The sequence below is a fragment of the Nuphar pumila genome, chromosome 2, assembly GCF_984573655.1.
Source record: "Nuphar pumila chromosome 2, dmNupPumi1.hap1.1, whole genome shotgun sequence".
Classification (NCBI taxonomy): Eukaryota; Viridiplantae; Streptophyta; class Magnoliopsida; order Nymphaeales; family Nymphaeaceae; genus Nuphar; species Nuphar pumila.
Window position 1 is genome coordinate 70,786,838 of NC_143250.1, and position 72,089 is coordinate 70,858,926.

The 72,089-nt window shown below is 38.8% G+C and overlaps 1 protein-coding gene across 1 annotated transcript; it reads right to left on the reverse strand.

Annotated features, from left to right (window-relative positions):
* Positions 1-19,902: 19,902 nt before the first annotated feature.
* On the reverse strand, positions 19,903-55,730 carry LOC149845729 (uncharacterized). Its single transcript, XM_089995955.1, has 5 exons — positions 55,518-55,730; positions 54,302-54,591; positions 21,433-21,537; positions 21,271-21,318; positions 19,903-20,314 (listed from the first exon to the last, which is right to left on the reverse strand). Exons 2-5 carry the CDS (start codon positions 54,566-54,568, stop codon positions 20,075-20,077), a joined length of 660 nt encoding a protein of 219 aa, XP_089852081.1. The 5' UTR covers positions 54,569-54,591; positions 55,518-55,730; the 3' UTR covers positions 19,903-20,074.
* Between the last annotated feature and the right edge of the window lie 16,359 nt (positions 55,731-72,089).

Genomic DNA, 72,089 nt, shown 5'->3' on the forward strand with positions numbered 1-72,089 from the left:
TGCAATAATGTAAATTCTGCAATAATTTAAGATATTATAACAATTTTTGTGAGATATTGTTTTGTTTGTTAATATCGATTTGTAATATATTATGTTGAATTGTCGTATATAGATTTGTAAGATATTATGTGTTTTCTAATGTTGATGTGTGAGATATTGTTTGGTTGTTAATATCGATTTGTAATATATTATGCTCAATTATTGTATATCGATGTATAAGATATTATATGTTTTCTAGTGTCAATTTTTATGATATTTATAATATGATTTCTATTATAGAATTACAAAGAATTATAACATTGCAACACAAAATTATCATTTAGCGTTTTGTAGCGTGAAAATGTCACTTATTTGCTTTTACAAGTTGTGTTCCTATCGTGATTTACATAATGGTTGATAAAAGTCAAATGATTTACACAAATATTGGCTGTGCAATTTTACCGTGATTTATACTCATGCACAGTGCAATTTTTATTCAGATGTGGCTGACATAGACATCATTGTGTAAAATGTTATACCATTGCGATTTGCTATATGCTATCACGATTTGCTTTTACGGGCTATGTCTATGTCAACGATATTTCCTAATCACTTTTACGGGCTGTCTATGTCAACGAAGGGCGAACATTACAAGCCTTTGTTCACCGCATACATCGCTAATCCCTTTTGCGATTTTCATTCACGTAGGGTGAGCATCACAATGATTTATGAATAGTACACGTCTCTAATCGCTTATTGGATTTTCATTGATGAAGGGCGAACATTACAAGCCTTTGTACACTGCATACATCACTAATCTCTTTTGCGATTTGTAAAATATTATGTATTTTTGTGTATCGATTTATGAAAATGGTTTTGCTTGTTAATATCGATTTGTAAGCTATTATGTTGAATTTTTGTCTATCGATTTGTAATATATTATGCTCAATTGCTGTATATTGATGTGTAAGATATTATGTATTTTCTAGTGTCGAATTTTATGATATTTGTAGTATGATTTTTATTATAGAATTACAACACATAATTATAACATTACAACACAGAATTATCTATTTACAACAAAGAATTATAGAATTACAACAAAGAATTATCGATTTACAACAAAGAATTATAGAATACTAAACATTACAACGATTTGTAAGATATGAAAGTTAAATGCTATAACTATTTTAAAGTTGAAGAATCCACATGTGATTCCTGTGTTGCGTTGCTCGCTTTTGAATTGAACAAATTCTGTCATGAAATAGAATAATATCAAACACTACATTAAGTTCAACAAGAAATGCTAACATCCTCTCAAAATTGTTACATACCAAAAGACTTGTCATACTCATGTCATTGTTCCACTCAAACAGGTTGGGTGGATTGTAGGTTACAACATTGTAGTGCACGTCTGTATGGTATTGCTTCATGTTGGAAATTATACAAGTTAGATATTGATAGGTTGCACGTAATATAATTTACATGGGAAGCAATATACTGTATTGCATACCTGTTCATGCGAAGGGCTTGGTTTCTTAGGGGCTGGTTGTTTCTTAGACATTTTCTTGCCAACCAATTCCAGTGCACCCTTTGTCCTCTGACGACTGCGATCAGAGACAGGTTTCCATTTGATACCCTTCGCTAGGTGAATATTCTCATCATAGTCTACAACGTTTACTCCTGACTTATCGAAGATGATGTTTACACTTTGGCCCAACTTCTCACAAGGGTCAGGGGAAGCGTGAGTTTCACCTACGTTGTTCGATCCCGTTTTCTTAGATTGGTCTTCACGAGCTGCAATAGACTCATGGTAAATTAACTGCACTTTTTTAAGCAATTCCCTTGACACGTTTCTCATACATACATAGGCTTCTTCGCTTTTCGATGCCAAATCGACAACATGCATAAGTGACGTACATAGTTGTTGGTAATGGAAGGCTATATGTCACTTCTCATCAACACTAGATGGACTAACATTATTTGTCTCTAGCAATTCAATCTTTACTTGTCTCATTCATCTTCACATTATATATGACTCAGATATTTCTTATATCTTCTCTTGATTAAGTGCCTTTAATGCATGACGACATAAAATACCTTTAAATTCAAACATTTTTGCACGTACATTCAACTGTTCCGTTGTCAACATTGTACGTAACATGTGCTTCTTGCCTTTTGGATACTTTTCGTCATCCCATACAACATGGTATTTGTGCACATTCTCATATTGCATATGTCCTTCTATGTTGCAATTCATAACCTGTATAACCTTCTTCATAGTCCATTCAAATACAGTTAGTGTATACAGATCTGCAAGTCATATCAATATTTTTATGCCCAAAGTTACAAGGCGGGTGTTGAAGCATTTCATATCTTGTTCAAGCTCATTCTGTCTAAGACCGTCTACAAATAATTCATATTGTTCCATGAAATGAAACATTGTTAAACATGAATACAATGTTTTTTCAGTGTGGCATGCATATATTTAGCTCTTTGTGTGCTTATCATACCTACACAAAAGTATTGTCTTCCATATGCCAATGCCCACTTCTCTTTGTCTGCATATAAATGTTGTAATCACAAACAATCTTCAAGGTCGTACATCTGAATCATTTGCTCTCAATCAGACATAAAGGTGACTGTAAACACCCCAAATTTTTACCTTCATCCAGTGTTTGTCCATTTCATAAGTCATTACAAGATCATTGCATGTCATTGCACGTATTCTGCATAGCATTGTATGACATCCCATCTCATTTTCGAGATCCAACACTCCTGTTTTCAAAACATTCAATCCAGATTTGAATTTTAAAGCTTTATTTCAAAATCAATTTCAAAACCTGGGTTTTTATTCAATACTCTGTCATTTTTCAACCCCAGGACGTTATATTTCGAAATATTTTCTCAAGGAAACAATCTGGATTCATTTCAAATTCAAATTTTAATCGATTTCAATTCACAGATGAGACCCATTGAGGTGGTATCGCTTCTGAATTCCTCTATTCATCAAATTTCTCAAATTTTTGAAAGTTTTAGTCCGATCAGGACTCTGTCTCAGAGTCCTAATCCAGTCATAAGTCTGTTTTTAAGTCTGTTTTACTTCCATTTTCAGTCTTTTCGATTATTTTCAAAATTTAGGTCATTTTACAGAGTCCAGTTAGTTCAGGACTCTATTTTAGAGTTCGGTCGAGTTAGGAGTCTAACCCTGACTGTGTTTTCTAACTTATTTCATCATTTCTTGATAAAATCTTTTGAAAATTCTTTCATTTGGCTTTTAAAATCTAAAATCTCAGAGTCCTAAGAGTTCAGGACTCTAACCCGGAGTTCCAGTTCACTTGAGACCCTATTTTCAAAGATCTTGAATTTCAAATGTCAATTTTAACCCTTTTTCAAAGCCATTTTCAGTGTTTATTTCAAAAATGTTCAAAATTCGATGTGGGCCCGCTCAGTTGGCACCATATCCAGAGGAATTCTAACTCAGTTAGAACCTTATGCCATTTCAAAAATCCTAACTTTAAGATTACTTTTGAAGATCCTTTTGAAAACTCCTTCAATTTCAAGTTTTAAAATCGTTTTTTTTGAAAAACTCAAGTAGGGCCCACTCGGGGTGGTGCCATATTCGAGTCAGTCAGGGCTAGACTAGGGTTAGTTGATGTCTTGGTTAGTGTTAGAGGTTTAGAAGAGTCAAAACTATTTTGAAAAACTCATTTTTGAAAGTTAGTTTTTAAAACTAGTATTTTTAAAGGTTTTTAAAGGAGTTTTAAAAACCCAATGTGAGAAAATGCCAAGTGGCACCACATTTGGGGATTTTTTAGGATTAGCTAGGGGTTAATTAGGCATTATTTAGGATAATTTAGACTAGGGGTAGTTAGGTAACTCCACCCCAAAATCGCCCCCCCTTTAGAAGTCCAAAAATTTCAAAATTGCTAATTTTTAAAACCTAAAAAATGGTTATAAAAGGCCCCCATAGGGGGGACGATTTTTTCAGCCACCTTGGGAGCAAATCTTGGAGCTTCTCTCTCCTCTCCAGCCCTTCCCCCATTGCTGCAACTCCAAGGTATGAACTTCTTCACTTTTCTTATTTTATTTAATGCTTTAAACCTAGATTTAGGCTTGGACACCCCTCCTTATGGAAGATCAACCATGTTTTCACCTCAAGAACTATCAAGAACCAGCAAGAACGGTCCAAGAAGGTGATCTAACCCTGTTTTGGATGATTTACAGGGATTTTAATCCATTAGAATTGATTTTAATATGATTCTTTACATTATTAACCTATAAAATACATGATTTACCCTTTTAATGGGTTAAATCTATGTTTTAAAGGTGATATCAAATTCCAGCCATTGATTCCCTGTTTTTAATTTATTTTCATGGTTTATTCATGTTTTTTTTACGTTCTATAGCATAGAAATAATTTTTATTTACTGTTTTATGGTTTATTTTATTTATTTACATTAATTAATGCATGGTTTTTCAAGTTTCTTAAATTTCTGTGTGTTTTAAGTTTAGAACAGTAAAGATGATGTTATTTCGGATTGAAGAACTCATTGTTTATTTCTTATTTTTTTATATGTGATGCATGCATGAGTTATTGAGTTACTGTAGAAAAATCAGAGGTTTTGGATCTCGGGAACTCTGTCAAAAAAATCAGACATCAAATCGGGTTTTTAAAGCTTTAAAATCGTGGTTAAAATCAAGAAGGTAACTTGCTGTGATGATATTTCTCTCATCTTATATCCGATTTTAGATCTGTAAAGTGCTATGGATTCACATTGAGTAGATCTGTCTTCTGTGAAATTTTCGGATTTTTTGATTACTGTTTAGTATTTTTCCCCTTTCAGAGAATCTGTTTTTAAATTTAAAACTCATTAGGGTTTACCAAAACCCTAATCAGATTTGTGTTAGTCATCAATCCCAAACCACAGATCCGATTCATGATCTGTAAAAAGTGAGTATTTTTATTTTTCTGTCTACTGTTCACCACTAAAATTTTAGAGATTTTTGTTTAGAATTGCTATTTATGTCTGTATTTTCAAGTGATATATTTTAGCTCAGATTGCCGAAAAGGTTTCTCCTTAACCGGAGATGCTTTTTCCGATCTGTAAATTGGGAAATCTCTGTTTTTTTCTTAGTTAGTCTCTGTAAAATTTCATAAATTTCCATGGAGATTTGACCCCTGGTTCAGGTCTTGGACTGAGACTGGTTGGTGAATTAGGTCAAAAATAGCATATTTTTAGGGTTTAATGCAATTTTCGGATTAATTTAATGTCAAAAAATTATTTTTATAATTCCAATTTGAGATTAGGGTTATAACAAGTGTAGGCACCAATTTTTATGGATTTTGGAATCCATTTGATGGCTAAATCAAGCAAATTGCAAAACTGGGTTCTTGAAAGATCCAAAAACACTGCAAAAATCACAAAATTTGTGATATTATTGGATTTTTGTGTATAAGCAGATGGTTTTAGGGTCTTATTTTGTTCATAAGCATCTTAGGATACTTTAGGTTTAATTTTGTGCTCATTTGATTTCATTTAGTGCAAAAAACCTAAGTTTTTACCAAAATCTCTTTCTAAAAACCCTGATTTCAAGGCCATAGTCTTGCTATTGGGGGCAATTTGGTCATTTGACCTAAATTTCGAAATCCCTAACCCTAATTTTCATATTTTTAAGCATGTTATATCATATTTAGCTTAGTTTATTCCATTCAAATTTCAAAACTTGCATTTTATCAAAATATCTTTCTAAAAACCCTAATTTAAAGGCCATAGTCTTGTTATTAGGGGTATTTTGGTCATTTTGACCCCAATTTCGAAATTTCATATCTTATCTTTGTTATTTATTTAATTTTATTTCATACTTTATCATTTTGATTTAAGGGAATCATGGCAAAAAGGCTTATATCTAGCAAAATCCAACAATTTCCTGATATTGTTGGATAAATCTAGAAAAGCCAACATATATTCATTAACCAAGTTTTCTAGTTTTGCAGGTACATTGAAGACTTTATCTGTCATGTATTTAAATTTCAATAGTGATGTAAACTAAATTAAACTTTGGAATAAGAATTTATATTTCCTGCTTAGCTTAGGTTGCATTGCATATAGTTTATTTTTTATAATTTTAATGTGTGATGGATGATGATTCATGCATATTTTTACAAATTCACCATGGTCTACACGAATGGCACATGCACCAGCTTCTATGAAGTTTATAAACTTGGTGGAATTTGTATTTATGGCCATAGTCAGAATATGAATGATACCTAGATTTATGATCTTCACATTAGCCACATTCAGCCTACACTCTTAGGCTAACTTCAAAAATGCACTGCATTTCTCAAAAATACAAAAAGTATTTCTTAATTCCTCAAATCCATATTCATTCATTTCATGCATTTGTCAACTCCAATTCAAAATCCAAGTCAAGGAAATTGAATTCCTCAAAATCTCCTAAGTCTTATAGCAAAATCGATTTTCCCAAAAGCATTGAATTTCAAAGAATATTTCAAGTATTTCCCAAGTTCCAAATTCAAATTTTCTAAATTAGAATTTCAATTTCCAAGTTTGAATTCAGAGAAACCAAGTCTCTCATAATCGATTTTCACCAAATGTCAAGGATTCCTCAAAATCGATTTTTATTTCTCTCAGAAGTACATTTGAAATCCCAATTCACGATTTTCCAAGATTTACATTTTATATTTCAATCATTCAAAGCAAACATCATGTTTTCAAATGTGCATTTTTCTGAAAAATTCATAGCACATGCCTGATTCTATGTGCATTTAAAAATTAGAATATGATTTAGACAAGTTGAATAGAGTAGAGCATAAGATTGATCCTTGGTTCAATTACCCCTGTTAAAGGTGGCAGGAACGGTTGAACCTCGTACCGACAGGCGAGTCCCATTCTACGGAATTTTCCCGCATTTTAAAAATGGAGGCGAGTTATTTTCAAAAACTATTTCAAAGGTCAGTTTGATTTGCAAAAGTAAAATTTTGCGATGATAACAGTGACCTTGTCTATGCTCTCAAGTACACACTGTCTAAACTTTTTATCAAATCCTATCTTCTGATTAAAAATGTGTCATATGTTCTTTGCTGCATTTTGAAAGATATGCCACAAACATAGGCGATGATGTGCATATGGTCATACATGAGACATTGCAGCTACAATTGCATGATCACCATCTGTAAGTACAACTCCAGGATGCTTCCCAGTCATTATTTGTGTACATACTCTGAAGAACCACTCAAAGGTTTCCTTGGTCTGGTTATACAAAAAAGTGTCACCTAATATGCAACTTTGTGAGTGATGGTTCACTCCAACAAACTGCGCAAATGGCCATTGTTTTGTATTAATCTTCATTGTCGTATAAAAAATAAGCACATCATTGAAGCATTCATAATTCACTCTTGACTTTGAATCTGCCTAAAACATATTCACAGCATACCCATCTTCATCCAGTTGCATTGCACTAAAGAAATCAGGGTTATTGTTTGATTTTTTCTGTAAGTAATCAACCAAAGAACATATTCCTTCATTTTTTATGTTTTCTGACATCTTCCTTCTCAAGTGGTTTCTTAGATCCATAGGTGTGAATGGTACATTCTCGCGACCACCATCTACGTGCACGCAGAAATTGTATGTCTTTTTTGGTGCAATGTCGGCGGTATCAGCTATTTCAGCAATTGTAGCATGTGCTGCAGTTACTTTACGATGTGACCTTAACATAGGAGTCATAAATGAAGTGGCTAATTCATGGTTATAATCATTGATTAAAGTAAAAACTACATATTTTCCATTCAGAAGTCTTTTTAACACTATTCTAGCTAGACAGCATCATCTTGAATATGGCTTGCTCCTTATTGGATTTTCACTTGACTTTTTCCAACCTTTCTTTAAACAAACATATGCCTTTCTCACCATGACACCCTGTGTATTTTTTGCCCAAAAATATCTTCTAACACTGAAGCTATTTTTTAAGGCATAATCATTGTAAAATTTGTATGCAGCTTCCTCATTATTAAATTGCATTCCCTCTACGGGAACAGAGTCAAGTGTACTATCATGTAGACTTGAGGTACCTGCACCTTTGTCAAGTGCATTGTCATGATCGTCTACCTCATTATCGAATTGCAATTCGTCTGCTGGAATATTCAACTCAAGATTGAATCCAATGCATGCATCCTTCTTATCATGTGCATCATTAGTGCGCATATTTAATTCTTCAGGTGTGTCGATAGTATGAATGTTCATTGCTCTATGACTTCCCAATGATTGAGATACGTCATCTTCACTGCAACTAGTTGATATGCTCAACATTGTCATGTGTAAAATATCAATTTGTGTTAGCCAGCGCATACGTTTACTATGATTTATTCAAGATGCATATAACAATGGCTACCAATTAGTTAAGCATAATAACTTACAAATCGATATTAACAAACAACACCATATCTAACAAATCGATACTCAAAAACACATAATATCTTATAAATTGATATACGACAATTCAGCATAATATATTACAAATCGATAGTAACAAACAAAACAATATCTCACAAATCAATAGTAGAAAACACATAATATCTTATAAATTGATATACGACAATTTAGCATAAGATATTACAAATCAATATTAACAAATAAAACAATATCTCACAAATTGACAATAGAAAATACATAATATCTTATAAATCGATATACGGCAATTCAACATAATATATTACAAATTGATAGTAACAAACAAAATAATATCTCATAAATCGACAATAGAAAACACATAATATCTTACAAATCGATATACGGTAATTCAGCATAATATATTATAAATCGATATTAACAAACAAAATAATATCTCATAAATCGTTACTAGAAAACACATAATAGCTTATAAATCGATATATGGCAATTCAGCATAATATTACAAATCGATATCAACAAACAAAACAATATTTCATAAATCGACACTAAGTACTTGTCTTACTTTAAACCCAACTCCTTCAAGAATCTTTTCATCCATAGCATCTCTTTGCAAGCTTCTGTAAGAGCAATGTACTCTGCCTCATTAGTAGACAAAGCAATACACCTTTGCAATTTTGACTGTCATGATACAGCTCCCCCTGCAAAAGTGAGTACAAAACCTAATGTGGACTTCCTTGTATCAATATCTTCAGCCATATATGCATCAGTGTAACTTGTCGAGGCAGGTGGTCCACCCCCAAAGCTTAAACAAACTTTGGAGCTCCCTCTAAGATATTTAAAGATTCACTTTACTGTTGCCCAATGCTCTTTTCCTAGATTTGCAAGAAATCTGCTAGCAACACCTACTGCATATGTGATGTCTGATCTCATACATCCATTATGTACATCAAGCTTCCGACTGTTGAATCATAAGGAACTTTCTTCATTTTTTCCTTATCCTCGTCACTTGATGGACTCTACTCTGAGTTCAGCTTAAAGTGACCTGCAAAAGGAGAACCAACTAGCTTTGCATTGTTCATACTGAACCTTTCCAACACCTTCTCGATGTACTTCTCCTGTGATAACCATATCTTCTTGGTTTTTCTATCACAAGAGATCTGCATGCCCAATATTTCCTTTGTTGGCCCCATGTCCTTCATTGCAAAGGTCTTACTCAGTTCCTTCTTGAGCCTATCAATTATAGACATATCTTTTCCAAGGATAAGCATATCATCAACATATAACAAGAGAATAACAAAATTCTCACTGAACCATTTTACGTAGACACAATGATCTGAAGTCGATCTTTTGTATCCATTTTCAGCCACAAATAAATCAAATTTCTTGTGCCACTGTCTTGGAGCTTGCTTCAGCCCATACAAGCTCTTTTACAACCTGCATACAAGATTTTCTTTACCTTTGACTTTAAAACCTTCTTGTTGCTCCATGTATATCTCCTCCTCAAAATCACCATAGAGGAAAGCAGTCTTCACATCTAGCTGCTCAATTTTCAAATCCAGGCTAGCAGCAATACCTAAAGCAACACAAATAGAAGACATTTTAACAACAGGAGAGAAAATCTCTTCAAAGTCAATACCTTGCTTTTGACCAAAGCCTTTCACAACCAATCTGGCTTTGTACTTTGGTTGAGAACATTGTTCTTGAGTCTTCAACCTAAAAACCCACTTATTCTTCAAGGCCTTTCTGCCTTCTGGTAGTTCTATAAAGTCATAAGTATGGTTTTTCTGCAATGCATCTATCTCATCGTGCATAACTATTAGCTATTGCTCACACTCTTGTGCTTCCTGGTAACTCTCTGGTTCACCTGCATCAGTAAGCATTACATACTCATATGGAGAATACCTTCTGGAAGGTTGTGACTCTCTAGAAGATATTCTCAGCTGGGGTTCTGGAGAAGGTTATTTTTCAACTTCTTCCTGCTCAAGCCTCTGCATTATCTTCCTACACTGCTCTTCCTTCAACATGTGCCACTAGAGGAGTAACTGGATCCAAGTGGATAGATTCATCTGCAAAAGTCTGAATTGGCACCTCTTTCTTGATATCTTCAAGTGTCTGGTCTTCAAAGAATACCATATCTTTGGATTTGAATACCTTCTGCTTCTCTAGATCCCATAGCTTGTAGCTGAATTTAGCATCACCATATCCCAGAAAAAATGCATTGCCTCATCTTATCATCAAGCTTGGACCTCTCCTCCTTGAGGATATGTGCAAATGCCCTGCATCCAAATACCCTCAGGTGCTTATAGGACACATCCTTTCCTGACCGCACCATATCTGCAACATCATTTGCTAATGCATGAGTAGGAGACAAGTTGATCACATCAACTGTTGTCCTTAAAGCCTCACCCCAGAATTTCTTTGGTAGCTTGGACTGTGCAAGCATACACTTGATTCTCTCTACAATTATACGGTTCATCCTTTCTACAACTGCATTGTGTGGTGGGGTACCTGAAACTGTCAACTCATGGCAAATTCCATGAATTTTACAATATTCATGGAATGGACATGTGTACTCACCACCATTACGTGACCTGATGCATTTCAGTTGTTTTCTTATTTTTCTCTCAACCATAGCATGAAATTGCTTGAATACATCAAGAACCTGATCCTTAGTTTTTAGAGGATATGCCCAAACCTTCCTAAAGAAGTCATCTATAAAAGTAACAAAATAAAGTGCACCACTGAAAGTTTTCATATCAGTAAAACCAGTAACAGTTTTTATTCTCAGAGGACCACAAACATCAGTATAAACTCGCTCTAGAATGTGAGATTTTTTATGGAAGGCATTTCTAACAAAAGATACTCTATGTTGCTTACCAGCTAAGTAATGAACACACAGGTTTAGATATGTACCTTTTAACTTTAGAAGTTGCTCCCCCTTAGCAAGAATCTGCAAGCTCTTCTCACTCATGTGGCCTAATCGACTATGCAACAAATCAATAGAAGAGTCCTCAGCTGTATTCGACTGTTCCTTGCATCTTGTAAAGAGTACAACATCTCTTTCCTCTAGCCTGAACCAATGACCCGCAACTGAGTTTCCACTGTCCTTGGCTAAAAACACTGCTTCTTCCCTCTTCATTAAGTTTTCCTATTGAAAGCAAATTCAACCTCAAGTCTGGAACATGTCTGACATCCTTGAGCACCAACATGTACCCAAGATTGATCTGGAGATGAATATCTCCAATCCCTATAATTTTTTACATTCATGTGTTTCCCATTCGGACAACACCAAAATTATTGGTCTTGTATTACTGAAATACTCTCTCTGTGGTGTGTCATGGTACGAGGCTCCCGTGTCTATAACCTAATTTGTATCTTGACACACACAGATACATGGATCATTAGTAGTAGACAAAATCACAAGCTCACCTTCAACTGTGGTTGTGGTATTTTCTTTGGTTTCTGATGATTCTGTTTCTTTCTTCTTTTCCTGATTTTTCTTTGTCTCTTTGCACTTATTCTGGAAGTGTCATTTCTTTACATAATTGTAGCAAGTGATGTCCTTCCTTGACCTGGACTTGATCCTATATCTGCGGTCATTTTTTCTGTCTTTTGACCGACCTCTGCCTTTGGATAAACTCATCATCAATCCTTCACCAGAATCCTCATTTGATGATGGTCTTCTCCTAATTTTATTTGAAATGAGCGTACCTGTAACATCTTCCATATCCAATGTTTCTTTTTCATAAATTATGGTTGTCACAAGATGCTCATAGAACGGGGGTAATGAGGTTAGTAACAACAAAGCTTTATCTCCATCTTCAAGTTTAACATCCAAACTAAACAGACCAGCAATAATCTTATTAAACATACTGAGATGGTCAAGAATAGGAGTATCTTCCTTCACACGAAGACTATAAAGTTGTTTCTTGAGGTGTAACTTGTTGGACAAGTTTTTGGTCATATAGAGACTCTTTAGCCGCAACCACAATCTTGTTGTTGTCCTCTCTTCCATCACGTTACACATGACTTCATCTGATAGACACAACTCAATCACACCAGCGGCCCTCAAGTTAAGATCATCTCATTCATCATCGGTCATGGTCTTTGGCTTATTCGTCTTCCCGACAAGAGCTTTGTGCAACCCTTGCTGTGCAAGTAGAGCCTTCACCCTTCTTTGCCATAAAGAAAAGTTTTTTTTGCCATCAAACCTCTCCACCTCAAACTTGGAGCTAACTGACTTGGAAGATATGACTTTTTACGAACCTGGTTTTGATATCACTTGTTGAGAAATGAGGGTAACAAAGATATTAGTATGGAAGCAATATAGGATCTAATAAAGGCACAATCAAATCACAACACAAGGGTTTACGTGGTTTGGTCAATACGACCTACATCCACGGGGTACGGAGAGAATAATTCATTATAATAAGAGTAGAGAGTACAACGCCCAATAGCTTGCCCAAAGCTAAAGAGAATAACAACAAAGGAATCACAGGAAGAGAGGGATACAAGATTACCTCTCGGGTGCACAACCTGAGTCAAAACCCACACCACAACCAACACCTCTTTCTGAGGATCAATGCGTGGTGATTAACCTTCTTCCTTCCTCTTCTTCTCTCCACTCTCTCTCTTACTTCTTCTCTCTCTACACGTTGCACACAGCTACTCTGCTCACAGTACTCTGCTCTTCTCACCAGCACACAGCCTTTGCACATCTATTTATAGATGGCATAGAGTCTTCTAGATGTGAACCTTCTAGATGTGAGCCTTCTAGACTCATTCGAGAAACAGGAGTTTTAGCCATTCAACTTCTCCTGCATTAATGAGAAGTAGTGGGTAGCTATTTCACTTCCCCACACCATTAATGAGGGATAGGGCTGGACCCAACAATCATTTTGTGCTAAAAATTAGCGCCATCTATGCCATTGTCCGCAGTAAAAATATATCTAAAGTATGCTCATTTCTGCTTAATGAGTCTAACCATACGAGTTTTGAGCCAACACCTATTATTCGTTTCATCTCAGGCAGCCTATTTTACGAGAGAGCCAAGCACGAATCAAACCATGAGTGGCTTGTCTCATTTCCCAGCCCTATTGCCTTGGGTAGTGACCAAGACCCCTTTGGCTAGAGATAGTTGATTCCAAAGTGAGAAAAGGGCAGGCATTGCATTTTTATGTCTTCTCCTTGTTTTTAATCAATAATGCTCATCTCTTGAAACCAGTGAATCTTGGTCACAAGATTGATCTGTGATCAACAATCATAACTTCTACGTTCTCAGCTGTCATTATTAATCCGGCCTGTGACCAAAGCAAATGCGCTCTTAAGATGCTTTCAGTTTCCATGAACCAAAACATGCCATACAAGACGAACTTGCTATGCTTGGAAACATGTTCGCTTTGGTCACAGATAAGATGAGAAACCACAGTTGAGAATCCAATAGCGGGGATTGTTGGTCAGAAGGTCAATCTTGTGACCAACTTTCAAAGGAGTCAAGAGCGAACCATTTTCAAGTGAGAATCACAATCACAACTTGCACTTCCACATTTTTCACTAAACTTGAGAAAATGTTGTGATTGTGATTTTGCAATCTCAAAACGCTGCGAAAATCTAAGAATCACAAGGCTTTCAAAACATGAGTGTGAAAAGTGGCAGTGTACTAGCTGCACTTTAGTTCAAGTGCTGAGCAGAATCATCCGTCCAGTCAGAGAGTATGCTTCGTTGCTCTACAAATTACATGCTAAAACTACTACACAAAGGTGTTTTTAATATCAGTGAAATTGTTAATTGGGTGCTGAAGTATTCATAAATTGGTAAAAAATTGAACTGAAAACTTCAATTTAGATAATTGACTTGAGAATGAATCTCTGTAAGGTATGCTTCATTCAGAGAAAATTGTGAACTTAACAGTTGGTTTTCACTCAAAACACTTCATTAAATCAGTATTTAATGATGAACTAGTATTGAGAATCACACACCAATGAGTGTGAAACAATTTTTATATGAAACACCAACTAAACAATTGAACACTCAAAAACTCAAAAAGCGATTATATCTTTTACGTTTGAACATGGATGAGCGTCATGCACTTGACCTTGCAGGCATTACATGATTGAGGACCATATTTTGCACATAAAAAAGATATAATACCGTGATATTACAATGACATATATAGATGCTTAATCCCTTGTGGGCGAATCCTGGGCGGACACTCTATGTGTCAACCCACACTTCTTTTTTTTGTCAAAAAAGGGGTCTTTAGTGGCAGGCAGAATCACCACTGGTCTTTAGCAGCAGGAGGAACCACTGCTGGTCTTTGGCAGCCGTTCTGGCTGCCGAAGCCCCCTTTTGTTAAGCACTATGCTCATGACATCCATCACGCCCGCATCCGTTACCATTCAAGCGAGTAGGGGATAGGCAGCTAACAATTCCTCTCTCTCTCTCTCTCTCTCTCTCTCTCTCTCTCTCTCTATATATATATATATATATATATATATATATATATATATATATATCGGTTCCTCCTAACCATTCATAAAGTGTGGACAGTGCCGGATTTTGATTTTCAAGCTATGTTTGGTAAATCTTACCTTACGGATGTGTTCAGCATGTTCCATTTGCTAGGGACCAATTGTTGGATCATGTTTTTACAATAAAAGAATATGATTTTATGAGTTTAAATTTATAAAAATTCTGAGCCATCAATTATAGGCAAGGGTTCCCTCACTTTGTTGGACGGGTGGGGGTAAAGAAGTTAGTCCAAGACTATAAAATTAGGTTAGCCACTTGGAATATAGGGTCTTTAACTGGTAAGTTGGTAGAGTTAATAGATGTTATGTGTAGGAGAAAGATTGATATTTTATGTCTACAAGAGACCAAATGGGTAGGTGAGAAAGAAAAAGTGATAGAACCTTAGGGATATAAGATTTGGTATACAGGAATAAATAAGAATAGGAATAGAGTTAGAATTGTTATGAGTCATGAGTTTATAGATAATGTAGTTGAGATCCGTAGGAAGGGTGATAGGATTTTACTTATTAGATTAGTATTAGGTACATATATTATTAATATTATTAGTGTTTATGTACCTCAAGTAGGTTTAGATGATTCCATTAAGCATCAATTTTGGAAAGATTTAGATGAAGTAGTACAAGGGATATCTTATGGAGAAAAGTTTTTCATTGGCGGTAACCTTAATGGACATGTAGGCATTAGTAGGGATGGATTTAAGAGTATCCATGGAGGCTATGGTATAGGAGAAAGAAACGAAAGTTGAGAAAGGATTTTAGATTTTGGTTTGTCTTATGATATGATCTTAGCAAACACTTGGTTTAGGAAGAGGGGGTCTCACCTAGTAACATTTAAAAGTGGGGTTAATACGAGTCAGATAGATTTTTTCCTACTTAAAAAAAGAGATAGGGGTTATTGCATCGATTGTAAGGTTATACCGGAAGAAAGTATAGCTACACAACATAGTCTTAATTTTAGATCTTAGAATTAGACAATGCCGCAAAAAGGATAGACATAGGATAGAACCTAGAATTAAGTGGTAGGCACTGAAAGGAGCTAAACAAGGAATGTTTGTATAGTAGGTAGTTAAGAAAGTTGATTGGTGTCTCGAAGAGAATTCAGAATCAATGTGGAATAAGATAGCAGGTGACATGAGAAAGGTGACTAAGGAGGTATTGGGTGAGTCTAAAGGCGGTTCACCGCTAGGTAAGGATACATCATGGCGGAATGAGGATGTCAAATTAGTTATTAAGATTAAAAGAGAGTGTTATAGAAATCTAAGTAAGAGTCGTGATAATGAGAATTTGGAGAAGTATATGATAGCAAAGAAGGAAGCTAAAAAAGTAGTTTGAAACGCGAGGGATAAGATATATAAGGAGGTTTATGACAAATTAGATACCAAAGAGGGTGAGAAGGATATTCATAGGCTCGCAAAGATAAGAGATAGAAAATCGAGGGATTTGGGTATGGTTAGATGTATCAAAGATGAAACGCAGAGGGTTTTAGTTAAAGATGAGGAGATTAAGGAGAGATGGAAAGATTATTTTGATAAGCTTTTTAATGGAAGTCATGCTCAGGATCTTGGAGACTTCTCTGTTCCTTTTCATAAGATGAATCGTGACTTCATACGCAAGATTCAAAAGAAAGAAATTGCAAAGGCTTTGAAGAAAATGAAATCAAGAAGGGCAGTTGGCCCAGATGGTATACCTATCGAGGCTTGGAAATGCTTGGGAGATAAAGGTTTAGAATGGTTGACAAATCTTTTTAACAAGATTTGGCAAACAAGTAAGATGCGTAATGAGTGGAGGAAGAGTACTTTGGTGCCTCTATATAAGAATAAGGGTGATATACAAGATTGCATAAACTATCGTGGTATAAAACTCATGAGTCATACTATTGGTTTTATGCCTGGAAGATCAACTATGAAAGTTATACATCTTCTTAGACAACTTATTGAGAGAAATAGAGAGAGGAACAAAGATTTGCATATGGTTTTTATTGATTTGGAGAAGGTATATGATAGAGTACCTAGGGACGTTCTCTAGTGGACAATGATGAAGAAAGGTGTTTCTCTCAAGTACATTAGTATAATTAAAGATATGTATGAAGGAGTAGTAACCAATGTCCGCACTTGTGGAGGGGTGACAACCAATTTTCCTATAACGGTTGGGTTACATCAAGGATCTGCTTTAAGCCCTTTCCTATTTGCTATAGTGATGGATGAGCCTACGAGATCAATTCAAGAAAATGTGTCGTGGTGTATGTTATTTGTTGATGATATTGTTTTGATTGATGAGTCTAGAGCTGGGGTTAATGCTAAGTTAGAATTATGGAAACAGACATTGGAAGCAAGAGGTTTTAAGTTGAGTAAGAGTAAGACAAAATATATGGAATGTTGGTTTAATAAGCAACGAAGTAGTGATGGGAGTGTAGTGAAGCTTGGTGAGCAAGAAATACTGGTGGATGATTCTTTCAAATATTTGGGATCTATCATTCAAAAGTATGGAGAAATTGATGAAGATGTAAATCATAGGATAAAGGTTGGGTGGATGAAATGGAAAAGTGCAACTGGAGTGTTATGCGATCGTAGAATGTCATTGTGGTTGAAGGGAAAGTTTTATAAGACGACTATTAAGCCCGCTTTACTATATGGTACGGAATGTTGGGCTGCCAAGAGACATCATATTCAAAAAACGAGTGTAGCTGAGATGCGTATGCTTAGATGGATGTGTGAAAATACAATAAAAGATAAGATTCGGAACGAAGAGATACGTAAGAAGGTAGGCGTTGCACCCATTGAAAATAAGATGAGAGAGAATCGTTTACGGTGGTTTGGACATATTCGACGAAGGCCTAATGATGCTCCAGTTAGAAGGGTGGAGAAATGGGAAAATATATTAGTTAAAAGAGGTTGGGGTAGGCCTAGGAAGACAAGGATGGAGATGATAAGAAAGGATATGAATGCTTTGAACCTCACCGAGGACATGGCATTGGATAGAAATGATTGGAGGAGAAAGATTCATGTGGAAGACCCAGAATGATTTTCTTTTTTGGTTCATATCGCCGACCCCAATTGTTTTGGGATGAAGGCGTAGTTGTTGTTATAAATACCTACTGACGTCATAATCAGATGATTCAAAAGACTATTTCTACTAAAGAGAGCATATAGATCACACCTATAAGGTTAGATTTTAAAAAAAGAACAAAAAAGTTGAAAATTAAGACGGTAATCACTATATATATATATATATATATATATAGATATATATGAGTAATGTTTTAGTAATGGCACCATTATGTACAAACACCTTTGGATCTCCTATACACAAGTTGTTTTGATCCAATCCGACCTTATGGATGAATTCAACATGTTCAAAATAGTGGGAACCGGCTTTTGGATCATGTTTTTTGGTGAAAAAAATGAATTTAAGAACCAAGAAAGTGTCATAATTAGATGATTCTAAAGCAAAGCACATAGATCACATATGTAAGGTTAATATCATAGAAACCAACCAAAAAACTTAAAAATGAAAAAAATGGGACGTTTGTAAGTAATGGCGACATTAGCAAATAAAGGCTATATATATATATATATATATATATATATATATATATATATATATATATATATATATATATATATATATATATATATATATATATATAGGAAAAGTGGTAGTTGCGCGCAACCCTTAGGTCGATGGATTCTCAACATCCTTTTTACACCAAAATACCTCTTTTATCACCAAAATACCTTTAGCGGCGACAAAAGTCACCGCTAAAGGTATCAGCAGGACTTTTAGCAGCGATAAAAGTCGCCGCCAAAGGTCTCGACAGGACTTTTATCACCGCTAAAGGTTTTTTGGTGGAAAAACGCATTGAATGTCAGTGTTATCCCGCTTTTTGTTGCACTTGTAATGGTTACGCAACCACCTACTCTCTCTCTCTCTCTCTCTCTATATATATATATATATATGTATATATATATATATAGTGATGTGTAGCTGCTCACTCGTTAGGTGCTCAAACAAACATCACTCACGTTGAGCGTCCATCACGCCACTCAGCTTGAGTGGTGTTTGTTTTAGTACCTAACTAGTGAGCAGCTACCACTTTTTGTATATATATATATATATATATATATATATATATATATATATATATATATATATATATATATATAGAGAGAGAGAGAGAGAGAGAGAGAGAGAGAGAGACTATACATGAAGCATCTTGACATTCTCAAGGCTGTTAATTCATATTCAATCTGATGACCCATATTAAATGAACTTCAAATTTAACCTGAACTGCACCACCTTAAAGGATGGTTACGAGTGGGTTACCCTGAATGTTGGTGTTAATGTTATGAATGAACTCATTTATGACCGAACCCCATGGATGAAAGCATCACACACGCATGGAAGTATAAGTTTGTAAGGTATAACGGGAACATAGCATCTTAAATGAATTCCCCGCAACAATTCCCTTTTACTGATTATGCTCAAGCACTTTGCTTGTTTCCAGTTTTAGTCAGAAATGTACCTTCTTGTTCTCTTTCAGTTAGGCAAGATGGAAGATAGGCCCCTGTGGGATCTGTAGGCCAAGATAGCGTGATCTAGTGGCATGGAATACCTATTCATCAAGTGTAATGCTAGAGCAAACAATACACGGAATATTATTTTGATCAACATAATAACAATCCATTTAGCAGAGTAAGCTTGTTTTGTAGAATAGCTGACTGACACTTAAGAACAGAAACTACTAAAACCTTTCTCAACTCAAGAAGGCAGCAAGAACATCCGATTCTTATGTCAAAACCACTATGGAATGAAATGTTTTTGTGGGAAAAAAAAGGAAAAGGCTTCATCATCAAAAAAAAAAAGGAAAAGGATTCATCATCGAAAAAGATATGCTCACAGAGAAGACTAACAGCAAGAAAAGAAACACCAACATAATCTTTTGCAAGACAAGAAAATGATAAGGAGAAGATTTTTCTTAGAGAAAATTATTGTACGGACAAATTTGGAAAAGTGATTCATTTTCCTTCTCTTCTTTCTATAAATAACATGCATATACAAATAAAACAAGCAAGATCCCAAGAAAAGACACTTTTATGAACATCCATTAAAATAAGCCACTAGCTAAGAAAGTGGCTAGTTTAAAGAAGCAAGCACCTCCAAGAGTGAAGCAATGAATTTCATTTGGGTTTCTTCATTGATGGTTAAGAAGAGCGGGACATGAACAAACAGAGATTTGATGCCATGCTCCTCTGCAAATCGAAGAGACTGATAGTAGACGTAATTGCACACAAACTTTCCAGCATCTTCAGATGACATCACCTCATAACCCATTTTTGCCAATGCCTTGGTGATCTCATCAACTGGAAGAGAGGTCTGTGGAAAAGGTTCAGATGAATCACTTAATGAGAATTTACATAGCATGCAAGGAACACAAAATATTAATCGTAGAATCTAGTGAAACAACTGAATTATTTTGATTTTCTTGGCAGCTAATGCCAGAGTGGACATGCCTAAAAACAGGGTAACAAAGTCACCATGGGATAAACTTTTCTATTGGAGTTTCAAACTTGAGCTTCACAAAAAGCTTATGAAACCTTTCAGTATGAAAATTCCTTGCGACTATGGTTAATCAGTAGCATGCCCTTTGTGTCTCACACGTCTATTCATGCATGTCTACAGATGCAAAAGTGAAAGAGTTGCACATGCATCAACAATCACGTAAGGAAAGCTGCTTTCTTGGAAGTGTATGCACACATGAAGAAAGAGTACTTGCTATATGAATTAAAGCTGAAATATTAGATCTTCTTGACAAATAAATTTTAGATAAAAAATGTGTCCAATCACTAAAGGGATAGGCTGAGAAAGTAAGTCATTCGATAGACTTCTATTGAGTTCCAAAACTTCAGCTTGAACTTACAGCTTGTGAACATTTCAGCATGAATCTGCACTTGGAGATGTCCATACACCAAGTTCTTTTGTATCTAATAAGTGCATAAGTGGATGAATGCACGCAAAAAGACAAACTCTCTCTCTCTCTCTCTCTCTCTCTCTCTCTCTCTCTCTCTCTCTCTCTCTCAAGTGAGTGCACTCACACAGACAAATTCAGATGCATGTGCAACAATCTGCAAGTGCAACCATAGCAGTTGAATTGCTTCTTGTACCAAGGAGAAACAGAAGGTTTCATAAATTGCATATTCCCCGAACTACTAGAGTGTTTCTCCCACACAAATTCAACCAAAGAACTTTGTTTTAGATGATAATTTATCATTTATGTTCTGCCAAGTACTTCAACCAGTTTGTCAAACCAAAGAAGTATAAAGCAAACTTACTTGACGTGTACGTGAAATGCTTCCATCCGAAGGGGCTATAGGAACTTTCTGCAATTAAATGCACATTACAAAGTTCAATACTTCAGTAATCCAAGAAGAAGCAAAATTCCAAGTAAAATTCCAAGTATGCCGTTTTTTATTCAATAAGGGAGCTTGTCCAACCTGAGGCTTCCAGCCCATCTCATCAGGACATCGAAATGTGGCTTCATTTATGGCTTGATTCTCAATCGCAAATTTTGTTGCCCCACTATTCACTCCAAAATGAAGCTGATGAAAAAAGATGGTGAATCAAACAAAAGAAAAATGTGTTTTAATTGATCATATAATAATTAAAGTTTAGTCTTAAAATCATGGAGAACCAAAAAGCCAGTACAAAGAAAGCTTTGTCAATTAAGACACATCGAACTTTCATTTCCAATAATGGATATTAAATAGCATATCTAACAAATAATGAAGTGAAAAGGGACAAAGTTTCAATAGTAAATCACATCATATACCTAAAGTTACATGTGAAAAAATCTGATGTTTGAATGATGGAAAATTTAAGTGGACTTGTATCTGTGGCATGCATTTTTTCTTCACCTCAGAAAATATGTTGTGTGTGTGTGTGTGTGACCTGATGCAACTATATTACAAATAAAATATGCCAATTGGCTCGTTTGATAATCCAAGTCTGCAGAGCTTTTTTATATATCCTGCAGCCAAACACCACAAACAAAATCATGAGCAAGGTTTTCAGCTTGAAAATCTACTACATGGAAGCTCGCAAAGAAATAAAAGTTTACACCAACAAACTAACATGACCGGCCATGGAAAAAATATAACAGCAAAACCTACTTTAACAAGATCATGTCAAGTTTGACAGTGAATTGAACTCAAGGAAGCCACTGAATTAAACGGATATGAAATTGGCTTCAATGTGGAGATACTTGGGGGTCACCATAAGCAAGAACACCAGACACATCATTTTGTTCAAGGATTCAATCTGGTATAAATGGTTTTAAAGGAGATACAGAATAAACACCCAGACATATGCAAGCGATATTTTGCATGACGTAATAATTGCAAACATAAAGACAAAGATGGATTTGAATTATTAAGCAAACTATCAGTAAATCACACTTTGTGCCATAAAAAATTCTTCCATTATGTTTCAACCAGATGCACCACCAAGCCAATGTCCACTATTGCCAAACCATAAACCACTTCTCTCCTTGTGTCTTAGCCAATCATCTAGGAAAACTTATCTCAGTGATTTAATTTTCATGGACTGCATGTCCCAATCTTGCCATTCAAAGTTTAGCAGCTGGTTAAAAAATGTGCATTTCCAAAAGAGATGCAAAGCTGACTCCTATTCAGACCCACACATGGAGTCAAAACATAATGGAGACAAGTGACCTTCCATGACCATTAAGAATATTATGTTTTAGTCCACCCTCTATCATAAAGTTTGACTTGTTTCTTCATCTTAACTAAGAGAATTGTTATGCGTCCCAGCCGCAAACAGAAAAGAGACAAACCTCTCTCTCTCTCTCTCTCTCTCTCTCTCTCTCTGTGTGTGTGTGTGTGGGGGGGGGGGGGGGGGATAGATATTGAGCAGTCTCAAGGATTTCATCAAGCAGTTCCACAAAAGTATGCACGTAGATTAAAATAAATTGATGTATTGAATTAAAACAAGCCTCAAGAAAGTTATTCCAAAGTTCTTAATGCATTCAAAGTCTGGGTCATCTAAAGGCAGCAGTTGATCATCCAATGTTTTCAAAAAGGATACGAAAGGCATACTAATTATATTATTATCTGAAAATGATATAATTGTCATAAGAAAATCCTCATAATTAATAGATGAAATGAAATATCTAAATCACAAAATCCAGATGGACTTTAGGATGCAGAAATACTTTCAAGGAATAGAAATTGATTGAACAAATACTAAATTTGAGCTGTCCCAACCGAACATGCAACTTGAAGCTGCAAAAGTGCCACATGCTGACTTCTAAGAATACAAACACAATTTGCCATGAATGGAAACCTGTCTAGAAATGAAGGTGGCCCTATACAAGATATTGAGAAATATAGAAACTTGGCTCAAGGATTACAGTACTTGATGCTTACATGATCAGATATAGTTTATGTTGTAAATCAAATATGCTAATTCATGTATGTCCCACCACAAACATACGGAAACATCAAAAAGAATATTGAGGTATGTAAAGGGCACAATATGCAACAGAATAATGTATCATAAGAATGATTGTACATATTGAATCAACTATTGCTTCGCAAATGCAAACTGGGGCAGAAGAGCGAGATTATAATCTCAGTGTTGTACTTATTGAGTTGGAATATGATTTCACGATGCAACAAAAAGCAGAAATCCATAGTCATGTCAAGCAATGAAGTTGAATACATAATAGGCTTGGGAATCAAATTGGCCGACCTCAGGACTACTCCTAGTCTAGCTTGAAGAGGTCGGTCTTGGGACAATATTTTGGACTGTGGCCCATCAATGGGCCAGCCCAACAGACTTCCCTTGTACAAGGATGGGCAGCTCATGGAGCAGTCTTTCTGGGTTGGGATGGGCTCAATTGATTGGGCCATAACCCACTGGAGTGCCAAACTCACCCTGTCAGGAAATCAACTAGCTTGGCCTATTGCACACACCCCCGCCCCACCCCCAAATAGAATATAGGGCACTAGCTAGTATAAATTCAGAAATAGTGTGGATATGAAATTTAATGAAAGTTTTGGTGTAAAACCAGTAAAAAAAAAAATTTATTAAAGATCGGACCCGGGTCGGGTCCAGACCCGACCCGGATCCAACCTGTGCCAGCCCCTCGAAAACCCTTTTCGAGGGGACTGGCAGCCCACGGCAGGGGGCCTCTCCGGCGACACAGGGGGCGGGCCCTATGTGCGCCCCCTCCCTATTAAAAGACGAGAGGGGAGAGGGGAGGGCCTACGAGCCTCCCCCGACCCCCCCCCCCCGACTCTCTCTCTCATCTCTCGTCTCTCTCCCCTCTGCTCTCTCTTCCCCCGACTCCATCTCCCTCTCCCTCTGCCGACGCAGGCCAACCCCCCCCCCCCCTTCACGGCGCCACCCTCTCCGGCGAGCTCCCTCCTCGACAACCACCTCCCCGGCGTCCTCCCTTCTCTCCGGCAGCCGCAGGTGAGCCCCCTCCCTCACTGTCTCCTCTCCTATTACGGCAGGCAGGGGCCAAAGGCCCCTGCGACTACCCCCCCCCCCCCCCTCCTTCTGTTCACCTTCCGGCAGGGGCCATCGGCCCTTGCCCCCTTTCTTTTCAGTCCCGCAGGGGCCAATGGCCTGCCCCCCCCCCCTTTTTTTTCTCTCCACGAACGACAGGGGCCATTGGCCCCTGCCGCCTCTTAGATAGCCGCAGGGGGCCTTTGGCCCCTGCGCTCTCTCCCTTCTCTTCTGGCAGGGGCCGATAGGCCCCTGCTTTTTCTCTTTTGGTAGGGGCCGATGGCCCCTACTCTTCTCCTTAAAAGAGAAGCAGGAGCCACTTTGGCTCCTGCCTCCCTTCTTTTGGGAAAAAAACCCAGCAGGGGCCGTTTTGGCCCCTGCCCCTCTTTTAACCGACAAGGGCCAGAGGCCCTTGTCTCTTTTTCTGGCGAGCAAGGGCTCGGCAGGGGCCTTTGGCCCCTGCACTCTCCCCCATCCTATTCATTTCATTGGTAGGGGCCATCGGCCCCTTTCTTTTAAAGAAAGGCTGGCAGGAGCCTTCGGCTCCTGCCCCACCTTCTTTTAACACCCAGCAAGGGCCTCGAAGGCCCTTGCCCTCCTTTAGAAATCCAGCAGGGGCCGATGGCCCCTGTACCCATCTCCTTTAAACGACATGGGTCATTGGACCCTACCCCGTTCTCTTTCGCAACGGTAGGGGCCAATGACCCCTGCTTTGGATTGCGGAGAAATTGAGTTTTCTCCCTATCTATATTTATTTTATGCATGCTAAACTACATACTTTTGCAGTGTTACGCAACGGAGCCCGTTCGTGCCCCGCGAACTAAACCGACGATCACTTACGTTCGTAGAAGACTCCATCCTCGCAATACCCCAAGGTAGGAGAAGATGCACAAGGACTTAAATAATTAAATCAAGCTTAAATAATTGATAATCGAAAGGACTTAATGATATATTTATATACTTATATGTATATAAGTACACTTTTAAATCAAGGACGCGGTTTCGCGATCCTTGTCCTTTGCTTTCGCATTTCAGTTTGCCGTCGCGCTTTGCGCCCAGGCTTTTACTTTCGTATTTACTGCTTATTGTCTTTTAATTCAAGGACGCAGTTTCGCAGTCCTTGTCCTTTGCTTACGCACTTTCTGTTTCTGTTGCCGTCGCGCTTTGCGCCCAGGCCTTTGCTTTCATAAGTTACTACTTACTGTCTTTTAATTCAAGGACGCGGTTTCGCGATCCTTGTCCCTTGCTTTCGCAGTTCCTGTTTGCCGTCGCGCTTCGCGCCCAGGCACTTCCTTTTCGCATTATTATCTTTTGTTTCTTTTCCTTGCCATAGACTCAGTGTATTCGAGAGGAATACCTATTCCTCTTTCCACCCGATATGTTTTGGGAAAACCCTTGATCTGGGGCAAGACCAAGTTGTTGAGTGATAGGTTCCTTTGTGAAACCCATTTACCAAAACCAGTGTCGTGACTTACAAAGCACCAGACACTGCGTCATCGGATGTCAGATTCGAGAAAATCACATGCCTTATGTTGGCAAGATTGTGTATGGTTTCGAAAGATTTGATATGTTAAAATATTTTTTTTAAAAAAACATTATATCTTTGCGAAACACACTCCCGAGGCTCCTATTAAGGACCTGTATCCCTTTTCTCGTAAGTGTACTTCTTAAACATGCGAGACATGTTAGTACTACGACGATTGGATGAGAGAGTCTTATGACTTCGATTAATGCTTAGTGCAGGCTGTTGGAAACACATATAAGAGTGGGATCGCCTTCATAGGCAAGATGCTCGTTTCGGTCTAATGGACCAGAGCATGAAGAATGAGGCAACGGCTAAGAAACCCCGTCGCGCTCAATTCAACCTTGCTTCATCAAGAGAGAGGACGAAGGGTACCAACTCCGATAGACAGTCCATTTATGGCTTTCAAAAAGGGCAAAAGACCCGTTTTTCCCCCGTCATCGGAGGTTAGGGGGAGGGATAGGGGCTACATAAGTTAGCCTAACACTTCTGCAGAAGTTGGATGCATCCCTATCAGGCCTTGGGGACTTACTCTCTCGACCATCGGTCGTCTCCATAAGAATAGGATTCAGTCAGACAACCGAGGTATATTAAAATACTTAACATAATGAACACTCGGCTTGGACTCGACTGTTTCGACTCACGTGCCATGTATGTACCCGCATGGTCGGTTATCAAGTAATAACTAAATTGAGCATGCACACCTTTTTTTTTCAGTTTGTTGTACTTAGCTTATTCCTCCAGTCTATCTGCTTAGTTTGCTCGTTACTACCTGCTGCATAAATTATCTATGCCTAATTTAGTTCTTTCTGTCTTTGTACTCTCCTGCTAGTTTTTCGCAAAACTAACCCATTTCATGGGCACAGGTGACGATTAGGTGCATCAGGCGATGGCGCGACTGCGAGATGATTTAAGGATCCACTGTTTCTGCTCGTAGTGTTTCTCCTGGACATTTTTTTGTTTTTGATACGGTTTTCCCTTGAGGAAACCCAAATTTTGTACAAACTTGATACTCTCTTCAAATAGAAGGAATGGTTTCCTAAGTATTATTGCAGATCGTCCATGGTAAATCTTTGTTTTCTCGCTAACGTGCCCAAGGTTGTCAAACCCGTCTTTTTCTTTTAAAAGAAATCGTTTCCGCTGATTTAGAAATAAACTCTGTAAAGAAAAGGTATTTTCCAACTATTTCAAGGAATTTATAAGGTTCGAAATTTTGGGGCGTTACAACTTGGTATCAGAGCAGATCGAAACAGTGATTCTTGGTCATCGAGCATCCGCATCGCGCTGTAAGTAATTTAATTTCTCTTTTTCTATACTATTAGACTAGAGTATACCTTACATGAGTATTTGGGATTTTTCTTGTCCAAAGAAAATGAACCCTCCGGATGGTGAAAGATTGGGACGCAGAAGGGGCGCAAGAAGAACGCGTTGTCGTTCTGTGAGGGGCAGAAGCTCTGTGGTAGGAAGACTTGAGCGTTCTTCTATCGGTTCAGATCATTGGACCAGCGGGCCGCCCCCTCCCACTTTTGCGGATTCTTGGGGCTTTACGCTTCCGGATACCTACCAGGCACCGCTAGCCGCGACATGGGCAGCAGTGCACTTTCGAGAAGGAAGTCGTGTGCCAAATCATGTTTTAGTTAATCGACACACCTCTCGGGAATCCTCTGAAGCAGAATCCCCCTGGCAAGCCCAGATGGGATGCAATTTTTGCGGCGAAGGACATACGATGGATAATTGTCAACTCAGGAAAGCATACGATAGAAGGGGGACTGCAGCACAAGATCTGGAAGACACAGCATCCTCTGTCCAGGGTACTTATGACACACCATCGTGTGATGGACAAATATTACCCCTAGAGAGTGCTCAGGACATCGCTCCACCCACTCATATGCCTTCCCCCAACTCACCAATTTACACACCATCCCCAGACTCGCCACAGTATATATCGGATACTCCGGTAAACACTCCGGCTTCACCGCTATACATATCGGATTCCCCGGTATACACACCAGCTCCACCGCTGTACATACCGGATTCTCCGGTGTACACTCCGGCTTCGCCACCCTATGCACTGGATGCCTCACCACATTACTCCCCTACTACTCCTCTTCACGGGCAAAGAGTCCCGAATGAGGATTTGCATCCTTTTCCCCCTCTACGCGGGTTAAGGCGCACGGGTATCGCAAGAGGGTACTTGAGGAAGTACTCTCATCATCCCTAAAGGATAAAAACTCGTTGTTTTTTGTACCGTGGACAGTTGTTGTTTTAACTTTTTGTAAGTGCCCTCCTATACCAGCACTGCTGGGCTTTTGTAATCTCTATTACTCGGAAATATGATAAACTTTTTGATATTACTCTTCTCTTTCAAGTATTGACTTATGTATCATCTGGGTATTTTAAGGATGGTTCGAGGGTCGAACGAAGGTTCATCTGACGAATGGTCAGATCAACGGGGATTCATCATGGAATCGTTGAGCGCATTGGCTAGCGCCATGCGAAATCAAGCGCACAGCCAAGTACCTACCCCAGAACCAAGCCACCCTGCGACAGTATCATATAAAAAGTTCTTAAAGCTCGATCCTCCAACCTTCGCAGGCAAGCCCGACCCCGATGCAGCTGAAAACTGGATTTTGAAAATAGAACGAGTTTTCCAAGTTTTGACAGTCCCAGAAGACAAGAAGACCCTTTATGGTACTTTCAGACTTTTGGGTGCCGCCCGCCATTGGTGGGACACGACTCGGAACATACAGTTCCCGACAGACTCGTTTATTCCTTGGGAGGCTTTCAAGAAGGTTTTTTTGGAGAACTATTTTCCTCCTCATGCGAGGGAGAGGAAAAAGGTGGAGTTCTTGGAACTTTGCCAAGGTTCGTCAAGTCTGGTGGACTACATCTCCAGGTTCCAGGAGTTGGAGCGTCATTGCCCCAACTTATTTGCAGATGATCGGGAGCGGGCGGGTAAATTCATCCGCGGATTAAAGGAAGGACTCCGACCAAGGGTCCTAAACAGCATGCCATCAACTCTCGCCGCAGCTGTTGCTGCAGCTACTCTCCTGACGGAGGATTGGGAACGCTCTAAGAGCACCCAAAGCAAGAAGCCACCCGTTGTGGGTAGCGATCAAAAGAAATATCCCTCTGGCGGTCAAACCAAGCGACCGCCCTTTTTCGTAAACAAGGAAGGTGGAAGAAAGCCATATCCTCCTTCCAAACGTCAGCGTCCTCAGGGCAACCCTCCCGCCCGGCAGCAGGCGGGCGATGTCTGCCTCAAATGCGGACGACCTCACCCCGGGCAAGCATGCCCTCTTCTTACAGGCGGATGCCTGTACTGTGGCAAGATGGGCCACTTTGCACGCGAGTGCCGCAAGAAGGCGGCTGACGACCTCAGAAGGAATAATGGAGCACCTCTGCTCCCCCGACCACCGCCGCAACAACAACAACAACAACTTTCTTACCAGGCGCAGCAACCACAGTCCAGCGGCCAGAAGAAAGCACCAGGACGCGTTTACACTACCACGGTCGAACAGCTGACCAAAGGCGAGCTTGTGCAAGGTACCATCTTGATTGCTAACCAAGCAACTTTCGTACTCTTTGATTGCGGTGCCACTCATTCTTTTGTTTCTGTAAAATTTGTTGAACTCTTGCACGTACCTGTAAGTTCGTTAGATAATGCCCTCAACGTCTATAACCCGATTGGGAAGAGCACTATTTGTGCGACCTACGTGCCAGCTTTGGACGTAGTCTTGGCAGATCGACATTATCCGGCCTGCACTATCCTTCTAGATATGACCGAATTTGACGTCATCCTAGGCATGGATTGGCTGCACAAGTACCATGCCAAGATCTTTTGCCATGAAAGCAAAATTGTGTTATCTCCACCAGGAATGCCTAAGGTGGAATTCAAGTTCGTGAAGGCGGTCCGTGCAAGCAAGATGATTTCTTCGCTAAAGGCACAACATTACCTGAGAAGGGGATGCACTGCCTTTTTAGTCAATGTCGTCCAGTCCGAACCGACACTAGTTTCGATTAGAGATCTGGAGGTGGTTCGGGATTTTCCAGACATCTTCCCAGAGGAGATGCCAGGACTTCCCCCACCATGAGAGGTTGAATTCAACATCGAGTTGCTACCAGGTACTGCGCCAATTTCTAAAGCTCCATACCGTATGGCGCCAGCCGAGCTCGAGGAACTCAAGAAGCAGCTATAGGAATTGATGGATCTAGGTTTCATTCGCCCCAGTGTCTCGCCTTGGGGAGCTCCTGTTTTATTCGTTAAAAAGAAAGATGGATCATTGCGGTTGTGCATCGACTATCGAATGCTCAACCAGGCCACGATAAAGAATAAATATCCGTTACCGCGTATCGAAGATCTGTTCGATCAACTGCGGAATGCCAAGATTTTCTCAAAGATCGACCTTAGGTCAGGATACCATCAACTCAGAATTAAGGGAGATGACATCTCCAAGACGGCTTTTCGAACCAGGTATGGGCATTTCGAGTTTACTGTCATGCCTTTCGGACTCACCAACGCTCCTGCAGCCTTCATGGACCTCATGAACCGTGTGTTTAAACCCTTTTTAGACACCTTCGTCATCGTGTTCATTGATGACATCCTGGTGTACTCAGAGACCTGGGATCAACATCGCGAACACCTGATCATCATTTTGGAAACCTTGCGGAAGGAGCGTTTGTTTGCTAAATTCTCTAAAAGCGAGTTTTGGCTCAAGGAGGTTATGTTTTTGGGACATGTTATATCCGAGAAAGGCGTATCCGTAGATCCTGCAAAGGTGGAGGCCGTACTAAGCTGGCAGCAACCGAGGAATGTTCGTGACATCAGAAGTTTCCTTGGATTAGCTGGATATTATCGAAGATTTATCCAGGACTTTTCCAAAGTCTCTTTACCTATGACAAGCTGCTAAAGAAGGAAGCTAAGTTCATATGGGACGATTTGTGCGAAAACTGTTTTCAGTTGCTGAAGGAGCGACTTACTACCGATCCTATCTTGGCCTTGCCTTCAGGACAAGGCGGCTTCGTGATCTATACTGACGCTTCTGGGACAGGCTTGGGCTGCGTCCTAATGCAGAATGGTAAGGTAATCGCCTACGCCTCGCGTCAACTTAAGATTCATGAGAAGAATTATCCGACTCATGACTTGAAATTAGCGGTTGTGGTGTTCGCATTGAAGATATGGCGAAACTACTTGTACAGGGAACAATTAGAGGCTTTTACGGATCATAAGAGCCTCAAGTACTTGTTTTCGCAGAAGGAGCTTAACATGAGGCAACGACGGTGGCTAGAATTTCTCAAGGATTACGATTTCACCCTTTCCTACCATCCAGGAAAGGCGAACGTGGTAGCTGATGCTCTCAGCCGTAAGGCTTCTACCATTTCCGTCAACCTATTATACGTTGGTTGGAAGTTGATTGAGGATTTGATTTCCTGGAAACCGTTTGCAGTCTCATCAAATTCTATCAGTCTTTCTAATCTGATAGCTCAACCTGAGTTGTTAGCCAAGATCCTTGCTGGGCAAAAGACTGATGCGCAGTACGAGAAGTTGAAGGCTCGTACACAACAGACCGATACTCCTTTCCGACTTAAGGACGATGGAAGCATTTGGCTCAAAAACCGTCTTTGGGTCCCAAATGATCCCGTTTTGAGAGACGAAATTCTCGTAGAGGCTCATAAATCCAAATACACGATTCACCCGGGAGGCACGAAGATGTTCAAAGACTTGCAGCGCAGATTTTGGTGGAGCGGAATGAAGCGTGACGTGGCCGAATACATCTCTAAGTGTTTGACTTGCCAGCAGATTAAGATCGAGCATCAACGACCTGGCGGAGTGATGCAACAAATGGAGATCCCACAATGGAAGTGGGAAGACATCACTATGGACTTTATCGTCGGTTTGCCAAGAACACGAAGAAAGAACGATGCGATTTGGGTGATCGTTGATCGACTCACCAAATCGGCTCATTTCCTTCCTATCCGTATTAGTCAGTCCTTAGACAGTTTGGCGGATCTCTACATTCGTGAGATTGTGAGGTTGCACGGTGTTCCGGTATCTATCATCTCCGATCGTGATCCGAGGTTTACCTCGAGGTTTTGGGGACAACTTCAAATCGCGTTGGGTACGAATTTAAAGTTTAGTACCGCATTTCACCCTCAGACTGACGGACAGTCTGAACGCACAATTCAGACTTTGGAGGACATGCTGCGTGCGTGCATGATGGACTGGAAGGGAGAATGGGATTCTCATACCAGTCTGGCCGAATTCGCGTACAACAACAGTTACCACGCTAGCATCGGGATGGCCCCTTACGAGGCCTTGTATGGAAAGCCTTGTCGTTCGCCCCTCTACTGGGACGAGGTTGGCGAGCGAAGGATGGAATCTCCTGTAGTGCTACAACACTACACTCAGCAGGTGCAGATGATTCGAGAGCGACTCCGTACTGCACAGAGTCGGCAGAAAAGTTACGCAGATCGTCGTCGTCGAGAGCTCACCTTCTCGATAGGAGATATGGTTTTTGTTAAGGTATCTCCCACAAAGAGCGTTTTTCGTTTTGGGAAAAAGGGAAAGCTAAGCCCTAGATTTGTCGGACCGTTCGAAATCCTGAAACGGATTGGTGAAGCAGCTTATCGTGTGGCTTTACCTCCTCAGTACGCTCAGATCCATAACGTTTTTCACGTATCCATGCTTCGGAAATACGTTCACGACCCATCACACATCATCCATTATGATGATGTAGACATTCAGAAGGATTTGTCTTTTGAGGAAAGACCAGTCGAGATCGTTGATCGTCGAGATCAAGTGCTTCGATCTAAGACAATATCTCTTGTAAAGGTCCGTTGGAAGCACCATGGAATAGAGGAATGTACTTGGGAGCCTGACTCTGCTATTAGGGAGAAGTACCCTGACTTGTACTTTGATCGTTAGTTCAATTTAATTTCGAGGACGAAATTATTTTAAGGAGGGTTGGATGTAAAACCAGTAAAAAAAAAAAAATTATTAAAGATCGGACCCGGGTCGGGTCCAGACCCGACCCGGATCCAACCTGTGCCAGCCCCTCGAAAACCCTTTTCGAGGGGACTGGCAGCCCACGGCAGGGGGCCTCTCCGGCGACACAGGGGGCGGGCCCTATGTGCGCCCCCTCCCTATTAAAAGACGAGAGGGGAGAGGGGAGGGCCTACGAGCCTCCCCCGACCCCCCCCGACTCTCTCTCTCTCATCTCTCGTCTCTCTCCCCTCTGCTCTCTCTTCCCCCGACTCCATCTCCCTCTCCCTCTGCCGACGCAGGCCAACCCCCCCCCCCCCTTCACGACGCCACCCTCTCCGGCGAGCTCCCTCCTCGACAACCACCTCCCCGGCGTCGTCCCTTCTCTCCGGCAGCCGCAGGTGAGCCCCCTCCCTCACTGTCTCCTCTCCTGTTACGGCAGGCAGGGGCCAAAGGCCCCTGCGACTACCCCCCCCCCCCCCCTCCTTCTGTTCACCTTCCGGCAAGGGCCATCGGCCCCTGCCCCCTTTCTTTTCAGTCCCGCAGGGGCCAATGGCCTGCCCCCCCCCCCCCCCCCCCCTTTTTTTTTTCTCTCCACGAACGACAGGGGCCATTGGCCCCTGCCGCCTCTTAGATAGCCGCAGGGGGCCTTTGGCCCCTGCGCTCTCTCCCTTCTCTTCTGGCAGGGGCCGATAGGCCCCTGCATTTTCTCTTTTGGTAGGGACCGATGGCCCCTACTCTTCTCCTTAAAAGAGAAGCAGGAGCCACTTTGGCTCCTGCCTCCCTTCTTTTGGGAAAAAAACCCAGCAGGGGCCGTTTTGGCCCCTGCCCCTCTTTTAACCGACAAGGGCCAGAGGCCCTTGTCTCTTTTTCTGGCGAGCAAGGGCTCGGCAGGGGCCTTTGGCCCCTGCACTCTCCCTCATCCTATTCATTTCATTGGTAGGGGCCATCGGCCCCTTTCTTTTAAAGAAAGGCTGGCAGGAGCCTTCGGCTCCTGCCCCACCTTCTTTTAACACCCAGCAAGGGCCTCGAAGGCCCTTGCCCTCCTTTAGAAATCCAGCAGGGGCCGATGGCCCCTGTACCCATCTCCTTTAAACGACATGGGTCATTGGACCCTACCCCGTTCTCTTTCGCAACGGTAGGGGCCAATGACCCCTGCTTTGGATTGCGGAGAAACTGAGTTTTCTCCCTATCTATATTTATTTTATGCATGCTAAACTACATACTTTTGCAGTGTTACGCAACGGAGCCCGTTCGCGCCCCGCGAACTAAACCGACGATCACTTACGTTCGTAGAAGACTCCATCCTCGCAATACCCCAAGGTAAGAGAAGATGCACAAGGACTTAAATAATTAAATCAAGCTTAAATAATTGATAATCGAAAGGACTTAATGATATATTTATATACTTATATGTATATAAGTACACTTTTAAATCAAGGACGCGGTTTCGCGATCCTTGTCCTTTGCTTTCGCATTTCAGTTTGCCGTCGCGCTTTGCGCCCAGGCTTTTACTTTCGTATTTACTGCTTATTGTCTTTTAATTCAAGGACGCGGTTTCGCAGTCCTTGTCCTTTGCTTACGCACTTTCTGTTTCTGTTGCCGTCGCGCTTTGCGCCCAGGCCTTTGCTTTCATAAGTTACTACTTACTGTCTTTTAATTCAAGGACGCGGTTTCGCGATCCTTGTCCCTTGCTTTCGCAGTTCCTGTTTGCCGTCGCGCTTCGCGCCCAGGCACTTCCTTTTCGCATTATTATCTTTTGTTTCTTTTCCTTGCCATAGACTCAGTGTATTCGAGAGGAATACCTATTCCTCTTTTCACCCGATATGTTTTGGGAAAACCCTTGATCTGGGGCAAGACCAAGTTGTTGAGTGATAGGTTCCTTTGTGAAACCCATTTACCAAAACCAGTGTCGTGACTTACAAAGCACCAGACACTGCGTCATCGGATGTCAGATTCGAGAAAATCACATGCCTTATGTTGGCAAGATTGTGTGTGGTTTCGAAAGATTTGATATGTTAAAATAGTTTTTTTTTAAAAACATTATATCTTTGCGAAACACACTCCCGAGGCTCCTATTAAGGACCTGTATCCCTTTTCTCGTAAGTGTACTTCTTAAACATGCGAGACATGTTAGTACTACGACGATTGGATGAGAGAGTCTTATGACTTCGATTAATGCTTAGTGCAGGCTGTTGGAAACACATATAAGAGTGGGATCGCCTTCATAGGCAAGATGCTCGTTTCGGTCTAATGGACCAGAGCATGTAGAATGAGGCAACGGCTAAGAAACCCCGTCGCGCTCAATTCAACCTTGCTTCGTCAAGAGAGAGGACGAAGGGTACCAACTCCGATAGACAGTCCATTTATGGCTTTCAAAAAGGGCAAAAGACCCGTTTTTCCCCCGTCATCGGAGGTTAGGGGGAGGGATAGGGGCTACATAAGTTAGCCTAACACTTCTGCAGAAGTTGGATGCATCCCTATCAGGCCTTGGGGACTTACTCTCTCGACCATCGGTCGTCTCCATAGGAATAGGATTCAGTCAGACAACCGAGGTATATTAAAATACTTAACATAATGAACACTCGGCTTGGACTCGACTGTTTCGACTCACGTGCCATGTATGCACCCGCATGGTCGGTTATCAAGTAATAACTAAATTGAGCATGCACACCTTTTTTTTTTCAGTTTGTTGTACTTAGCTTATTCCTCCAGTCTATCTGCTTAGTTTGCTCGTTACTACCTGCTGCATAAATTATCTATGCCTAATTTAGTTCTTTCTGTCTTTGTACACTCCTGCTAGTTTTTCGCAAAACTAACCCATTTCATGGGCACAGGTGACGATTAGGTGCATCAGGCGATGGCGCGACTGCGAGATGATTTAAGGATCCACTGTTTCTGCTCGTAGTGTTTCTCCTGGACATTTTTTTGTTTTTGATACGGTTTTCCCTTGAGGAAACCCAAATTTTGTACAAACTTGATACTCTCTTCAAATAGAAGGAATGGTTTCCTAAGTATTATTGCATATCGTCCATGGTAAATCTTTGTTTTCTCGCTAACGTGCCCAAGGTTGTCAAACCCGTCTTTTTCTTTTAAAAGAAATCGTTTCCGCTGATTTAGAAATAAACTCTGTAAAGAAAAGGTATTTTCCAACTATTTCAAGGAATTTATAAGGTTCGAAATTTTGGGGCGTTACATTTGGTCAGTGTTATCAAAAACGTGCCTTGAGGCACAAAAGACGTGCCTCACCTTGAGGCACGGCCCTCTGTGCCTCAAGGCGCAAGCCTGAGGTGCAAAAAAAAAATTCTTTTTTTTTACAACAAGATTTTTGAGACATCAACAAGATTTTTGTAAGTTAATCTCATATATTTTTAAGTTATGTAATCAGTTTCTTAGTATATTACTATATTTTAACTTTTGTTGGTTAATCTCGTATATTTTTCAGTTATGTAATTAGTTTCTTAATATATTTTAACTTTTGTTGGTTAATCCCATATATTTTCCAGTTATGTAATCAGTTTTTTAGTTACTTTTATATGTTAATCTCATATTTTTTAGAATAATCTCATATATTTTAACTTTTGTAGGTTAATCTCATATATTTTCCAGTTATTTCAGTTATGTAATCAGTTTCTTAGTATATTTTAACTTTTGTTGGTTAATCTCATATATTTTCCAGTTATGTAATCGGTTTCTTAGTATATTTTATCTTTTCTTGGTTAATCTCATATATTTTCCAATTATGTAATCATTTTTTTAGTTACTTTTATATGTTAATCTCATATTTTTTAGAATAATCTCATATATTTTAACTTTTTTAGGTTAATCTCATATATTTTTCAGTTATTTCAGTTATGTAATCAGTTTCTAAGTATATTTTAACTTTTGTTGGTTAATCTCATATATTTTCTAATTATGTAATCAGTTTTTTAGTTACTTTTATATGTTAATCTCATATTTTTTAGAATAATCTCATATATTTTAACTTTTGTTGGTTAATCTCATATATTTTCCAGTTATGTAATCGGTTTCTTAGTATATTTTATCTTTTCTTGGTTAATCTCATATATTTTCCAGTTATGTAATCATTTTTTTAGTTACTTTTATATGTTAATCTCATATTTTTTAGAATAATCTCATATATTTTAACTTTTGTAGGTTAATCTCATATATTTTCCAGTTATTTCAGTTATGTAATCAGTTTCTTAGTATATTTTAACTTTTTGGGGTTAATCTCATATATTTTCCAGTTATGTAATCAGTTTTTATTTTAGTTACTTTTATATGTTAATCTCATATTTTTTAGTACTTATTTGAGATTTTCTATTTCTTATTGGTTGTTATTTCTTCAATAAAGCATTTCTTTATTTATTTATATTTTTAGATGTTTTTTTATAATTTTTTTAAAGTTTTCAAAAAAAATATTTGAGGCTTACACTTTACGCCTCGCCTCGGTTTTTGGTGGAGCGCCTTGCTACGCCTCAACGCTTTTCACAACACTGGTTTTGGTCATGAAGGTTCAACAATCCAGATTGTGATAATAAAATTGCTTTTGAGACTGCACCTAAACAAATTCTTAATGACAGTCTCCATGTACAAATTCACTATTATTTTGTGCAAGATGAAATTGAGGTAGAATGAATAGATGTGAGGTTCATCAGAAGATCAAATGACATATTTGCAAAAAGATTTCTAAGCAGCAGCACATTTATTTAAAGAACAATCTATACATGTTTAGAGACTATGTTCAACTTGGGCCTTGAGGGGGAACTGTGAGGCAGAATAAGTTTGGTCGACCAGGAGTATTTTTGTAAATCAAGTTCAAACAACAGCATGTATGTCAATAGTTAGTATTCGTAGTTTGTATTTTTTTCCTAATGGGGATTTTAATAAAAAATATAACCTAAATGTGCCGCCACCCATATTGAGAACAATCGGGCAGTGAATGCTTCTTAGAGGATTCTTCTCCTTCCCGTCACTAACTCCTCAGTGATTATAAATATTAGCTGTCAGTCGCCACCTATTAGTGGCATTAGCATAATATTCAGTGAAAAATAGCAGTAGCATACTTGTAATCTAGGCCTGGCACCAACCTTTTAGTGGTAGTCTTGTAATATAACAAGTAAAGTGGTGGTGGCAATTGTATAATATTTAAGTTTCACTCTGTGCACCCCCACACACAAGTTGGCCTAAGTTTACAATGTACACAATGTTACTATGGGACACTCCAACACACAAGTTGGCCTAAGTTATTTTCTCTATACCCTAGCTATTCCTTCTCATCTTCCCTCCTTTCTCCTTTCTCATAAGTTATTAAACATGTTATATGCCCACACCTCAGTATAATTGAACAGTATAGAATAGATTTTGCTGAGACCTTTGCACCAGTGGCTCACATAACTACCATTAGAACTCTAACGGTAGTGGTTGCAGTCAAGAGTAGCAGATGGATATTAAAAATGTTTTTTTGAATGGGGACTTGGAGAAAGAGGTCTATATGGAGTTACCTCAAGGGGTGGTTGATGAGGAGGGTAGAGTGTGCAGGTTGAAGAGGGCTTTATATGGGCTGAAACAAGCCCCAAGGGCTTGATTTAAAAAATTTAGTTCAGCAGTGGTAAGCTTGGCATTTAGACAAAGCTATCATGAGCCTGCTTTGTTTGTGACATCTTCTGATAGGGGTCAGTGTCTTCTTTTGCTTTATGTGGATAATATTGTGAAAATCTCTACAAAAAGAGATTGTGTGTAACACCACAATACAAGAAATACAAAGAGTGCACAAAGGCACAAAGGAGAACACTCACAAGTGCACAAAGGCACAGATACACATGCACAAAAGCATGAAACAAAATGAACTTCAATTCATAAGTTCCCAAGAGGGGCTTTACAAAAGCATTGTTATTGCATATGCACTCACAAAAAAGGATAAGTTTACAAGGGCCACTAAGGCCTATTTATAATGCAAAAAGAAGCCACAGGGTGCAGCTCAATATGATTGTTGGAGCTGCACCCAACGGTCACATTTGTGACTGTTGGGGCAGCTCCAACAGCTATATGGAGTTGTCCCTTTCACAACAGTCAAAAAGAAAAAAAGTGTAAAAATAAAAAGGTGTAAAAGGCAAAAGTAAATAAAAAAAGAAAAAGTAAAAATGTTAGCCCATTAGGGTGGCTGACACCTATTGAGTAAAAGGACTGAAATACCCTTGATGGGTATTTCAGTTTACAGTTAAAAGAGACATAATATTTTAACACTCCCCCTCAAACTTAGGGTGTCACGACCGAAAGTTTGATAAGAAGGAAGTTAAATCTTGGAGAACACAGCGCCTTGGTGAAGAAGTCTGTCAGTTGATATTCTGATGTAACATAAGGAAGGTCAATGGTTTTTCTTAAATATTCTTCACGAACATAGTGGCAGTCCATCTCGATATGCTTCGTGCGCTCATGAAATGTGTGATTTTTGGCAATATAGATTGCACTTTTATTATCACAACATAATTTTGTGGGCCCTTGAACTTGAATATTCATATCTTCCAACAAGTTGCGAATCCAAACAATCTCCATGGTAGTAGATGCCATGACTCTATACTCAGCTTCGGTGGATGAAAGCGATACTTTTTGTTGTTTCTTGCATCTCTAAGAGATTAATGATTCACCTAAAAAAATATATAAACCAGTGGTGGAGTGACGGTTATTTGTGTTACATCCCCAATCAGAGTCAGTATAAGCAATTAAACTTAATTCAGACGTAGAAGATAGAAATACTCCCTTGTTTACTGTACCCTTTATGTATCTGATGATGCGAAGGATGGCGCTCATATGGGCTGTAGTAGGTGCATGTTGAAATTGACTAGCAACATGTACTGCATGAGAAATATCAGGCCTGGTAATGCTGAGATACGTTAGGGATCCAACTAGTTGCCGGTAAGGTGTGGGATCTTTTAGGAGAATCCCATCATCAATCTTCATCTTTGAACCTACTATTTGAGGAGTTTCGCAGACCTTGTCATATGTGATTCCTGATCTATCAAGAATCTCACAAGCAAGTTTAGTTTGAGACAAAAAATAGCCTCTCTGAGAATAGGCAACCTCAATTCCCAAAAAATATGTCAGAAATCCTAAGTTTGACATTTCAAATCTTGAAGTCAAAATAGATTTAATGCTCTTGATTCCTTTGATATCATCACCTGTTATTAACATATCATCAACATATAACAATAATATAACAATCCCTGCATCAGATTTCTTAACAAACAATGCAGTGTCAGTATAGCATGAAGTGAAACCATTTTCAGTCATTACATTGTTAAACCTATCGTGCCAAGCCTTGGGTGTTTGTTTCAGTCCATAAAGAGCTTTACGAAGACGAAGAACTTTATTTTTAGGGATTTTCATACCAGGTGGAGCATCCATGTAAACTTCTTCATTAAGATCTCCATTTAAAAAGGCATTTTTGACATCCATTTGGTAAATATTCTATTTTCGAATTGAAGCAATGGTGATAAGACATCTGACAGTAATCATACGAGCTACTGGAGCAAATGTCTCTTCATAGTCAATCTCATATTCTTGACTGTACCCTTTAGCTACAAGATGAGCCTTATACCTTTCAAGAGAACCATCACTCTTAGTCTTGACCTTGAACACCCATCGACATCCTATAGTTTTCTTGTTATTGGGAAGAGATTGAAATTCCCAAGTGTTAGCTTTCTTAAGAGCTTTGAGTTCACTCTCCATGGCTTCTCTCCATTCAGTACATTGTTTGGCTTCTCCAAATTTTTTTGGTTCAAAATAAGAGTGAATGGCACTCAAACAAGCTCGATATTTAGGAGAGAAAGAATCAAAAGATACGAATCTAGAGGGAGTCCTTCTAGTTCTTTCAGTTCTCCTGGGATGAGAATCATGAATGGAAATAGTCTCACTAGGTTCACTATATAGTTCATTAGCACTCCTAAAGGTGCTTCTATCTCTATGAGAATAAGTGATGGGTTCTCTAGATACATTTTCTTCTTGAGGGGTAGAAGGGTTAGAGTTATTGTTGATCACAACCATTTCATTTTCACTATTATATGTTGATTCATCATCACTAGAGATATCATCATCCTTAGATAAAAGGTCAAAAAGAAAGGAGTAATCGGCATTTTCTAAATGAGATTCATTTTTTTCAAAACCACTATCATTTTCCAAAAAAATTACATTCCTTGAAACATATAATTTATCATTCTTAGAGTCATAACATCGAAATCCTTTTTGAGTTTCCGAATAGCCAAAGAAAGTACAAGGAATGGCTTTTGGTGAGAGTTTATTATTTTTATCGGTAAGAACAAAGGGAGAAATTTTATCTAAATTTTTGAATGGAAGTCGGTTGATAAGATAGACGGAAGCAAGAGCCGCTTCGGCCCAAAAATTTTTAGGAATATTTTGATAAATGAGAAGGGTTCTAGTGGTTTCAATGATATGCCTATGTTTTCTTTCGGCCAAACCATTTTGTTGTGGGGTCTTAGGACACGATCTTTGATGGACAATGCCACAATCCTCAAGATATTTCTTAAACTCATTAGAGAGATATTCACCTCAGAAATCGGTCCTAAATATCTTTAAATTACTATTAAATTGATTTTTTATCATCATATGATATGTTTTAAAACATGAAAAAACTTCATGCTTATGTTTGAGAAAATATATCCAACAATATCGTGAGAAATCATCCACAAAAATCACATAGTAAGCAAAACCACCTTTGGATATGATAGGTGTCGGTCCCCAAACATCTGAGTGAATAATTTCAAAAGGTTTAGTACTAAACATAGTTCTTGGTTCAAAAGGTATACTTCTCATTTTTCCAAAAATACAATCATTACAAAAGAAAGTATTTTTACAAAGATCTTTAACAAAATGTAGATAGGATAACTTGGTAATGTTGGGATGACCAATGTGAAATTGTCTATGACAAGACAATACGCATACGAGCACAAATACTTTAGAAAAGATGTGCACGAAGGCACTCTCACAACACTTGAACAAAGTACGCAAAAGCGTAAAAATAATAAACATGCACTATGGCATGTATTTTATAGAAAGAACAAAAATGCTTGAGACTCTCAAGCTTAGAGATTACAAGGGGGAACACCCCTATTTATACAAGTGTCAAAAGGTGCAAAAGGGGGGGCTCCCAAAGGAGTCGTTGGGAGCCCCCAACGGTCACATTTGTGACCGTTGGGGGCCCTCAACGACTCTATTGGGGGACCCCCAATGCACTTTAATAAAGAACAAAAAATAAAATAAAATAAAAAAGAAAAAGTAAAAAAGAATTACAAGAAAATAAAAAAGAAAAATTACAACATATTCCAAATGGAATATGCGCAAAATAGTGAAATTACAAGAATACCCTTTTTGGGTAAATATTTATATATATATATATATATATATTTATATAGAGAGAGATAAATGTACATATAATATATTATATGTAAATGTATCTCTATGTATATAAATATATATATATTTATATTTACAATAATGATTTTTAGGAGACACATTTAACACCCCCACTCAAACTTACGGTGTGATAACCGCAAGTTTGTCAAGAAGAAGAAATCTGGGCGAACATAGAGCTTTTGTGAAGAAGTCGGCAAGTTGATACTCAAATGTCACATATGGTAGATCAATGACCTTCTTCAAGTATTCTTCTCTGACATAATGACAGTCCATCTCTATATGCTTTGTTCGCTCGTGAAAAGTGTGGTTCTTGGCAATGTAGATTGCACTTTTATTGTCACAGCATAGCTTTGTTGGTTCTTTGACAACCACTCTCATATCTTCCAAAAGACGTCGAATCCATACAATTTCCATGGTGGTAGATGCCATGACTCGATATTCGGCTTCAGTGGATGACAAAGAGACCTTCTGTTGCTTTTTACATCGCCATGAGATCAAAGATTCTCCTAAGAAAATACAAAAACCAGTGGTGGAGTGACGGTTACTAGGGTCATCTCCCCAATCTGAATCAGTATAAGCAAGTAATTTCAATTTAGAAGAAGAAGATAGAAATATTCTCTTATTCACAGTTCCCTTCAAATATCTGATGATGCGAAGCACAGCACTCATATGAACGGTTGTAGGAGCATGCTGAAACTGACTGGCGATGTGTATAGCATGTGACAAATCAGGTCGGGTAATGCTAAGATACATTAAAGAACCTACCAACTGCCTGTAAGGAGTAGGATCGGTTAGAGGAACACCGTCGTCAATCTTCATTTTTGCTCCCACAACTTCAGGAGTTTCGCATACTTTGTCTTTAGAAATTCCTGACCTGTCAATAATCTCGCAAGCAAGTTTAGACTGAGATAGAAAATAACCACGTTGCGAATAGGCAACCTCAATTCCAAGAAAATATGTCAGAAAACCCAAGTCTGACATTTCAAATTTTGAAGTCAAGACGGACTTAATACCCTTGACTCCTTGAACATCATCACCTATTATTAGCATATCATCAACGTAGAGTAACAAAATTACAATCCCTGTATTAGATTTTCTAGTAAACAAAGCAGTGTCAGTATAACACAAGGAAAAACCATTTTCCAGCATTACACTGGTAAACCTATCATATCAGGCTTTGGGGACCTGCTTTAAACCATAGAGGGTCTTTCGAAGACGAAGAACTTTATCTTTAGGAATTATCATGCCTGGTGGGGCATCCATATACACTTCTTCGTTAAGATCACCATTTAAGAAGGCATTTTTAACATCCATTTGAAAAATGTTCCAATTTTTAATGGATGCAATAGTAATAAGACACCTAACTGTAACCATTCGGGTTACAGGGGCAAAGGTTTCTTCATAATCAATTCCATACTCTTGCCCATACCCTTTCGCAACTAAACGAGCTTTATACCTTTCTAGAGAACCATCGCTCTTAGTTTTAACTTTAAAGACCCATCGACAGCCTATAGTTTTCTTTCCTATAGGTAGAGTTTGGAAATCCCAAGTTTCTGCCCTTTTAAGGGCATTAAGTTCACTTTGCATGGCTTCTTGCCATTCTATACATTTTTTAGCTTCTTCAAAATTTCTTGGTTCAAAATAAGAGTGAATGGCACTAAGGCAAGCCCTATATCGGGGTGAAAAAGAATCAAAAGAGACAAAACGAGTTGGAGGTCTTCTATTTCTTTCAGATCTTCTATGGTCAAGAATAGGAGTAAGCTCACTATATTGATCAATAGCACTTCTAAAGGTGTCTTGGTTTCTACGAGAGTAGGTTATTGGCTCACTTAGAAATCTACTCTCTTGTTCATTGAGTGAGTTATGTTCACCAATATCTCCATCATTTTCCTCATCATGGTTTAATGATACATCATCATCACTAGATATATCATCATTACTAGACAATAAGTCGAATAAGAAAGAGTAATCAAAATTTTCTTATTGAGAAACATTTTTTTCAAAACCACTTTCATTTTCTAAAAAAGTTACATTTCTAGAGACATATAGCTTATCATCTCGAAGGTCATAACAACGAAAACCTTTTTGAGTTTCAGAATAACCAAGAAAGGCACAAGGAATAGCCTTGGGAGAGAGCTTGTCATTCTTATCCGTAAGTATGAAGCACTTACATCCGAAGACCCTTAACCTATTATAATCAGGTTCAAGCTTTATGTAATACCTCAAAGGGAGATATTTTTCCTAATATCCTAGATGGTAGGCGATTTATCAAATAGACAGAAGCAAAAGCTGCTTCAGCCCAAAAGTTTTTAGGAATATTTTGAGATATAAGAAGGGTCCTAGTGGTCTCAATAATGTGCCTATGTTTTCTTTCAGCCAACCCATTCTGTTGAGGCGTTTTAGGACAAGACCTTTGATGAACAATTCCATGATCCTCAAGATATACCTTAAATTGATTGGAGAGATATTCTCCTCCGGAGTCACTTCTAAAAATCTTTATGTTACCGTTGAATTGATTCTTAATCATTGAATGAAAATTTTTAAAACACGAAAACACTTCATGTTTAAACTTAAGAAAATATATCCACGAATATCTGGAAAAATCATCCACAAATATTACGTAATAAGAAAAACCTCCTTTTGAAACAACAGGTGCAGGTCCCCACACATCTGAATGAACAATTTCGAAAGTTTTATAAGAGAACATAGTTCTTTGCTCAAAAGGTAAACTTCGCATTTTTCCGAGAATACAGTCATTACAAGAAAATGAGCTTTTACATAGGTCTTTTGCAAAATGTAAATATGATAACTTTGTGATATTAGGATGACCAAGTGTTTTGTGCCACACATTTATATCTTTATGTCGGGCAACATTACACAAAACTTTTGGAACTTGAAGAGATTCCATATAGTATAAATCTCTTCTTCTAAAGCCTTCCCCAATCAATTTCCCAGACTGGCGATCCTGTATTAAACATTTATCACAAGAGAATTTAATATCGCAGCCATGGTCCGTGAGTTGAGAAACAGAGATGAGATTTAAGTTTAGCTTAGGTATAAATCTGATTTTTTGAATAAAAAACTCTTGAGTTTCAAAATTACCTATTCATTTAATTTCAAGAGAGGTTCCATCCGCAGTGGAGACATAAGATGGGGAACCATTTTTCGAGTAATCGGTAAGTGAGAAAATGTTTGGGGACATATGAAAGGATGCACCGGAGTCCAAAAGCCAAGAGATTTTACCTGGAGAGGAAGTAGTGGATACAGCCGCACCGGAGGTAGATCCCTTGAGGAGAGGTTGAAGAGCTTCCACTATTTGATTTATAGAGAGGGTCCCACTCGAAGATGCCTCCTCCTTTTGCGGTACACCAGTGGTAGCCATGGCTAGGAGCTTCTTCCATTTGGGACATGCGGGTTTGATATGCCCCGGTTCTTTACAAAAATGACAAATAGTTTTGCTATAGTCCCTTTTCCTCTTTGACCACCATTTTCACCTTGATTTTGAAATTTAAAGTGAGGGGGACGATAGGTTCTTACATTGTTTCCGGGTCTTGATACGGCATTGACCTCACTATTTTCTTCAATATTACAAGGGACCGCAAGAACATTTGGTCCTTGTTTACATAAATCCATACGAGTCTCTTCACCACTTAATTTGGTGAGAACATCTTCAAGAGAAGGGGGAGAAAAAGAGGAAAGAAGAGATGACCTTATTTGCTCAAATTCGGGCCTTAGCCCATTCAAAAAGTTGAAGAACCGATCTTCTTCAAGTTGCTTGTGACGGAGCTCAATTGTCTCTCCACTACATTTTGGTTCAAGCATTGCAAGCTCATCCCAAATAGAGGAAAGATCGGCAAAGTATTCCCTAATCGTCATTTCACCTTGAGTAAGGGAGATAGCCTTCTTTTGAAGATAATACTTATGACATAGATCCCTTGATGTGTACATTTTTTCAAGATAATGCCAAGCTTCCGATGCCTTTTTAAACTTAATAATGTTGGCATTAATCTTGGTTTCCACGGATGAGAAAAACCATGAAAGAATCTTGAAATTCTTCATTTCCCATTCATCGTGCTTCTTGGAGTATTCTTCAAGGGCTTTGGTTCTTTCTTCTCCCTCAAGAATCTTGATTTCGCTTCCATTTACCACGGTAATCTTGGGTTCCGGTTCCAGAATTGTGCCAAGTACGTATCCCCATAGGCCCTTCCCTTTTATATGAGCCTCCATATTTCCGGCCCAAACATGATAGTTGGACCCATTTAATTTGAACCCAAGAGCAAAATGAGACTCTTTTTCGCCCATTAGAGAGTAAAGAGGGAGGGAGAAAAGCGTACCAACACAATATTTCCAACACCAACTTTGCACAAGATTCTTCTAAAATATTTGAGAAGAAAGATCCACCACTTCAAACTTCAAAGATCGGAAGGCACGTTTTTCGAGACACTCGAAAAAAAGAGAATCCCACGATCTTCAATAATCAACCTTGCTCTGATACCATGTGAAATTGTCTATGACAAGACAATACGCATACGAGCACAAATACTTAAGAAAAGATGTGCACGAAGGCACTCTCACAACACTTGAACAAAGTACGCAAAAGCGTAAAAATAATAAACATGCACTATGGCATGTATTTTATAGAAAGAACAAAAATGCTTGAGACTCTCAAGCTTAGAGATTACAAGGGGGAACACCCCTATTTATACAAGTGCCAAAAGGTGCAAAAGGGGGGGCTCCCAAAGGAGTCGTTGGGAGCCCCCAACGGTCACATTTGTGACCGTTGGGGGGCCCCAACGACTCTATTGGGGGACCCCCAATGCACTTTAATAAAGAACAAAAAAAAAAAAAAAAAGAAAAAGTAAAAAAGAATTACAAGAAAATAAAAAAGAAAAATGGAAGGCACGTTTAAATAGTGAAATTACAAGAAAACAGTGAAATTACAAGAATACCCTTTTCGAGTAAAAATATATAAATATATATATTTATATATAGAGAGATAAATGTACATATAATATATTATATGTAAATGTAAATGTATCTCTATGTATATAAATATATATATTTATATTTACAATAATGATTTTTAGGAGACACATTTTAATAGACCAAGTCTCTTGTGCCAAACATTTATGTCTTTATGTTGGGCCACATTACAAAAGGTGTTTTTAAAAATTTGAAGAAAGTCCAAATAGTACAAGTCTCCTTTCCTAGAGCCTTCCCCAATCAATCTCCCGGACCGGTGATCCTGTATTAAACATTTATTAGATGAGAATTGAATGTTACACCCAAGGTCCGTGAGTTGAGAAACAAAAAGCAAGTTTAAATTTAATTTTGGTATAAGTCTAATTTTTGGAATAAAGAAGTTTTGGGTTTTAAAATTTTCAATTCCCTTAATTTCGAGAGAAGTACCATCCGCGGTCGAAACAAAAGAAGGTGACACATTTTTAGAATACTCAGAAAGAGATGAAATGTTTGGGGTCATATGAAAGGATGCACCCGAATCTAAGAGCCAAGAAGTTTTACCTGGAGGAGAAGAGGTGGATACGGCGGCACCGGAAATAGCTCCCTTTAGAAGAGGTTGAAGAGCCTCCACAATTTGATTGAGAGATAGAGTTTCTTTTGAAGATTCCTCTTTGGATGGTTGAGATGTAGTTGCCATTGCTAGAAGTTTCTTCCATTTTGGGCAAACCGGTTTGATATGACCCGGTTCTTTGCAAAACTAACACGAGATTTTGCTATAATTTCTTCTTCCTCCTTGATTACCTTGATTTTGATTCTTAAAATGAGGAGGTCTATATGTTCTTAAATTGTTACCGGGTCTAGAAACGGCATTAACACCATCACATTCTTTTTGATTTGTGGACATTGCAAGCACACTAGGATTTTGCTTGCTAATGCCCATACGGGTTTCCTCTCCACTTAATTTAGTTAAGACACCTTCAAGAGAGGGAGAGGTAAAAGAGGATAGGAGAGAAGATCTTATTTGCTCAAACTCGGGCCTTAGCCCATTCAAAAAATTGAAGAATCGGTCTTCTTCTAATTGCTTATGACGAAGCTCTATGGCTTCTCCACTCCACTTGGGTTCAAGCATGGCAAGCTCATCCCAAATTGAAGAGAGTTCCGCAAAATACTCTCTTATAGACATATCACCTTGAACAAGAGTTAACGCTCTCTTTTGAAGATAATACCTATGGGACAAGTCCCTAGAAGTATACATATTCTCAAGGTACTCCCACGCTTGAGAAACCTTTTTAAACTTTATAATGTTGGCATTAATCCTTGTCTCAACGGAAGAGAAAATCCAAGACAAGATCTTGAAATTCTTCATTTCTCATTCCTCATGTTTCCTATTATATTCCTCAAGAGCATTAGTTCTTTCATCTCCCTCAAGGATTTTGATTTCCCCTTCTTTAACCAAAGTAATTTTAGGCTCTGGTTCCGAAATCGATCCTTAAATGTAACCCCAAAGCCCTTTCCTTTTGATGTGAGCTTCCATATTTCCGGCCCACACGTGATAATTTGAGCCATTTAGCTTGAAACCAAGAGAAAAATGAGTCTTTCTCACCCATTAGAGAGGAAAGAAGAAAGAAAAGAATACGTACCATAATAAGATTTTAAATCTTTCTTGTTGTAGTAATCTTCTAAAATATTGAATGAAGAAGAGTCTTCACTCCAATCACCAAAAAGTTGAAGGCACGTTTTCCGAAGCACTTGATATTGAGAAGAATCACACCAATTTTTTTCTCCAAACAACCTTGCTCTGATACCATGTGAAAATCTCTACAAAAAGAGATTGTGTGTAACACCACAATACAAGAAATACAAAGAGTGCACAAAGGCACAAAGGAGAACACTCACAAGTGCACAAAGGCACGGATACACATGCACAAAATCATGAAACAAAATGAACTTCAATTCATAAGTTCCCAAGAGGGGCTTTACAAAAGCATTGTTATTGCATATGCACTCACAAAAAAGGATAAGTTTACAAGGGCCACTAAGGCCTATTTATAATGCAAAAAGAAGCCACAGGGTGCAGCTCAATATGACTGTTGGAGCTGCACCCAACGGTCACATTTGTGACTGTTGGGGCAGCTCCAACAGCTATATGGAGCTGTCCCTTTCACAACAGTCAAAAATAAAAAAAGTGTAAAAAGAAAAAGGTGTAAAAGGCAAAAGTAAAAATGTTAGCCCATTAAGGTGGCTGACACCTATTGAGTAAAAGGACTGAAATACCCCTGATGGGTATTTCAGTTTACAGTTAAAAGAGACATAATATTTCAACAAATATGGTCATTGTTGGAGATGACAGGGCAATGATTTCCAAAGTAAAGACATAACTGACCCAAAATTTTGAGATGAAGGACTTGCAAAAATTGAAATATTTCCTAGGCCTATAAGTTGCACACTCCAAGCGAGGATATTTGCTGACTCAACACAAATATGAAGCAGATTTGATTAGTAAATCAAGACTGGATAATGATAGAAAACAAGTAGACACTCCTATGGAAACCAACTGTAAATTAAATCACACTGATGGTGAACTACTCAGTGATCGTACGGTCTATAAAAAGCTGGTTGGGAGTTTAATTTATTTGACTATATTAGGACCATACATTACCTTTGCAGTTCACATGATAAGTCAGTTCATGAGTACCCCTAGGTCATCACTTAGCAGCAGTCCTGAGGAGTCCTGAGGATTATCAGATATATTAGGGGCACTATGCATTATGGCTTGTTCTTTTTTGCTGCCTCATCATTGGAGTTGAAGGCTTACTGTGATGCAAATTTTGGAGGAATTCTTAGGATAGACATTCCACCTCTAGATACTGTGTATTCTTAGGTGAATCTTTCATATCATGAAAAAACAAGAAACAACAAAGGATTTCTCTATCCACTACTGAAGTAGAATACCGTGTTATAGCTTAGGTGATTGCAAAAGTTATTTGGTTGAGGTGGCTCTTGCAAGATATGGGAGTGAACATAGCAGCTGCAACTACTTTGCATTGTGACAATCAAAGTGCTATTCATATTGCTAAAAATCCAGAATTTCATGAGAGGACTAAGCATATTAAGATAAATTGTCACTTTACTCGTCAAGCATATCAAGATGGAATCATATCTTTGGCATATATTGGGACTTAGAGTCAAATTGCTGATTGTTTTACGAAAAAATTGCCTTTGAATGCTTTCTTGTCATTCCTTTTCAAGCTTGAGTTGATTGTGTTCTCATCAGCTCAATCTTGAGGGGGAGTGTTGAGGAAATGCCATATTATCATCTTGTGTAATACCCCTTTCACAAGTATTGTGTACATACATTCTAATATAGGGGTATATTTGTAAATTAGCTTGTACACTACTTTGGTACTTTTTGTCTTTTTGGTATGCCTTATAGGGTCGACCCCTAGTTAGTCAAAGCACAATGAATTCTTCCTCCTTTCTTCTTTCTTCTTTCTTCTTTCTTCTTCTTCTTCTTCTTGAATACGCATATGCCTCCATGCTTGAGCTTTAATATCATCAACTAAGACTTGTTCCATTTCACGTTATCACTTGAAGCTGACCTGGTACAATCTTTTTGAACCACAAGTTATTGATTAAGTGAAAATATTCCATGGTGTCATTGAACATTACAAATAGCACATTTACTAATTCAATGTCTTCTTCATGATGTGTGGTAAGCACTTAGTTGTATTCAAAATACCCACCACAGACAGAAGGAATTTAACTAGTGGAAGGTCTGAAATATTATAATGTATAATAGTCATTTTTTGGTCATCCACTACAATGGCATATTATAATTAAACTTACAATTCGCAGTTGTTGGGTCAGAGTTTCAGATACTAGAAAATCTGTTTTAGGTTATTGTTTATTATTTATTAAAATCTTAATTTCATGCAAAAAAAACTGAGTGGTGAGAATGGGAATTAAGGATGAATATGGGATCATGCGTGCAATATCTCAAACATGAAATGGACAATGGGATTAAATGAATGTGATTGCACGACAGTCTTTTACTAATAGAATATTGTAATAAAAGATGTGCTTTGGCATTAGCTTAAAATCATGTATTCCATGATAAGTCACAGCATTTTCAAATTGACTAGAATTTTGTGAAAAAAAAGCAATCAAAAGAAGTAGAAGCCCAATTTGTGGATTAGAGAATCAGACAGCCTACATATTGACAAAATGATTATCAAAAGTGAGACATCATTATATTAAAAGTAAGTTGTACATGTTATGCAATGTACAACTTGAGGAGGCAAGTTAAGGAGTATTCAATTGTATATAAAATACTCATGATGGATATTTTGGTCATTCCATATAGGTCACTAACTGGTGGCACTTCTGTAATATTCTGATGTATATTAATCATTGTTTTAGTTGTCCATTATACTAGCATACCATAATCAAATTTGTGCTTAGTCATTGTTTGCAATACGCCATATTTAGAATATGGGTTTTGTGTAAATTAAATAGATGTTGCCCCTCATCTACGATAGGAGATAAGATCATTACTGAAAGGGTTCTTTTCTCTCCTTCCTATTGTATGTAATTGATACCAGATTTATAATATCCTCAGCCCACACTTAGGAAAGAGGCGGTGGGGGGAGACATCCTTCAAGCTAATCTTCATAATGGCACAGACTTCTTTTAAACCATTTAAATTAATAAAGAATTGATTTAGTTTTCTAGCTAATATATGAAGAAAAGTTATTGTCACTACCTAATGCAAATAATTCATGTAAATTATAGTTATTGTCATTTAAGAGGTGTTTAATATTAATGGACGAATTTATAGCTTAAGAGATTTTTAGATGAACAAATTCCCCACAAGGGGAGTCACTTTTTCTCAAAATTAACTTATAGCATTCAGCGTCCTGCACAACAGGTTCTCCATGACATCCTTATATGGCCCCATGATCAGCAATAAGTAGCTGCATCACTAGAAAGATATATACATACCCAAACATTTGTAAGACAGTTTTATACAGCATATGACAAGCCAAACTATTTATATTAATTTCTTTGGGTTTATCATTGCACAGGAATACTCAAGTCCACAACCAAAAAGAATAGTTCTATATCTTAAATGTGTTCTTGAAATTCAGATTTCAATAACAGAATATATTCATTGCTGGTTTAGATGACTTGAATCAAATCTTCTCAGTTCATTTCAAGTCACAAATATGCAAATCAAGTAACCCATAATTCTGAAGCGTACTTCTATTGGGTGTGCAACCCTGTTGGCTAGAAAAAGACTGCAAATTGGCATCAAGTCAAACTATGACCTCATTTAGAAGAGAGATATTTCATCCATCTCACTGAAATTGAATGGATATAACAAATTTCTCAATGCCTGCATATTTTCACCAGAGTTCGTGTTAACTTTGTAGCTAATTGTGATGATTTATTTAAGTAATTCAATGTTTAATAGCATTTAAATATTACAGACAATCAAAAAGTGATTCAAAAAACCAGGCAACTTCAGCATGGTTACAAACAAAACAAATGAGGAAATACCAGGTTTGGATAAATACTACAATCAATTTTCAGTTAAATATCATTGAAGAAGAGGCACTCATAATGTTGTGCCAGAACCGAGCAGAAGTGACCATTCATTTATAAAAGCTGAAAATTTTCAGTCAGGAAATTCTTCATTGAGCAGATGTGCTTCCCAGGACAAGGGCCTCACCAACCAAGCAGGATAACCACAAGCAGAGAATATTTTGCATTAACATGCAACAGTTACCTATTGTCAGGAGCAACATGAAGACCAAGCAGAAAAAAAAACGGTGGTTATATATATTGCAGTAAAGCATTATAAACTAAGAAAAAATTAATATTCCAGTCTTCAGAATGCAGTTTCTAGCTTCCATGTGTGCTTCCAAATAAGGTACATAAGTGGGTGGAATATAAAATCAAGCAGATCATATGATATACACAAGCTCACATAAAAATTAAACAACTTCTGAGGAAGAATACTGACATAATCATCAAAAGTACTTAACTCCAATAAAGTTGCATGCAGGACTCAGAGAGAAAAAAAACGTTCAAATTGAATAAGAAACAAGCAAGAAAGCATGAGATATTTATTATGAATTCAAGAGCCAGTTTACCAAATTCATATATAATCTTACGGAGGAATATCCATCTGACACAAAAAACATATAATCTACACAAAAGAAAATAAGGAACCACATGATAAGTTTAACATGAAACAAAACAATCTTTACAGGCAAAACAAGGAATCACATGAAAAGTTTAGCATAAAACAAAGCAATCTTTGCAGGAATGACAGGCAGATACTTGTTAATCATCATGAAACTGATCTTATTCACCAAACACTACAGCACCTTAGTAGATCATGTGAGAGGCTGAATCAGTGGAAGGCACTATCTTAAGCAAGGTTCTCAAGTTCATATCTCACCAGAGGCAATCCCCCAGCTTGGCAATCCAAAAGAAACAAGCCATGAGAGTAAAACTAAATGGTAAATGAAAAATAGGAAGGAGAAAATAAGGACAGTTTCATTAACTCCTTTCACAGAGATACATGAGGTAAAACTAACAGCAGATGAAAAACAGGAAGGAGAAAATATGGACAGTTTCATTAATTCATTTCACACATGATACACACAAAATCTCTCCATATGTAAATAATTCCCAAGCATAAACAGATTATGTGCAAGAATTACAGATATATATCTATGATCCTGCTGTGATGCACAGCAATTATTTGTTCCCATATCCAGCCCACCAACTAAAATGAGAAATATTGAATAATATGCATTAAGCAATTGAAACAAAATTCAACTCAGTGATATGACTGAAGCCATCAACTAGGCTGCATAGTATGAACACAATAAGCAACCAAGTCTGAAACAGAACTTCAACTCACCAGTATGACCCTGCGTCCACTTGAGGGTTCAGGTTTATCGCCAGCTGCAGCTGCTTCAAAGATCTTATAAAGCTCAGAAAGGGCACCCTGTCCAGCTGTTTCAAGTACATTGCAGCTCCCAATAGCCAGTCCTTTGGGCAATCCACTTTTTTGCATATATGCACTAAGATTGCTTACAATTTTCTCAGTTGGATTCTCAGCAACGCCATGAAATTTCTTGAACCCAGTAATGTGGACTGTAACAGCTGATGGCCCCTCTGATCCCATTTAGAGACACGCAAATCTGCCAACTGCAAAGATATTTCGCATTTAAAATTCTGAGAAATCAATCACCACCACGCAGGTAAACACTAAGAAAAAATTGAAACCTCTAAAGATAGAAAAGGAAGAATTCTTCTCAATTTATCTCCATCAAAATGCCCAGCATGAGACTTAATAATGGCCTTACCGGCAGAGATTCACAGATGATCAAACTAGAGATATGATTTCAATACGAGCACAAGAACTAGTTATACAGAATAGTATGTAAAGATACATTCACAGATAATCAAACTAGAGCAATAATTTCAATCTGAGTACAGGAACTAGACACAGAATAAAACTATGATCTATAAATATTCCCAGTATTTCACCCCACACCCAATTTTTCGCAAACACCAAATACACCTAAAACCTGAATTTAGGTGTCATTCACATGGTCCAAAACCATCCTTACAGAAGCAACAACCTCGTATGCAAATCTGGTTAAAATAACAAAACAATCCTTCCCATCTTTAGAGGTCACAGAAAACAAAGCCCAATCCATTAATAATCGCAGATAATCACATAATCCCAAAAATTGTTTAATACCCATCAACCCAATAAATGAATAATCGAACAATAAACTCTGATTTAACCACCCAAACATTGAAAACCAACTTCTAATAATTCCACAACAAACAAAGAAAAAAGAACCAGGAAGCAGTTGAAATTCTCAAAATACGAACTTTAGTCCTCAATTGGTCAAAAACTCGGCTCACTAGCAATTAAAACCATAATGAGATTCTGGCTCAACACCCATCAAAAAGCACTACCCATCTCACACAAATGCCAGAAACCAACGATTAACCAGTCAAGAGTGAAGGAAAGGAAGGAATGAACCTTACCCACAAAAAAATTCCACCACTTTTAACAAGAGGATGGAAAAAAGTAACAAAACGAGGGGAAAACAACGTACCTCCGGCCTCGTACAAGTTACAGGAAAGGAGTGCAGATTGCGTTTTTCTATGAAAGGAGATAAAATTGAAATAAGAAGAAAAAGGTGGGTGCTCGATTATAGATGACCAACAAATGATTATTTTATTGTACAATTGAAGCCTAATTTCATAAGAGGATCGGTTCCTGAATCAAGAAACGTTGGGGAGTCGCCTTTTGTTTATTGTGGCTACATGAATCTGATCATCACATTGTTCTTGAAATAAAGCAGAGGGCTTGCTTGTGGTGCTCTCTCTCTCTCTCTCCTTTGTGTTCTGCGGACAGTGAAAGTGGGCCCATGAGCTTCTCTTTGCTCTCAACCTGCATGCAGAGAACGCAATCATTGGTGGGGCTCACGTGGTTTGAGATAACAATGCCTGACACGTATCTAAGGTTCTCCTCCCTGTCACATTGGTATGTGTACTGTGTACTGTATACATCTTCCTTCTTGTTTTCCCTTTTTTTAACAAAATGAAAATAAAAACCTTTATAATGAAAAATATCGGTTACCTTCGAGTGTAACGTACACTCTACTAAAAACATTTCATTTCTTTGAAATTTCAACTTTTTTTTATAGATCAAGACCTACGGAGAAGATTTATATGGTTGTTTTTTACTCAAAATCATGTTTTAGATGCATCCGATCACACTGTATAAGCAGAATTTCTGAGGACTGCAAAATTCAACGATCCACAAGCACCAAAATTTTATGATTGTCAAAATCACATTTTTATATCAAAAACGCTCTCTGCAAAGTGCATTCTTTAATAAATAGTATCATGCTGAACGCGTTTGTGAAATTAGATTCATCAAATAAAGCTTGCATCTACAAAATTTAGCGAGGAAGTACGATACTGTATAGTGTGGCCGATATTTTGTCCTCCTTTTTTAAATAAAACGAGCAGTCTTGTATAACAGCATTGGTAGGGCTGGGATCTATGAAGTACAGGTGATGAACGGACAAGAAGAATTTAAAGTTTCTGCTGTTGGGATGTGTATGGTCAGGTGAAATTTGAGGTAATAAAAACGATGAGGATAAAAAAGGCTATACGAGGAGAAGATTGAAATGGCACTTGACAAAAAAGAAGAAATGAGTAAATTTCGTTTAAATTGTTTGGACTTAGGTGGTAGATCTTGGTAAGTGAAGTTGGACCCCACAATCACATTACTGGTAAAATTACAAGCCCGACCTCTAATGATTTGACCTCGCCTCTAGACTCTCAACCCTCTCCCCCTGATCAGGTGCTATATGATGGCACAAAAGTATGTGCCTTAAACACCTGATCGCCCTCCATCAGGTCATGGGCTCCACATTTTATTGTGCCATCATATGACACCTGATGCAGACTCGATCAGGACCTCACATGGCATACTTTGAGTGTACCTCTGTGCTGCCCTCAGGTGGTGCATAGGCACACTCAAAGTGTGCCATGTGATGGCACCTGATCCTGACTACCTCAGGGCGGGGCGGGGACATGAAAACAGTTGAATAGAGGTAGCGTAACTTAATATACGTGGCTTCCAATCTAAGGTAAAATTATATGTGATATAGCTTGGAGGCTAAAGTAATGCAGATCAAGCAATGCTTGATGTTGCTGTTGATGATAATACTCAAAAGTCTAGTATCTAAGCTAAACCAAATTTTAGAAAAATATAAACAAAGTTGATTTGAACAAGATCTAGGAGGGTTTCAATTTATGGTGATTCAAAAGGATCAAGATTTAAGAGAGATCAAAGTTGTTATCGATATATTTGCTTAAAAGCAGAATCAAGATCATGTAGTGCCTCTCACTTGGTATCTGTCCAAGATGCAAAGGGTTTTATATAGCAACACCTTCTCCAAAGTTCAACCTACTCGTTTAACCCAAATTGAGTTGCATTCATGTTCTTAGCCAGAGGTAAATCAAACCTGGACTGACTTGCCCAGGAGATGGGATCAGGTGATATTAAAAAATCACCATTGGTGATTTTTAATATCCAGCACCCATCCTGGTGGATCAAGGGTCGGAAGCAAATCCAACATTCAAAAGAATTTTTGGGGATTTGGTGTTGGGTGCAAAATACTTTGAAAATCACCAGGAATGATGATTTTCAATATGATTTGATGCAAAACCCTTGCCTGGGACAGTTAGGGTTTTTCAAACCTAATAGGTTGAACCCTAAAGACTCGACTGATTGTTTTAGTCAGATGTGTTAAACCCATTGGTCTCTATCGAACCGTGTCATGCACAATAGAGACCAGATAGTTCCAAAAAAGAGACATTTCCAACCATTTTTCGACCACATACTGCCCAAAAATGGCCTAGGCTAGAAAATGACTAAACTAATTTTTTTTTCTTTTCTTAACATGGTTTTTGTTACCCCAGATGGAAAATAGCTAGGATGGTACAGCACCCCACCATCAGCCTTGGCCAATCAAAAAATTACTGGCGGTTGGGACCAAGGTTGTTAAATGCGATGAGGCGAAGCGAGGCGTTGAGCCTGCGCTTCGCCTCTGAGGCGTACGCCTCTCACAACTGGTATGAAAGTGAAGCGGTGGGAGGGGAGGCAGGGAGCGGCGGTGGAGCAGCTGGCCGGCACATGGCGGTGGATCCACCGGCACTTGGGGTTAGCACAGCCGACGAATCGGGCGGAGGAGGAAGACTTGGGGATGAAGGAGGGGGTTCTGGAGGTTGATGAGGGGCAATTTGCGCATCACAGCACGCCTCAGTACCTTGAGCGTGCGCCTCGCCTCTAAGGCGTACACTTCAGGTACTGAGGCGTACGCCTCTCACAACACTGGTTGGGACATCATTCTCAATCTCATGTAAATTTGTTTAGGGGTTATGATGTTAATGTTATTGTGATATTTGTCTTCTAGCCAAACAAGCTAGACTTTTATTTTGATTCTAGTGATACCTTTGAATTAATTTATTGGGACATCTAGAGTTCATACTCTTAATCCTTATCAAGAACACATTGTTTTCTTAGTATTATTGATGATTACTCTCGGTGTACCTGGGTGTATCTTACGAGACACAAGTATGAAGCCAAGACGTTACTCGAATCTTTCTTTAATATGACTTGTACTCAGTACCAAATTCAAATCAAAATTATAAGATCTGATAATGAAGCTGAATTTTTTTCACAAGACATGAATTTGATTCTCTTTGATAATGAGGTCATCCATCAACATAACTGTGTTGCAACCCGGAGTAGTAGAGTGAAAGCATCATCATTTATTTGAAGTTGCTCATGCTCTAAGATTCTAAGCCAACTTACCACTCAAGTTTTGGGATGAATGTGTCCTTATCATTGCATACCTTTATCAATCACATTCCTTTGGGATTGAATGGTCAAACTCCATTTGAATGACTCTTCTACAAAAAGCCTACCTCTGGTCATTTAAGGGTTTTCTGATGTTTGTGTTATACAACAAATTTAGATCACAAGTTCAAATTTGATCAAAAGGATATGTCACCCGTAGTGCCAATGACCATTACCCATATTTCTCAACCTGAATCAAACCATCATGAAATACCCAATTTAGAGACTCACCCTCTAGATCATTCATATGAGCAAACTCAAGAAAATATTGGTTGTGAGGACACCACCTTTGAGAACAACCAATCAGAAGTGAACCATCAACACTCTTAAAGGATTTATGTTGTTCCATTGCCTATTCACCTACCTCAACATCATCTTCAAAGTCAAACACCACCAATGGTACTTACTTTTTTTTTAAATGAATAACACTTGGGGGTTACGCCGAATTTCTAATAAATAACGAATAAGCAATTACAAATGATCTTACCAGAGAAAGAAGCCAATCCTGAGGCTTATCCTTCCAAGATAAATTATTCAAAGTTCTCAACATAACATAAAAAGCACATGGCCCATGGCTAACAGAGGCCAAACACTTAATAGAAATTGGGCAACGAAAGAAAAGGTGAGCATGGTTCTCCTCGTATCTGCAACACATGGGGCAACGGTTAGGAAGTGACCCTGAATCCTTGAAGCCTGTCTTGTGTTAACTTGTTATGACACGCTAAATACACCACCCAAGCAGCCCTCGGTGGAACTTTCCTAAGCCCAAACAAGGCTATACCACCGGTAAGAAGCAGCATCTTGATGAATGGAGTCCCATATTTCTCCTCTACTAACATCCCTAGCACAGCGGACACCTTTCTACCAAATCTGATCGTCTTCTTGAGACGTTCCTGTAGAAGTAATAGCTACCAAATAGGCTCTAAACTTGGGCATGAAGCCCTTTTGATATGCCTAATAATAGATTATGTTAGTTTATAACTAATTAGTGAGTTGAGTATGCAATTAGAATTGTTTAATTAACATATTTAATTATGTTTTACATATTCTAAATCCTAAAATTTAGGTTTTGCCCTGAGAATTGTAATGTACGCTAAGTGTTCGGTAAAATTCCCAAGAGAGTGTAATTTCTAGATTTAGCTGTGGTTTAAAACAGGTTTCAAAACTGGTTTTTAAATATTGATTAGGTGTATTTAAAACTCAGTTTCGAAGTTGTTTTATATCCATTTGCACATGGTTTTGGTTATGTATAAATTCGTCATAAATGCAAATGAGCAAGTGTGAATGTGCGTAGTTAACTATGTTAACACGGATATCGTAATTTCAGTTTTGTGCAAGTGCTCATGTATTGTCTATGTTTGCAAGTGAATATGCATAGATGTACATGTTAATTCAATTTTTGATACATATCAAATGCTTAAAGGCTTGAACCATATATATATATATATATATATATATATATATATATATATATATATATATATATATATATGAATTATCATGTAGGTATGCAAAAATACAATATGTAGTACTAAGTATCGCAAAGTGGCTATTGAGCCAATGCGCATTCAAAAGAAAATAAATGCAATGCTTATAAAATTGGGTAAACTACCTGTGGTGAGTATGTGTGATGCAAAGTATCACGCAAACATTGAAATATAGTTTAGAGATTATGTGGAGCATGATTTAAATATATGAGAATAGAAGTTGTCTTCTTGTTGTGTTACAAAGATCATGTTTGACATAATTTTAGAATAAATGAATATGCAGTGCTTTTGCATATACATGTTTGCGCGTGCATGATTGAAATGAATAAATGCATGAATGGTATAAATACATGACTGAAATAAATGCTTATGCATTATAATATATGTGAATCATGTCATGTATATTGTGAATGTGTCATGCATAAGAATGTGAAATGAATGAATCATGCATGTGAGAAGAAATGAAATATGACATGTATCATGCATAAAAGCATGTTATGCATGTGAGTAGGAATGAAATGTGACATATATCATGCATAAAAGCATGTTATGAATAAATTATGCATAAAATCGTGTGTAAATGAATTATGCATAAGGGCATAAGAGGGTTATCTTGTGAGATAATAGCACTAGAATGTGACCTGTGACTTTAATAAAAGATAACCCTTAGACCACGAGTCCAAATAAGGCTTCGATGAAAATGAATCTCAGAGATGGCTGGGTCCGTCCCGATCTCATGTCTTTCTTGGAGAGAAAAATGTAGTACAAACTTCATGGGGTGTTTGAGATGTTGGTGGACTATGTTTGCCTTGTTTCCGCCCCACAAAGGTTATGGAGACAGGCCTACTCGAAGATTCACAGAGTAGGGCTAGAAACTCTGCAGAGTAAGGGAAGATGTTTCATTTGTTTTTAGCTCGGGCAATATACGCGGGCATAGGCCAGTATAAGGACTTTGTGTTCATCTCTCAATCGTTATATTGTAGGATTGACTGCCTGAAATAGACCCAATAAAGTCATGGGAGAGAAAATAAAAATACATAGCATAATAAATACCTCTATGGTTGTTTATGAGTGGCTATACTCTCTATTGTAACAGATGAATTTAAAATAATCAAGAGAAACAATGCATTAAATTCGTAGAATCACTTCTATCATATGCATAAACATATAAATATAGATATGTAGAAATTCTAATGTTTATAAATGTCATTGCATATGAGCATACATGTGAATGAAAAATATATATATTGGATCATGTGATTGACCTGATAATCCAAGTCACTGACTTCATAGAAATGCATGTAAGGTACATGTGTGTGTAAGACACATGGAAAAGGTCGAGAGAAATGACCCATTCCTATTTAATAAAAATGCAAAAGTACTTAAGTGGTCATGAGAATTGACCTGTTACTTACAAAAATGTAATAATGCATATCATAGTCATGAGATGAACATGTTTATGCTTTTCTAAGAAAATAAATGTGAATGCTTTAATTGTCATAGATTTGTATGTCTTATTGACTAGAAAAGCATGCATGTATAAAATATGCTGGAATGGTCAAATAGAATTTTGACTCGCTTGTTATATGCAAATTATGAACATATATATTATAATTGTGAGAGACTCATATGTTTTGACTTATTTTAAAAACATATTGTATATTTCATACTAGATACGGTCAATGGGATTTGGCCTATTTACTTTATGCAATTATATATAGAATTGCTTGATTGCTTATTCATTTATGCGAATGATTGTCATGAAAATGAATGGATGTATGAATGCTATAGTTATGAATGAATGAATGCAATGTAATTGAATGTTATGGATATGGATCTTCCTTGGCCCTCATTTTATAAATTATGAGAATCATACTATGATTGTGCATTACCAACTTGATTTATATTCTTCAAGTTTGGTTTTGGGTTTTTCTACGAGCACGTTGTTAATTCTCTACAATATTATAAATATCATCTTGAAAGATTAATGCGAAGGACGGATTGCTGAGCACTTACACTACAAGAAAAACTCTAATTAGCGACAGAAATTTGTGACGGATTTTTTCTGTCGCAAATTTGCGATGGATTTTTTCTATCGCAAATTTGTGACGGATTAGCTAGAGAAAACTATCTGCCGCTAACATTCAAATTATTTGTGGAATTAGCGACAAAAAAATTTATCGAGAATCCATCGCGAATTAGCAATAGATTCGCGATGAAACAATTTCGTCGCAACTTCGCGATGGCTCAGCAGCAGAAATTTTTTGTCGCACATTTGCGATGGAGTTTGCGATGGAATTTTTCCATCACGAATCTATCTCTAAATTTCTCGTAAATCCCTAATGTGAGCATCTTTTCTCTTTCTGTTTCATCAATCGCTCGCCTGCTACCCGTCAACCTCCTGTCGCTCGTCCGTCGCCTGCCCATCGACCTCCCGACGACCTCCTCTCTCTTGTTGCTCCCCATTTATGTTTTTCGACGTGCCTCGTCCGACAAGCCCCGTCTGCAGGTAACCCTCCCACTTTCCCTTATGGTTGCCGGAGGGCCAGTAGAGGCTCGACAGCCTCTGTCAAGCCCTCCCCATCCCTCTGTAGTCGGCGGGGGCTGGCAGAGGCCCTGATCACCTCTGCCAAGCTCTTCCTTGGCCCCAATCTCCAGCATGACAGGGGGCTTTGCCCTTGTCCTTTCGAATGTCGATAGGGGGGGGCTGTCCTCTTGACTTCTTCTGCAGTGAGGCTTTGTCTCGCTACTGGAAAATGATCAGCAGGGAGAGAATCCCCCTGCCTTTTTGTTTTCACTGGCAGAGGGTGGCTTTGCCCCCTGTCCTCAATAATTTTGACAAGGGGTGAAGCCCCCATTCTCCTTGTCTTTTTTGCCCGGTAGGAGGCGGATCCCCCTGCCGGGAAATTTTGCTCGGCAGGGGGCGGATCCGCCTACCAGGAAATTTTGCCTCGGCAGGGGGCGAGACTCCCCTGCCTCATGATTGATTCCCGACAGGGGGCTCAGCCCCTGCCTCCCGATGCTTCCCTTCGGGGGTTCCCACCCCCTGCCTCCTATGAATGTTCCGGCAGGGGGTTTCGCTCCCTACCTTGACCTTACTGCCGGCAGAGGTAGCACCCCTACCTGTCTTGCTTTCAGCAGAGGGTTGTGTATCCCTGTCCGAGCTCATTTTTGACAGGGGGCATCACCCTCCTTGTCATCGGGTAATAAACTTCATTTTAACACAGTGCCTTTTGCAGATTTCACAACGGATCCCACTTGTGCCCCGCGACCCGTGGTAAGTAAGTGACAAAAGCAATGCAAATCGGGTAAATACCCGTGGTGAGTAAGTGTTGCATGTGCATCACAGGTTATTTAATTTCTTGGATGCAACACTTTTCTGTTCACATACTCACTTAGTTGTGGATATCTGTGACTGCTTTGATGGAGTTCAGAGATCATGTGGAGCATGATTTTAATATATGAAAATAGAAGTGTTTTTATTTTTGGAGTTTGGATTTCATGCTAGTCATGGTAGTAGTTAGAGGGATATTGGAGTGTGTTTACGGCAGGTACATGTTTGACATTGTTTTAATATGAATGAATTGAATGTATTGCAATGTTTGATGTGATTGTATCTATGCTTGCAATAAGTTACTTTCAATTTGATTATGACTTCCATGTGAAATTATATCATGAAAACATGTTTTAAATGAATGTATCGTGTTATGAATGAGTTTGCACATGAAAATCAATGATAAGTTATCAATGCTACAAATGAATATTTTTGCACATGAAAATATTAAGTTATCAATGCATGCATCATAGTTCTTGTGATTGTATGACATTATATATATATATATATATATATATATATATATATATATATATATATATATATATATATATGTGTGTGTGTGTGTGTGTGTGTGTGTGTGTGTGATATATCAAATCATTACATCTACCACGAATGCATAATAAATTTGATATTTTCTTCATCATAGCATTCTGGTGATTCTCTTTTAACTGGTTAGGATAATATATGTAACATCATAGGACAAAATGACTACAAACCGTGAATGAATGTACCGTAGGATAGTTGACAATGAGGTATCGCTTGAATATATGGATGATGTTGACAGTTTTTTTGAATTTGCAATGCCAAGTGTCAGTACAGTGGATCCCACAGGTCAGATCGGGTGCCCCTGCACCATGTGTAAGAATAATCGATTTGTAGAACCTCATGACGTTAGACATCACCTATACAAGAAGAGTTTTGTGAGTGATTATCAGAATTGGACCTTTCATGGTAAAGAATTTAGGAACAATTTTGACGCACGGGTGGATGTGGTGCACGATAATCCATATATGAATTTGATATTTGATATCGTAGGACCAGAACTAGATTCTGCTATGGGTAGAGGAAGAAGCAGCAAACGATGCAGCTAGTAGATTTTATGATTTACTTAGAGATGTTGATGAGCTACTTGGAATGGTTGCGATAGTCACACTATCTTGTCTGTCGTTCTTCAACTACTGAATCTGAAGTTCGAGTTTAATTTGAGTCAATCATGTTTTGACCATTTGTACTCTATTATGAAGAGTATGTTGCCCAAAGATGAGAAATTGCCATAAAACTTTTATCCTGTAAAGGTTATGGTCAACGCTCTAGGTATGGGGTATCAAAAGATAGATGCTTGTCCAAATCATTGTACGTTGTATTTTAAAGATCAGAAAAATAGCAGATCATGCCCGTCATGTGGGCATTCTCGGTTTGAGCCAAAGACAAGAGGCAATGGTAGCACGAGGTCAAAAGAAGTGTCATACAAGTCACTCCACTACTTTTCTCTCACCCCTAAATTGCAATGATTGTATATGTCTTCGAGGACATCTAAACATATGAGATGGCATGCAAATAAAGTTCGACATGATGAAGACAAGATCACGCATCATGTTGACGTGAAAGCACTTTGATCATACTCATCAGACCTTCGCAATGGAAGTGAGAAATGTTAGGCTCGATTTATGTACAGATGAATTTAATCTATTTGGGGGTAAATCAACTCTATACTCGTGTTGGTCAGTATTTATCACCCCATACAACCTTCCTTCAAGCTTGTGTATGAAGCGTCAAAATATTTTTTTTGTCTATATTGATCCCTGGTCCGACCTCTCCGGACCAAAATCTTGATGTATATTTAAGGTCATTGATTGATGAACTGAAAATATTGTGGGATGACGGTGTTCTCACATACGATGCCCACAAAAAATAAAACTTCAATATGAAGGTTGTTGTTCTATGGATAATTAGTGACTTCTCTGCATATGGTATGTTATCTAGTTGGAACATGTATGGGAGGTTGGCATGTTTGTACTGCATGAAAGATACAAAATCTTTTTGATTGACGCATGGAAGGAAGTCGTGCTGATTTGATTGTCACCATCAATTTCTACCCAACGACTATTCGTTCTGACAATAAATGAATGTGTTTCGAGCAAACACAATTGAAATGGAAGATTCACCTACAAGGTTGTCTCGAATAGAGATTTTAAGAAGATTGTGATACTTTTCATATGGACTGACAGATACCCATAGCTCGACGCCCTTTCTTGGATTTGAGAGGAATCACAATTGAACAAAAAATTGTATATTTTAAGAACTACCATATTGGCCGACCTTATTGATACGACATAATTTTGATGTCATGTGTAGCGCCCCCAGATTTCCCAACTTGTAAAGCCCTTTTAAATTTTGAGTAAACTTTTTTTTTTTAAATCAGATGCGTAAAGAAACGGAAGAAGCCAAAAGGGGAAAGAACAAGCGGAAAAACCTTGGGCGGTCACTACAGGTGTGAAACAACATTTATTTGAAACAACTTTTATTTAAATCATTTACATCTTTACAAACTGTACAAATCATTGTCTTATCCAAAGACCAACTGCCAGGATCCAACAGGTGAGGTTCAGAAGTGTAGGTTCGGAGTCCGCTGCAGCACACCGAGCTCCATCGCATGCCTAAGTAAACCTGTATCGCCATAAAACAGGGTCAGTACTCTTTCGAGCTGGTGCGACAAACCAACATGATATGCCAAAGTGTGGAAGTCAAAAGCAAGCTATATAAGGTAAACATAGCATGCTAACTTACAATTTTTGAGCAATTGCAGCATGAACAAGTATAGAACAGTGATAATTACACATGGAGCAATATCGACAATTTCTAGGGATAACATGACATGTATCAAGGAACATAATTAAGCAATGGTCCAACATTTATGACAAGTTATGCATCACAGAACATAAAATACTAATATAACAATACGAAGATCTGTAACTAGAACAAATCAGTGTAAGTAGTCAAAGCATGAGTGACTAACTACGACTATTCATGTCACAACTCATATCGAATAGTGAGGTATGCATCACAAAACATAAAGTACAAATGAATAATTATGTGCATCGTGTCATAAGCGAATGAACCATCCTATGATAATTTCAACATTGTATGCTATGATGGGACAGTTAGAAGCATTTGCAATGTAAGGCCTAACTCACAAGCAGTGCCAAGGTTCATAACCCGCACATTGCAACCATAAGCGAACTTATCTCGCTAACCACTCGCCAAGGAGTTCCAAGGTTGCGTAAGTCTTGCACCACTGCAATATCCATAGGCTAAATTGCATATGTCTCGCACTACTGCAATATCCATAGTGCATCCCAAGGCATAACAAGCACAAAATTGCCCACGTTCCTTAGTTGACAAACATACGACATTCGTTAACATGATTTAGCGATCACATTCATCACGTGTGTCATCTATGTACTTAAAAATGTGTACCAACTACGCTAAGTTGCATCATTATACATTACCGCGGTCCACACGCATCCATCACATAAGTCAAAACACTTAACACACTCGTAGGGATATTGGATCCCGCTCCAAACACAATTAAAACCCTATTGGCTATAGCTTGGATGTCTACTAACAAGGCTATAGGCACGACAATAAGAATGGAAATTTACATATAAAGTTTGCTTCGGTTTGACGAGCACAATCCATTTGCGATACGATGAGTCAAATCCATCACGTCGTTGGGGTATTGGACCCCGCGGTACGTATGCACATGCAGCCGCATAGGCTGCAGCTCGGAGTGCCATAAACCAGCACTCAATGCGCAACAGCGGGAGGGAAAATCATCTATTAGGACTGCCGGTCATTCGTTGTCATGTGGCAACTTGCGCACGCGCACCGAGTGCAGCTAAGAGAGAAAACCCAGGTCTGGACCGACTGGTCCAGACCTCACTTGGGGCTCGGCCAATACCAAAATGCAAGGGGTGCAGGATTTGCACCCGAAGGTGACCCACCTGCTGCAACTTGGTTGCAGCAGGCTCACCCAACACAGTCCAGGACTGAACCGACTGGTCCAGACCCAGGTTGGCTTCGGTCAAAGCTCCAGAAGGTGTGCAGGCCTTCCAGCCTGCACCTGGACGCAGCCCAGCTGCTGCAACTACCACAACATGCCCGAAAATCTCAGCTGGCAGACGAAAAAGGGCTGACGCCCAATCCGAGAATCATGGGATGGCCTTTGACAGGTCTCGACCATTTCGGTCCAGACCATGTCAGGCCAGAGACGGGGAACCGAACCCACACCAACCCATGTTGGTGGGTTCAGTTAATACTCGAGCTGAACCAAAATGGGAGGAAGAAGGAAAGGGACGCCCACGCTGGGGACGGTCTGGGCCAACCTTGCTGGAACGTCCAGCAACAGGAAAATAATCAATGGTGCAGGCGTTATGGTCAAAGGACAAAAATGGAGTGTTAAACGAAATGGTGCGATTCCACCACAGCTCGACCCGTTTATCCCAAGCCAGCGGCAACCAAAATGGGGCTAACCCGAATGGATGGGTTGGCTGGGCAGGTGCCATCCGCGGCCTCCTCGCCAATGAAATGAAGCATGGGAAAGAACCTTGATGCAACCACTAAACCATGCAAGACACAAACTTGAAACTTTTGAGGAAAATGAAAGGCTAAAACATTTTCTTGTAAACACGTTTTACCAATGCTAAAACGAGGTTTAAAAAGTACCAATAAGCGTGCAAATACGAAGAACCGTATGGCCTTAAGCTATAGTGCCCATTTTGCATGAGGAGAAAGCTTAAAAATGTACTTAACCTAACATTCATAATGCATGCCACTCAATTCGTAAAATACATAAACGAGAAATGAGGAAAAATGAATGAAAATGCTAAAATTGCAAGCCAAAGTAGAACCTTGCTCAAACGAAATCCACAATAGGCATAGGGAAGGAGGTGTCTCACCTTCGCGGCTTTAAAATGGAGGAAATGAGGAAGGTGGAGGCAATGGTGTCCATGGCTGGAGTTGCTCCACACCACACCCACAAACTCACTCTCAACTCGATTTTGGAGAAGAAGAGGAAGAAGGGGAAGAGAGAGAGAGGTTCCTCCAAGAAAATCGCCCAAGAGGTCCTCTCTTTCTCTCTCTTGAAACCTTAAGTAGTTAGGGTTGAACACATCGGATGGCTAAGATTAATTGAAGCAAGATGGAGGGTTGGAGTGCTCCACGCCCCACCCATAGGTATCCATGCCCAATGCATGTTGAGCTTTTAAAACATTTCAGAAATCTTTCAAAAACATCATTGCAAAGTGCCTTTAGTGTTCAAAAGTTTTACAAAAGAGCCACCCAAGCTCACCCAATCGGATTTTAGCATTTGAATTCTTTTGAAACAATTACAAAAACGCCATGGGGCGCCAACCCCATGGTCCCCTTTATTGAAAAACGCCTTTCATGATGAGCTTCAAGGCTCATCATGAGTTTCAAAAAGAAGAAATGGCCAATCGTGGGCTATTTTTCAAAATCCATGAAATTCTTTACAAAAGTACCACTCAGCTGGTCAAACCTTGACCAGTTGGTCAAACATAGACAAAATTGTCCCCCCTAGAGGGGCGCCCAAAGGTTTTGGGTCCTCTAGGTGGCCCGGATCCAAGATCCAAAATCGCCAATTGATAAGTTTCAAAACACCACTTAATTAATGCCTTAAAACATTGAATAAATCCAATTAAATCTTTCAGTGTTGTATATAACCTCAATTACTACGAAATGCATGAAGTCTTATAAGGAAATTCTCATCCGATTGCGAGAATTATGCGTATTATGATTCGGGTTCAAACTTGGGCCAAAACTCGTAATTCGCATGCACTGACGAGGTTTTTATGCCGTATAAGTCCCAAATTCGGGGACAAACCTTAAGAATATAATATAAATTAACACTTAAATTCTTAGAGGTTAATTCGTCCGAAATTGGACACTTCTTACTTGCACAATATATCTACGCGATTTCCAGGTCACGCATACAAGGCAGAAATACAAAGCATAGTCAAATCGTAATAAATCTCATGCTACACCTCACAAGTACACACAAGCATACATTCTAACTCAAATCAAACAATAATGCACTCAGAAATTTGCGGGTCTTACATTCTACCCTCCTTAAAAGGGATTTCGTCTGCGAAATCACAAAACAACAGGCAACAATAAAAGGGTCAGATCTCGTCTGACAGTGCCTATTCGACAACAACTAAGTCTGTCGGAGGCTTCTCTAAGCAAAACTTGGCATTATGCCCAGGTTGTTCACACTTGAAACACTTGCCATTGAAACGAGGACAAGCTCCAAAAGCGTGATCTTCATTACATTGCCGACACTTCCGCTGAACTTTCGGTCGCTGAGGTTGCTTTTGTTGGCGATTCGATCGCTGAGGTCGTCTCCGCTGGACATTCTGTTGCACTTTCTGACACTTCTGCCCTCTAGTAGGTGGAGAGGACTCCACCACACTAGGTTTCTTCTCTGCTACAATAGTAAAAACTTGAGCCTGATGCTCGGGTTGATCTTCATCTAACAGAGTAGCTACCTCAATAGCTTCTTCGAGCGATTTAGGCCCGTTAGTGAACACCTTAGTTCTCAAAGTAGGCCTCAAACCATGAGCGAACTTCATTGCTCGATCATTCTCCGCAACATACACGTTCGGACAATATCGTTCCAAACAACGAAATCTTGTAGTATAATCCGACAAGGTCATCGCTCCTTGCTGCAAGTCCAGAAATTCTTGCATCTTCCTACTGCGTTCGTGCTTCGGAAAATAAGCAGAGTTAAAAACTTTTACGAATTCATCCCACGTAACAGTCGCGTCCTTGAATCTGACCGAAGAGACAGTGTTCCACCACTTCTCTGCATGGTCCTTCAAACGATAAGTGCCATAATCCACTTTCTTCTCTTCTGGAACATCCAGAACACGGACAATACGTTTCATCTCACGTAACCATGACTCAGCAGCTTCAGAGTCTGTCTTACCCACAAAAGCAGGAGGATCTAACTCCATAAATTGCTTATACGTAACCGCACTATTGTTCTGCACACTCTGGGCTACGTGTTGAAGATTCTCGCCCATCTGATGCATTGCAGCCGCTTGCTGATGCACAACCTCTGCAAGGTTGTTCACAGTGCCCATAACAACATTGCATCTAGTCTTCCAAGTCATCTATCATTATCAGAAGGCAAGGTGAGTAAAAAAGTAGGTCCGAAAAAACCTAGCTCACGAAACAACGATCGCAGCAGTCAAACAACAATCATAAGCATAAAGCACACGAAAATTCAGACAACATTTGCATCACAATCAATCATGCGACACAACACGACGAAAGCACGTTCTACGAACGATCTCAAGCGACACCAAACAAGGTCGCTATCACAGGAAACCACTATTCTCGATGACGAAAGTTAGAGAAACACCATTCTAACGGAACAAGGAAAGTCATCATCACATGATAAGACAAAATACGAGAGTCCTCTATACTTATCTAACATCGTCACACGATATCATCTATCGTAACATCGTTAATCGTAACTTGTTAAGCACACCGTCGTTAGGAAATCATCGCCCTAGCGGAATCATCAGAAGAACCACCATCCTAACGGCATCATCAGCGAATCACCACGCTAACGGCATCGTCAGGGAACTGCCATGCTGACGGCCATGCTAAGAAAATCACTATTCCCGCAATCTCATTAGGAAATCACCATCCTAATGGCATCGTTAGCGAATCACCACGCTAACGACATCGCTGGAGTGTCATCACTCCAATGGTATCACTGGAGAATCACCACTCCAATGACCTTCATTAGAGAATCACCACCCTAATGGCATCGTTAGCGAATCACCACGCTAACGGCATCGCTGGAGTGTCATCACTCCAACGGTATCACTGGAGAATCACCACTCCAATGACCTTCATTAGAGAATCACCACCCTAACGGCATCGTTAGCGAATCACCACGCTAACGGCATCGCTGCAGTGTCATCACTCCAACGGTATCACTAGAGAATCACCACTCTAATGACCTTCATTAGAGAATCATCACCCTAACGGCATCATTAGAAAATCACCATGCTAACGGCATCGCTGGAGTGGCATCACTCCAACGGTATCACTGGAGAATCACCACTCCAATGACCTTCATTAGAGAATCACCACCCTAATGGCATCGTTAGCGAATCACCACGCTAAAGGCATCGCTAGAGTGTCATCACTCCAACGGTATCACTGGAGAATCACCACTCTAATGACCTTCATTAGAGAATCACCGCCCTAATGGCATTGTTAGCGAATCACCATGCTAACGGCATCGCTGAAGTGCTACTCCATCCAGCGGTACAGTCGACACTACCAGGAATCACTACCTGAGCCAACTCGCCACCGTCCTCCAAACAGT

Excerpts from the sequence above, each read along its gene's own strand:
- LOC149845729 (XM_089995955.1), bottom strand. The coding sequence starts at position 54,568 with ATGGGATCAGAGGGGCCATCAGCTGTTACAGTCCACATTACTGGGTTC. Across the intron at positions 21,538-54,301 it reads GTGGACGCAGGGTCATACTG|CTTCATTTTGGAGTGAATAG; the intron begins GTGAGTTGAAGT and ends TTTTTTCATCAG. Across the intron at positions 20,315-21,270 it reads GCATTTCACGTACACGTCAA|ACCTCTCTTCCAGTTGATGA; the intron begins GTAAGTTTGCTT and ends CCTTTTCCACAG.